The sequence below is a fragment of the Giraffa tippelskirchi genome, chromosome 2 (genome assembly GCF_054371585.1).
Source record: "Giraffa tippelskirchi isolate mGirTip1 chromosome 2, T2T-mGirTip1v1.2.pri, whole genome shotgun sequence".
NCBI classification, from domain to species: domain Eukaryota; kingdom Metazoa; phylum Chordata; class Mammalia; order Artiodactyla; family Giraffidae; genus Giraffa; species Giraffa tippelskirchi.
In genome coordinates, this window is record NC_137276.1 from 8,669,048 (window position 1) to 8,740,734 (window position 71,687).

Consider the following 71,687-nt stretch of genomic DNA (forward strand, 5'->3'; position numbering starts at 1 on the left):
CTCCCGGGGAGAGGAAGTGTGTGTGCTATTTCCAAGCATCCCTTGGAAAGAACCGAAACACAAAGACAGAGAAATGCCTTCCCACCATTCAGCCCTGCCACCTTTACTTCGAGGCCATGTGCCTTACCACATTCTGGCCTAACTGCAGCCGCCCCGCCTCCCCACGCCCCCTTCGCTTGGGACACTTCGTCACCTTCTCGACTCAACAAGTCGATTCCTCACACCTCCTGAGCAATCCCTCTACTTGGAGCCCCTCTCCGATTAACTTTTAGCCTCACCTTTGAGGCTTCCAACTCGGCCACGACAGCACAGCCTGCATCTAAGCAGACTCCACTGCCTGGCACATTCTGTTCATCTCACCAAGTTCTGCTTTTGATGCACTTGGTGGAGAACCTCCCGAAAGACACATGGGAACAAATATTAGAGTGCCTGCTGAACCCACCCCTTCCATATCCATTATTTCATTTCATCTTCCCCAGAACCCTATGAAGTGTACATGGTCATCAGAGAGAGGAAGTGACCTGCCCAAGCTCACACAGCCACGAAGCAATCTGCTAAGCTGTGATTGGATTCCATCTGACTCCAAACTCCGCTCTTTTCACTCTTATTCCTGTTTTCTTCTCCATTTCCCTTCTTTCCTTGTTCTTTGTTTTCACTCAGAGAGTTGAATATATTTTTCTCAAAAGGAAAAATAATATTATCTTTTTAGTCACTAAGTCATGTCCGACTCTTGCAACCCCATGGACTGTAGCTCTCCAGGCTCCACTGCCCATGGGATTCTCCAGGCAAGAATGCTGGAGTGGGTTGCCATTTCCTTCTCCAGGGCATCTTCCCAACCCAGGAATCCAACTTGGGTCTCCTGCACTGCAGGCAGATTCTTTACCAACTGAGCTACAAGGGAAAAATAATGTTACAGGAAGATAATAATTCCACAAAGAATGGATGCAACTGTCAGAAAATAAATACATTTAATGATCTGGGAAGCCACATTTCATAATGACCCCGACGTCACTTGTCATCTGTATGTAACATACATGTGTGTGCAAGGACACAACAGCTCGACAAAGCCAGGGACTGGGGCCTGAGGTTTACTTGTTGGCTGCACGCACACTGTGGTCCTCAGGACCAAAGAAGCTAACACCTAACACCTGGGAGAGCAGGTCCTGAGCAGTAGATGTTCAGGGGTTCAGAACGATAATGCCTACGCCTGCCCTTGCATCACCAAATCCAAATGCCGAGGTCCAGGCAGGCTGGGCTACAAAACACAGCCACATTTCCTTTAATGTGCAAAAACTGGTCACTGTGAGTCCCCATGCCCACCTCACAGCGGGCCTGATCCTGACTCAGGGGTCTCCTCTACCCCACCACAGAGGCTGGCCCACGTGAGAGCATCTGTCATCCTGGAGGACACCTGTCGAGGGAGGGGGGCTCAGCCAGGCAGCCCCTGATGCCAGACCCCCCTGGCCAGTCCCGAGAGAACCTGCAATGGCTTGTTCTCAAAAGGACTGCCCTCATCCTGGCGGTTGTGGATGGCTGTGGCACATCCCCACAGCCCCACGGAAGTGGACATGATGTCCCGTTGGTGACCAGGCCCTGCCCAGGTCTAGGTGATTCCTTGTGGCACAAGGAGGCACCTCCTCTTTCCTCAAAGTGCCGCTCAGCCAGGGGACCCCGCAGTACAAGCCCTGAGGCCCAGAGCTTTCTACTCAGGCAGTATATTTGATTGTCAGGGCTGCCACACCAAACTCAACGGTTTGAAACAGTAGAAGTGTATTTTTTCATGGTTCCAAAGGCTGAAAGGCCAAAATCAAAGTGTCACAAAGGGCGATGCACCCTCTGGGGACTCTGAGGGGGATTCCTCACTGATTCTCTCCCAGCTTCTGGCAAGTCCTTGCTTGCAAAGGCATCATACAATCTCTGCAGCCATCTTCCCTCTAGGTATGTCCATGTCTCCCCTTTCTCTTATAGGCACACCAGCCACTGGATCTAGGGGCCCCCATTCCAGGATGCCATCACCCTAAGTTGATTATATCTGCAAACACCTTACTTCCAAATAAGGTCACTTTCACCTAGGAGTCAGGACCCAAACATCTCTTTTAGGGGAGACATGATCCAGTCCATCCCAAAGACCCTGGAGTCCAGTTGGCGGGATAGAGCATTGGCTTCTCCCTGGACCCAGGGGCACCCCCTTCTCCTGATCGTCTGGACCTGTCCCCCCTCTCTGTTCCCTCTCATCACTGTGTCACCCTGCCTCCTGGTCTCCCTCACAGCTTCCTGAGGTCAGAGGGGTCTGCAAGAAGAAAGGGCTCAGCAAAGGGGGTACAGCATATAGCCCTGTGGGTCACCACACTACTCCCTGGGGAACCTTCTCAGCCCTCAGAGCATGTTCATATCCACAGCCCTAGCTCATCGTGACATGGGGATCACTGACTCCATTGCACAGATGGGGAAACTGAGGCTCAGAGAGGGCCAACGACTTGCTCAATGTCACACAGCAAATGCATGACACAGCTAGGACTTCAGATGCCAAGTCCAGGATTGCTATCGATTGGCTGCTTCTGTGACATCACGCGGAGGGGCCTCCCCATGCTGAGCCCAGTATAAAGAAGAGGAGCCGATAACCAGAGCAGGACCAATTGGCATCGATGTCAGAGACAGCAAAGTGGCCACTTCTCCCATCACCCCCAGCCTCCCGCCCTCCATGCCCCACGGAAGACACATGGATTAGATGTCACGAGAATGATCTCTTTAGGAGCATAAATATCCCCTCCTGATGGCCTGGCACCCTGCCTTTCATCTTGTTATGGCAATCTTTTCCCATTTTTTTTAGCTTCTGCTCTTTGGAATGTTTCATACCCTGAATAGAAAATTAAGTGGAGTGTAAATCAGAAGTAAAACGCCCGGAACTTGCCTTCTCGGCATCTCTTTGCTGGGCTGCCTGATGCGTCTGCTGCTACTGATTGAGTAGTTATTTCAACTGTTGCTTGCTTTTAAGGCCTGTTGATATATTGGCGGCTTTTTTATATGTGGTGGGTCATTTGTGTGACTGATTTCATGGCTCTCGCCGCCTGCTGAAGGACACCCCTGGAAACACATCCAGCAACTGAGTTCGCAGGATGCAAACAATTGCAGGGCAGCATTGGCGAGGAGAAGGGCTGTGATTGCACTCTGCCGTCCTCAGCCGTGTGCACAAGCCGATTGGATGTGGTGGCGCAGCAATAAACGGGGGGGGGGGGGGAATTGATAGAATCCAGGTGTCAGTCTTTGACATTAAAATCCTTTCTCACTCGGTAAAGAGTAAGTGATGTGGATGAAGGGAAATAGCAACCTGTGGCCAAATGAGACTCCAAGAAATGATCTTGCCCTGCCTGTTAGAGTTTCAGCAGCCATGAGCTTCCCTGGGTGGACTTTGCCAGATGACTGTGGGAAAAAAAGAGAGAAAGAGAGTCATTGTTCTGCTTCCAGAACTCAGATCGATCAAACAGCCCGGCAATGATGGCTACTTACTCCTCATCACCCCATCGGGACTGGTCGACGGCTGCTGTGTGTCGCCGGCAAGTGACATTCACTGTCAGAGTGGATTTGCCCAAATGCCCACGCTTCTGGGGCGTTTTCCCAGAGGTGTGGACATGGGGACGCATCTGTTCACTCCAGAGAATATTCTATTGCTCTGGGTTTGAACAATTCAACACTCGGAGAAGCTGGCTCTAACCGTGATCCCTTTACTTTTCTTTTTCTATTTTTTTCCCCATTTTTTCCCTTCCTCCTTTTCCTAAAAAAAATATATATTATTTAAGATACTGAAAGTTTTAAAAACAGTGCAATACATTATTACCAACCTATCACCCAACTTAAGAAATAAAATGTCACATATGCATGAAGACCACCTGTGTCCCCCATTCCAGCCACATCCTGACTGGTCACCCTGTAGGTGGCCTCTCCCAACCTGAAGCACCCCACCTCACTGCCACCCCCACCAAGTCTTTTCTCCACAAAGAACTCAGAAGGATCCTTTTATGTGCCAGAAGGGATCATGTCACTTCCCTCTGCAAAAGGCCCTGAGGCTCCTGCACTTTGAGACTGAAATGCCCCTCCATCACTTTCATGACCTCATCTTCCTCTACGGTCCCCAATTCCAGCACTAGGGACACGTTGCCTTCTGTACATTGAGCCTCTAGCCCATGCCATCTTGAGGCCTTTGCCCTTGCTGTTGCCTCTGGTTGGGACAATTCTCCACCCAGGGCATCTCCCCTTCATGGCTTACTTCTATACGTCACTCAGTTACTGTTCAGATACCTCCTCCTCAGCCTGGCCTCTCCTCATCCCAACCCCTCCACCGGCTCAAAGGCAATCAACATCACTCCCTTTTCACCTTGCTTTATTGTCATCATTTTCCACATCATGAGACATCATATTTCTCTTGTTCATCTTTTGTCTCCCCACATCCCCAGGGATGGGGTGGGGGTGGGTGGGAGGAGGTCCTGGTTGCATGCGTTGACCTCCATGGTGTAAATACTGATGGCTCAGTGGTGAAGAATCTGCCTGCCAATTCAGGAGACACGGGATTTGAATCCTGGGTTGGAAAAATCGCTGGAGAAGGAAATGGCAACCCACTCCAGTATTCTTGCCTGCAAAATCCCATGGACAGAGGAGCCTGGCAGGCTACAGGCCATGGAGTTGCAAAGAGTCGGACACAACTTAGTGACTGACAACAAGTACTTTAACAGCTCCCGAATTCAAGCTACACGAAATAACGTGACTGAACAGGGAATTGGGAAGAGATGTGTCCCACAGGCTCTAGAAGGAAACGGGCAAACACTGACTCCTACACGTCCCTGCCCTCAGCTCTGATGCTCTTTTATTTCCTAGACTCGGTGTTTAACACAGCAGGGGAAATAATTTCCGCTTCACTTCCCCCTGCCCCAAATTCCACTTCAAGAAAATGATCTGAGCGGAGTCACTGGGAGCTCCTGGGTCTCAGTTTCCCCATCTGTGTGATTTTAAGCTCCAGGTCACCCCAGATCACCTGAAGGGTCCAGGCCTGGCCATGTGCAGTACCCCTGTAGGACACCAGGGGGTAGTCCTTCCCCATCGAATCTGTCTGCTGCTCTAAATTTCTTCTATCAGCACGTCTTTCGTCTTGAGTGGAACACAACCTGGACATTGGGGCCCTTGCCTAGTTCATGAATCAGCAATTGTGCGCAGCTTGGGGCAGACGTCCACATAAAGGACCCATTGTCTGCACGGAGGCCTCTTGTTCCAGGGGTTGCCCAGGGAAATTGGGGCCTGGGGGCCTGGAAGGAAGGTGGAAAGACTCCTGCAGACCCCTCTCCCCTTTCTCCACCCCTGCCACTCCCACTGCTTACTGGGGATGCTGACTTCTTACCTGTGACCTGGGCTCTGTCTTGCCCCTTGCAGCCCAGCCCATCCCCCCCTAGAGTTTCCTTCCTCCAGTCTTGGTGGGGGGTGGGGTGGGGTGGTCATCTGATTACTACATCTATCCCTGCTCTAATTAATCCAATTGGAGCTCATGGGTGAGTGTCAGGGTTTTAGCTGGACTTTTGATTTTTTGCCTTCTGCCATCCTCTGCAATAGAGGGAGCAGGCTTGGAGACATATTCTTGGTATGCCTGGGCTTTGGGCCCTCTGTTAATGCGGAATCAGAGACTTGGCACCACCCCGTGGCCAAGATGGACCCTTTGGGGACCTTATCTCAGCTCTCCTGGCTCGCATTAGCCCTGCAGGCCCTCTCTCCATCCCCCCAGATCCCTGGATACTTCCCACCTCAGGGCCTTCTTATATGCTCTTCCCTCTACCCAAGCCTCTGTCCCTCTCTCCTCCAACACCTCTACACTTGGTGTGGTTGACTTGTCCTCACCCTGGATCAAATGTCCATCCTTTCTGGGTCTGCCCTCTCTGGTCAAAAGCCGAAGAAGCTACCCCCACCCCCAACCAAGTTACTAATCTCTACAGTTGGATGATTTCCTTCCATTATAATTCTTACCTCCATTTGTAATTAAGCATTTCTTTGGCTGTTTTCACTGGTCCTGGAGGCCAAGAGGATGGAATTTTGTTGGATTTATTCACAGCTCCGTCCTCAGTATCTGCATATAGTAGTTGCTCAGTAAACACCATAAAGTGAATGGGTGAACCCAAGGGCAGATGCAAGAATTGTGGTGAGGACCCGAGCCAGGTCTGCACTCCCACCCACACCTCCCAGGAGGTCCTGGCTGAGTGGACCGATGGGGCATGTGGTCCCAGCAACAGCACTTTCCCCCAGACCAGACCAGGCCCCCACAGAGCCACCTCTCAGGAAGTGGGCTCCAGAGCAGCCCCCATGGGAAGGGGGCTGGGGTGCAGGCAGCAGGCAAGCTCACGGCTCCCCGTCCTGCCCTGGGAAGGAGGGGGTCTCCTCCAACCTATAGCTCAGACTCCTGCCATATCCCCGGCCACACACACGCCTCTTCACCCTGCCCCCATGGCTCCATCAGGGGAGCCCAGGCTGGGCCTAGAATCCAAGGCTGCATTTGAGTAGCAGCCATTTGTTCTGACCTGTAAATTCAGGTTTGGCTCCATTAAAGAAAGCACAGCAGGGACTTTCCTGGTGGTTGTTGTTGTTGAGGTGCAAAGTAGTGTCTGACTCTGTGTCCCCATGGTCTGCAGCATGCCAGGCTTCCCTGTCCTTCACTATTTCCTGGACTTTGCTCAGACTCATGTCCATTGAGTCGGTGACGCCATCCAACCATCTTGTCCTGTGTCATCCCCTTCTACTCCCGCCTTCAATCTTTCCCAGCATCAGGGTCTTTTCCAATGAGTCAGACCTTTGCATCAGATAGCCAAAGAATTGGAGCTTCAGCTTCAGCATGAGTCCTTCCAGTGAATATTCAGGGTTGATTTTCCTTAGGATTGACTGGTTTGATATCCCTACTGTCCAAGGGAGTCTCAAGAGTCTTCTCCAACAGCACAGTTCAAAAGCATCAATTCTTTGGCACTCAGCCATTTTTATTGTCCAACTCTCACATCCAAACATGACTACCGGAAAAACCACAGCTTTGGCTGCACGGACCTTTGTTGGCAAAGTGATATCTCTGCTTTTTAATCCACTGTCTAGATTCGTCATTGCTTTTCTTCCAAGGAGCAAGCATCTTTTAATTTCATGGTTGTAGTCACTGTCCGCAGTGATTTTGGAGCCCAAGAAAATAAAGTCTGTCACGGTTTCCATGGGTTCCCTGCCTATTTGCCATGAAGCGATGGGATTGGATGCCATGATTTTCATTTTTTTTAATGTTCCCTGGTGGTACAGGGGATAGGAATCCACCTGCCAACACAGGGGATGTGGGTTCAACCCCTGGTCCTGGAGGATCCCCCATGCTGGGGAGCATCCAAGCCTGTGCACTGTAACTACTGAAGCCCATGTACCCTAGAGACTGCACTCCACAACAAGAGAAGAGAAGCCACCACAGCTAGGAAGTAGCCCCTGCTCTCTGCTGTCTCTCTGCTAGAGAAAGCCAGCCCTCAGCAATGAAGACCCAGGGTAACCAAAAAAAAAAAAGATAAATAAATACTTTTTTGAAAAAGAAAGCACAGGAACTTGTCTTGCTCAGAGCCATGTCCCCTCCACCCCTCCCCTCTCCATCCACCCCATCTCCCCAACAGATTTCCACCTTCAGACACTGCTGAGGCCAAGTCCGGGCCTCAGCTACCCCATTACAGGTGGAAGAGCATCCAAGGAAGTCAAGTGAGGCTCAGTCTTGAGCAGCAGCCCGGGTTCAGCTCAGAAAACAAGTCTGGACCTGAAGGAAGTCAGACTCCGAGCCCCCTGGGTGAGCCTTGTAGCCAAACCAAGGCTCAGGAGGCTGCACCATGGTCTCATGGATGTAACACCAACTTAGAGGCAAACCAAAGGCCCAATTCCAGCAGCGTGGCCCTGGGCGAGTCAGTTCGCAAGCCTGGGCCTCAGTCAGCCTCTGATCTGTGAGACGGGAGACAGTAAGACCCGCTTTCCAGGCTGTGGCCTGGGCTCTGCTGAAGACCTAAGACAGGGTCACATGGGAAACCGGGAAACCAGCTTGGGCAGCAGAATGTGAGCTCTCCCTGGGTGCTGCTCTCCCGGATGGGAAGGTGAACGAAAGACTGTCCATCTCCTGGCCCGTGCCCTGGGCAGGAACCCAGTGGGAGCTGTATGTGCCTGACTGGCTGCAATGCCACCTACAGCCTGTGACGCCCCCAGGGCCACCCGGACCCCAGAGCCTCTTTCACCGCACAATTGGAAGAATCACTGCATTTCCTCTTCGGTGGGGCCGTGGTCTATTCTGGGCCTCTAGCACCTTGTGAGGCTGCAGGAGTTGGAAGCAATGGCTGTCTTCTTTTCCGACCCTTTGTTCCTGCCTCCAGGGTCTCTGAGGGTCTTTGCCCTGAAAACCCTTGGAAACATCACTTGTCAAGGCAAGACCTTGATTGATCCACCAAAGGCAAGAGTGGTGTCGTGGGGCAGGGTTTCTGTTTGCTGATGTCCTCCCACCCCATGGGATGGGGAGTGAAATCCCCGGAGCACAAACTGGTTAGGACAAACCCAGGTATAAATCCCAGATAGCACTGGGGAAGTTCTAATACCATGTCTGCACCTCAGCTTCTACATGAGGACAGAAGGGACTCTATCTTCAGGAAGGGTGTTGGGATTGGCATTCTATCAGCGTCTGACATGCGCACTTGAGGTGTCATAAGACATTGTATTTTATGAGCAGAAAAAGTGTAGTCCATGAACAGGTGTACAAATGCGACCAGGCTGTGTCTTACGCTGTCCTTACGGCAAGAGCCTGTAGGGCAAAGGTAAGGTTTCACTTTCCAGGACTGCTTGTCCCACTAAAACAAAAGCACATTATTCACTGTGCGACAAGGCTTGATTACTAACATATCTGATTTGCTGCAGTTTAGTCACTAGGTTGTGTCCAACTTTTTGTTCCATTTTCTTCTCCAGGGGATCTTCCCAACCCAAGGATCCAACTTGCATCTCCTGCATTGGCAGATGGATTCTTTACCACTGTTGTGGCTCAGATGGTAAAGAACCTGCCTGCAATGCAGGAGACCCAGATTCGATCCCTGCATCGGGAAGATTCCCTGGGAGAAGGAAATGGCAACCGACTCCAGTTTTCTTGCCTGGAGAATCCCGTGGACAGAGAAACCTGGTGGGCTACAGTCCATGGGGGTCACAAAGAATCGGACACGACTGAGCAACCAACACTTTACCTTTGCTTTACCACTTGGTCACCTGGGAAGCCCAAAATGTTTGATACTGGTGCTTAAAAATACAGAAATACATATAAAATACCTCTGTGATGAGCTGCACCCACAAGCAGCCTGGGTGGGCTTGAGGCAGTGGTGTGTGGGAGTCCCTATCAGGGGGACTTAACCCTGAAGCTGAATCTGCTTTTCTATCCCCTGCAAGTGCACTGGCAGGTGGGCCCATCGGCTCCAGGCGCCCCTGGTGCCCCGGGGAGGGTGGAGGCTGATTCCGGAGGCTCAGATCACAACACCCCATCAAGGAGGAGGCAGCGAGGGCCTGGCCAGCAGGACTGTGACCTCAGGTCCCCGCCTGTGGATGCAACTACGGCCTCTGCTCACACACAGGTGACTCAGCTCACGGCCCAGCCTCCCTTTCCTTGGAGAGCTCTCTTTTCTACCTGTTGATCCGCAGCCTCTACAGTCCTGTCTCCCTTTAGTAGCATCTCTGAGGGACACACACTTGGTGTGAAGATTACAGTGTTTTCTCTGGTTTTGTTTTTGTAGCTTGTTCCTTCCTTTGTGATGCAAGTGGTGAGCACATGCCTAAGGAAGTTGAGGCCACAGGCTGCCGCGCTGGACTGTGGGATTGGGACCCCTCCCCTGCTCTCCTAGGAAGGTTTTGTTGGGGGCTTTCTGGGCTCCCCTAGCGCTGGCAGTCCCTGAAGCCAAGTGGGAGAGGAGGACAAGGGGGTCCCTTTGCTTTGGGAGCTGACACTTGAGCAGGAGAGACCTTCCCGGGACCCCAGATCATTGTCCTTAGGCCCCTACTCCCATCTCCATCTGCTTCTCCCAGCTCCTCCCAGAATCCCCAAAATGTCAAGTTTCTGCTAGGATCAGTGGAGAGCTGCTCTTTTCCAGTCCATGACAGACGAAGGGTGTGCCTTTCCAATTTCCTAGTGCATCCATCTCCCCGGCCCCTACCACACTGTGGCCTCGGTGTCCAAAGATACAGGCCAAGTGTGGGCTCCTGGCTCTCAAGGGCCCCCCTGAACTCCTCCTAGCTGGAGATCAGAGAGGTTGACTAGGGGGCCGGCAGTCACAATACGCCCCCACCCTGTTTCTGCATAACAACAGGGTCCAATTGCCCATCCCAAGTCCCTTCGTCCCTAGGAGCCCAGTCTAAAGGCCCAGCCTCCACAAGCCCTCGCTGGCCCCGCGAGGATGTAGAAGAGACACCGTGGTGAAGATCATTGCCCCAGATGGTCTGTTTCAGGTAGGATTCTTGTTGGCAGTTTGAGACAAACAGCAACCCTAAGGCGCTAAGTAGTAGCCCTAAGGTGAATGTTGGAGAAGGCAATGGCAACCCACTCCAGTATTCTTGCCTGGAGAATCCCAGGGATAGAGGAGCCTGGTGGGCTGCCCTCTATGGGGTTGCACAGAGTCGGACACGATTGAAGCGACTTAGTAGCAGCAGCAGCAACAAGGTGAATATGGGGGCAGGGCGGCTGGGACTCCTGGGGGTCCCTTTGGACCTTTGCCAGGATGTGAGAGCTCAGCTCCACCCACATCCTCCTCGGGGTGACCTCCGCCCACTCAATTCCCAGGGGACAGTCCTGGTTGGCCCGCAGGCCCACCTCTTTGTTGAGAGTGGACTGGCCTCTGAGATGGCCGGGGCCACACCCACAGGAAGTGAAGTTGCCCAGATGGAGGTGCTGGCGGTGTGGGGTGTGGCCAGGCAGACACGAATAGCAGAGTCCACGGATGCCCAGCGGGCCTGGGAACTCGGCTTCCCCCCAAGTGTCCAGGCCTGGAAGGGTGCAGCCCAGACACCCGAGACATCGCCGGCTGGGGAGTGTCAAGTGCGGGGCAAACACCTGCGCAGGTGAGGCCGGGAAGCCACGCCCACTACCCCCCGGATAATGGCGCTCCAGTGAGCCTGGGAAACCTAACTCCCGCTCACCTCTGTGAGAATGCAGGTCCCGAGCCCACACAACAGAGGGGGATTGTTGTAGGGCAGAGAGCGGGACATGCCCTGGGCCTGTTTACAAGGCGGCTTCCCGGGGTCCCCACGCTGTTCCCCATGTACTGGGGATCATAGGGTCTAAAGGACCAGCCAAGGTCAGGTTGCCCCCAGCAGCTCTGCTGTCTCAGGTGAGCCGATGGTATGACTATACTGTAAATCTCTCCAGCCACAAAGACAAAACGACTCTTCTCCCTTTACTTTCTCCTTCCTCAAAGAAGCCCCTTTAAGGGTGAGGCTTATCAGCCTTGTCTTTGAACCTGGAATCAGCTCAGGTCACTTCCCTCCTCTGCTTCCAAACCTCCTGGAACCTGCGCATAGATCACCCACCGAGGCCCAGGGCAAGCCCCAGGCCAGCCCTGCCTCCTCTCAGCCTCCTTTCTGTCCACTCCCTGCCTCCCCGCTTTGCTCTGTACACCCAGCAACGCCGATCAAGTGCCTTTTGCAAGGTCTCTTTTCTCGGTCCCCGATCCCAGCCCCATCAGGCAGTTCAGTGAGCAGAACAGAACAAGGCAGCTGGACAGCCAGCAGTGAAGACGGCGGCTTCATCACTGACTTTGGAAAAAAACAAAACAAAACATGGTGCCACTTGCCAGGGAGGAAGAGAAGTTGGTGTTAGCTGGGTGGTGGGAATCGTGCAAAGTAGAGAGGGATGAAGGCGCAGAGCCATCACCCTCCTCCCCACCCCCTCTCCTCCCCCATAACTCTCCCGCTCCTCCTTCCAGCCCCTCCTCCTTCCCCATCACCCTCCCCTTCCCCAGCCAGGTGTCTTATATGGGGAGAGAGAATTACACCCCAGAATGAAGCACTCCAGAGTCAAGATCCAGGGTTTGCAGGAGGAAGACATTGATCCCTGGAGGAATACTCAGGGCATGAGCTGCCCCCTGGAGGAAGCAGCCTGTGTGCCCCGGCTCTGGTCCAAACCTGTTTCTATACTTTCTGACTGAGCATCCCTGGGCAAATCACATACCTTCCCAAGTCCAGTTTCCTCAGCTGCAAAATGAAGAATGGCTCAAAGCCTCTGTCTTCAGGAACTGCTGAGAGGATCCATCATGAGCAGCTCACACCTTCTATTAATACCTGGTCCTTAATTTGTTGTTGTTGTTCAGTTGCTAAGTCATGCCCAACTCTGCAACCCCATGAACTGCAGCACACCAGGCTTCCCTGTCCCTCACTATATCCTGGAGTTTGCTCAGATTCATGTCCATTGACTCAGTGATGCCATCCAACCATCTCATCCTTTGTTACCCCCTCCTCCTCCTGCCTTCAAGCTTTCCCAGCATCAGGGACTTTTCCAATGAGTCAGCTCTTCGCATCAGGTGGCCAAAGTATTAGAGCTTCAGCTTCAGCATCAGTCTTTCCAATGAAGATTCAGGGTTGATTTCCTGTAGGATTGACTGATTTGACCTCCTTGCACCCAGGGGACTCTCAAGAGTCCTCTCCAGCACCACAATTCAAAGGCCCTTGATTAGTGTTCAACAAGTGTCAGATGCTGTTTTTATCGTTTTTACTCCCTTTGAAATCTTGTTCAAAATAACTGAAGTGATGTGGAACAGTTCAGGCATAAACCCAGATGTGACTTGCCAGTTCTGCATGTGCCCTGTGTGCCATGCTTATTTTATTAAAAATCTTGACTTAACATTGATCAGAGATGCAGTACAGCGGGTTGAAACTCACGTCCTGGAATCCCACAGACTTCACATCCAGAAGCCACTGTTTCCAGCTCTGTGATCGAGGGCAGGTTTGCTTTGTCTGTTTCGTTCCCATGGTATCCCTAGTGCCTAGGACAGCGCCTGACATGTGTAGGTGTTCATACATCTTTACTGGTTGAATTTAAGTCACCTAGCATTGCTGAGTCTCAATTTCTGCATCTGCAAAGAGAGATGATAATAGAACTTGCCTCAAAGTGCTGTTGTGAAGATTAAACAAGATGACCCAGGAAAAGCGCATGGCACATGGCCTAGAAAAATCCACCTGCCAGGGCATCAGTGTCATCAAAGTGTTAGTCACTCAGTTGTGTCTGACTCTTTGCGACACTATAGGCTGTAGCCCACCAGTCTTCTTTGTCCATGGGATTCTCCAGGCAAGAATACTGGAATGTGTTTCCATTTCCTTCTCCAAAGGAACCTTCCCAACCCAGGGATTGAACCCAGGTCATCCACATGGCTGGAGGATTCTTCACCTTCTGAGCCACCAGTCAGCTCACAACCAAAGGACAGTTCATGAGGGATACAAATGTGACTCTCAGGTAATCAGAATATTCAATTAAGCAGAGCAGCCTCACTTATTTTGAGTTTGCTGCCTTTTTACAAACCACAGGAATTTTGCTCCTCAGTCTAAACCTCTGGGAATCTATTTGTTAAAACAGAATCCAGTGGGTCTTGGCAAAAACCTACAAACACATTGATGAAAATGCAGAGGTAACTGGATAAATTTGGGGCTCTGGCTTGAGGATGCAGCCTGATGCCCTGGGCAGTCCTTGCTTCAGGGGATCCCGGTGCTGCACAGGCTGGTGTAGCTGAGACTTTCATTCTCATAAAGGATAGTTTAGGAAAAGCAAGCAGGTCTAGAGCTGCTCTCCGCCAATACTGAAATTGCCCTCGGAAACTTTCCACGGGCTGCTAAGCAGAGTGATAGAAAGAAAATTGAGGGTTTATATATTTTTTAAATAAAGGGATTCTAATTCCAATAAAAAATAATGCCCTTCCATGGCCAATTGCCATCTCCACGGCTTTCTTCTTCCCTTTTTAATAAAAATTTTTATTGTGCACATTAGGTTAACCAGACCTAAGCACGGCCTTTCCTGAGTCACTCAGGGGGAACTGCTCCGACTCCTGCCTGGGTTTTGAATCAGGACAGCTTGGGGGAGATGGAGTGAGTTTGTGCTCTCCGGAGAGTGACTTGGGCCACAATTCTGATCAGAGGCTGGAGGCAGGGTGGGTTTGTCCCCTTGAAGGAATTAAAAGTTTCATTCATACTTCTAAAGTGAAGGACGCTGATTTTAACTGTACAGAGGCCATTACATGCACCGCCCTCTGGTCTCAGATTGGAGTCCCAAGATCCAGTGCTGGGGCAAGCTTGGGATGTGGAATGGGGCTCTGTGGATATATTTTCTGTGCGATTGCTCCACTTTTTGTCTGTTTGACCCCAGGCAAATTCATTAGCATCTCTGCAATGCAGTTTTGGGCTTCCCAGATGGCGCTCGAGGTAAAGAATTCACCTGCCAATGCAGGAGACATAAGAGACTGGGGTTCAATCCCTGGGTCAGGAATATCCCCTGGAGGAGACCATGGCAACCCACTCCAGTATTCTTGCCTGGAGCATCCCATGGACAGAGGAGCCTGGCAGACTACAGTCCATAGGGTCACAAAGAGTTGGACACGACTGTAGTGACTTAGCACCCAATGCAGTTTCATCATGGATCAAATACAGAGGAATTGTGCCCACCTCAGAGTGTGGTACAAGGAAGAAGGGGGCAGCAGAGGATGAGGTGGTTAGATAGCATCACTGACTCAATGGACATAGATTTGAGCAAACTCCAGGAGATAGTGGAGGATGGAGGAGCCTGGTGTGCTGCAGTCCATGTGGTCACAAACAGTTGGACACAACTTAGCGACTAAATAATAACAACAAAGTATGGTTGGGAATATTAGATGACAGAGTATGCATTAAGTCCATAGCACAGGGCTGGACAAAGCTGATGCTGAGTATATGGTGGTTATAAGACTATGATGATAATGATGAAGATTATGCAAATTCCATGGTTTTCTGTCCCCCAAACCAGTATTAAGTGTTGGATGAAAGTAGTTAACTTCACAAGGTGTATCAGTTAGCGACTGCTACATAACAACCAAACTCCTCCCAAACAGTGACTGAAAACAACAATCATTCCTTATATATAGCTCAGGAACTAAGGCTGGAGGGTGGCAGATCTCAGCTGAGCCCCACTGTTTTGGGTTGTGTTTGGTCATGAATCTGAGAGTCCTGAGCTGCCAAGTGATCTGGGCTGGCTTCATCCCTCTCTTACCCACTTGAGAACTAGGCTCAGAATCCATAGACCTTCACATCTGTCACAGACTACTAGCCAAAACAGTCACGAGGCCAGTCCACATGCTGGAGGGAGGGAAACTGGCACTATTTTCCAGTGGGAGAAACTGCCAGGTCACAGAGCAACAAGCGTGGGCACTGAAAGATGAGAAGAATTCAGGCCAACCTTGTAGCCAGTCTGCCCCAGGGGGTTTGCAGGCCTCAGTAGAACAGACAAGGATATGCGGGGAAACCTTGACCTCTCAAGAATCGATCATGATGGGATCACAGAAAGGGCCTGTCTGATACTCGCCTCTGTTGAGGCGTTTCATGGGACTCATGAGTGTCACTGGGGCCACAGGACTCCAGTTGCACAACCCATCTTCTGGGACAGGAGGTATAACAGTGGCTCATCCAGAAAGCTGGGTGCAGACCAAGGAGACTCAGCCTTCCCCCAGCCCTAAAGCCTTCAGCCAGCATCTTTCCTGTTCTGTTAAGGGTGTAACGAAGGGCAGGGATAGAGCCAGCAGCCCCCAAGGACAGGACCTCCTTGCTGCTCTGTGCACAGGCCAAGCTCGTGTCCACCGCAGGCCCTTTCCCCAGCCAGACCTTCTGTTTGAAATGCCCCTTCCTCAGCACACTCACCCCTGTACCTTCTGTCTCTGGTCAAACATCACTGCTCGGTGGAGAAGGCTTGTCTAACCCCAGAACCTGTCACCTTGACCACCGCTCCTCACCTCCCTGCAACCTGCTTATTAGTTTCATTCACGTATTTGTCACTCAGAAGTCACATGTTTGTAGCCTATTGCCTGTTCTCCCTCTAGACCATAAGCCCATGGGAGGCGGGGTCTTCACCTTATTCCCAATTGCTACCATGATGCTTGCATACATGAGGTCAGGGGCTTGATAGATGAGTCTTGTAAGGTCCAAATGTATCAGCTTATCTAATATGATCTTTTGTGCAGAGACAGTCAGAGACCCATTTGACAGATGGTGATAGCGAGGCTCAAGGAAATGAATCAAATTGTGTGGAGCCACACGGCCAGTGGAACCCTGAGACAGGACTATGGTCCCCTGGCCTCACTTCCTTCCCAGGGCCTTCAGGCTATGTGAGGAAGGCCAGGCAACAGCTTCAGCCACACCTGCCCTCTGTACAAAACAAGGGGTATTCCCAGGACTGCATGCCCTGGACACTGGAAGACTTTGGGCGGAAGTTGTTTCAAGACCCAGAAAATCAGGATGAGAGCAGTAGCCATGGACAATACACTGGACACCCCCAGTGAGGGTACTACATGGTGACGGATGCTGTCACAGGGGCCAGTGAAGAAGACCCAGACTATGGTGCGATGCTCAATACCTGCCATAAAACACACACTTTATCTTACAGGCATTTCCATTTTCACAAATTCTGAAACTAAAACATGACTTCTCTCTTACTTGAGCAGATGTTAATTTGCAATGCAGAAGCGTCCGTTTGTCGATGACTTTCCATTATCCTTATAATTGCCCCCACATACAGTGCTCGATAAAGTTATAAACCTGTCCTCTGGGAACACTGAGTCAATAACAGGGTTATTGATTAGGTAGTGAAATGGTCTCCACACTCTGAAATCGAGCAGCCTACTTGGCTGTCCATGAGCAGGAGTCAGTGGGAGTCACAGAGATGGAGCCACTGGGGGCCTCTGCCTCATGCCTGGGGTCTCCTTGGATCTACAGGGAGGGCTGGGGAGGGCAGTGACTCTCAGAGACCAGGTTTTTTTATTAAACCTGAGCTGGGGAGAAAATATAGACACCAGCAGGGCTTTTTCAGGTGTCTGTGGGGCCCTGAAAAGGGCATCAGGCTATTGTACTCTGGGCCCCTGTTGCAGTTCACCTTTGGCAAAGACAGAATAAACTGGGTTGTAATCCACTTTGTTCAGCCTGGGTTGAAATCCACTTTGCAGCTGCAGGACCTTGGGCAAGTCACTTCTACCCTCTAAGCCTGGGCCTCCTGGTAGGTGAAACAGAGGAGATCTTAACGCCTTTGGCCACCTCCCAAGGGGCTGGGAGGATTAAATGAAACAAATCAAGCGCCAGTTGTTGCCACTGGCTTTTTGAAACTCTGAATTTCCCAGATTACAGCTTTGTGCTGTCTTCCTGCCGGGCTAAAGAGGTGAGTAGCTGGCATGGTAACTGACATTTCCTGGGGACTCTCCACCATGAGCGAGGCACCAAGGACTTTGAACTGAACAGGATACAGTTCCTGCCCTCCAGGGGCTCCCAGCCCCCCGGGGTCATAGGCATGGAGCCACCATGCCCATGAAGCATGCTCAATGCCTGTCCAGGTGAGCCAGGATCCCTGAATCTCAGGAGGCTGGAACAGCTGGGATCTTAGGGCTTCCAGGCAGGAATAACTCGAGGGTTGAGTTAAATTATCATGATTAAAACCTCCCTCTTAGCAAACGATAGAATGGAATCTCTGAGAGTTTGGGTTACATGGAAAGGAAAGGAAGGAGCGTGGCTTTGGGCCAGAGTGAACAGCAGTCCTGGTGTGCCTGGGGCTATCAGTGTCAAACCCAGGTAGGTCACAAGAAAACCGGGACAGGTTGGCCACCCTACCTGGAACTGTACCTGAAGGCGTGGTCTAATCGCCATGCCCCTCACCTGGTACGCAGAAGTGGGCTGTCTCCGCCAGTGACTCTCTGCAGAGCTGGAATTTCTGCTCTCCTTGTTGGAGGTTCAAGGCTGATTGTGGGGTCTCTGTTCTTTATTGTTGCTCCAAGGCCTGCTGTAAAGATGGCAGACACATTCTGGGAGATCCTTCCCATATATTAGCTCAGCCTCTCATGTCAGGGCTGGGTGAGGGCAGGGATGCAGAGATCATAGGCAGCAATTATGGGAAAAGACGGGGGCGGGGTGGAGGCATGGATTGTAACTTGACCAAAGTCAGAGCTGGGATGGGGCAGAACGGGGACACCAAGTTCCCACTCTTAGCCATTCCTCTTGGTTTTCTGTCTCTGGGGAGGACTTCCGGTGAGCAGCACAGGAAACACAAACTTCTCTTTGGGGATGGGTGTGGCGCTGACCTTCTGGGTTCCCGTGAGTGGCTGGCTCAGCACTTGATGGGCTTGTTAGGGAGCCAATGGGATTGAGAGTGGGCACGCTCCTCAGCGCATTGGCGGAATGGCGGCTAAGGAGCTAAGCGGAAATGAGTCAGCTCCACGTGCCTGATGTGAGCCAGGCTTCCTCCGGACCCTTCCACAGCTTGACTCGCTTTTAGGATTGGAACCTTGCTCAGGCAACGGCCAGATATTGTGGAAGTCATTACATAGAAGTGTGTTCGATGACAGTTATTTCCAGGTGTCCTTGGAATCCTCCTTACAGCAAGTGGGCCCACAAGAGGGCCATTGTCTACTAGGAAGGCACTTGAAGATGTGGGCCGAAAGGAAGAGGGAAAAGGCATCCTCTAGCTTTTCAGGCCTCTTCTCTGCTCCTATGAAGCAGAAATTACCTCTAGACTCAGAATCACAGGCATTCTAGAAGAATGGGACTGTTGACCCCACCATCACTTAACAGGAGAAGACATTAGAATCTTGCCTTGCCCCTTCAGTTCCCTGGACACCTCGCCAAGCCATGATGTTAAGGGGCAAAGGATTTGAAAGTGCGTGACATTCCCCTTTTCCATCACTCTCAGTAAGAAGTCCTGCTTCTTGGGACTTCCCTGGTGGTCCAGTGGTTACGATTTCACTTTCCAATGCAGGAGGTGTGGGTTCAGTCCCTGTTTGGGGAGCAAAGATCCTGCATGCCTTGTGGCCAAAAAACCAAAACATAAAATAGAAGCAATATTTCGACAAACTCAATAAACACTTTAAAAATGGTCCACGTCCAAAAATATCCTTTGAAAAATGATCGTGTCCTTAGTTGCTCAGTCAAGCCCCACCCTTTGTGACCCCATGGGCTACAGCCCACCAGGCTCCTCTGTCCAAGGGGGTTTTCCAGACAAGAATACTGGAGTGGGTAGCCTTTCCCTCCTCCATGGGATCTTCCCAAGCCAGGGATCGAACCCAGATCTCCCACATTGCAGGCGGATTCTTTACTGACTGAGCTACCAGGGAAGCCTGAAAAAAATCATTAAAGATAGTATATTAAAAATAAAAAAATACTGCTTCCTATTGCTAAGGCCCCTTAGGGGAATCCATCATTTATAGTCCTAGAGCAGCAGGCTGCAGGCAAACTGGAAGGAATCAGCCTCCCCAGGAGGGTTTACTGAGCATAGATTTCTGGACCCAGTTCTGATTTAGTAGGTCTGGGTGGGGCCCAAGTTCCCAGACGATGCCGGCATGGCTGACCTTGGACACACTTTGACAATCACTGATGTAGTCCATCCATGACAAATTCTGTCCCCCTTCTCGACTTCCTTACTTGGCTGTAAAATGGGGCCGATGCTGAGTTGGCAGGAGCACAAGCAGGGCTGTTCGAGATGACAAAGGGAAAGGTGACCTGCTCGTGTCTGGCTGTTGGTAGTCTCAGTCTTCATAGGGCTTCCCTTGTGGCTCAGCCTGATAAAGGATCTGCCTGCAATGTGGGAGACCTGAGTTTGATCCCTGGGTTGGGAAGATCCCCTGGAGAAGGGAAAGGTTACCCACTCCAGTATTCTGGCCTGGAGGATTCCGTGGACTGTAGAGTCCATGAGGTCACAAAGAGTCGGACACGACTTGAGCGACTTGCACTTTCACTTTTTAAGCCTTCATAAAGGCCCCTCCTTCATGCAAGAGTTGCTTCTCACAATCAAGTCGTAAAGCAGGTAAAATACCTTTTTTGCCCAACACTCTACATCAATGGATGGAGAATTACGGAAAGCTCCCAAGCCCTGGGCTCATTCTCATACAAAGAAGACTGGGATCCTGGCCAAAAAGGGCAGGAGAATTCCCAAGAGGCCGAAGACCCTAGATGGACTTATTGAATCTCCTTCGTCAGAGTCAATTCTGGGAGATGCTGGCAAGAACCACTGTCAGCAACACCATCTTCCATCACAGCCAATGCGGGGTTAAATCTCGCTCCCCACAGCTCCCAGCTCGGCTCCTCTCTGGTCCCTTCTGTCCTGCTCACCCCCAGCCCCACTCACTCGCGCTTCCTCTCCCGGTGCAAGTTTAATAAGCCTATATCGAAACCATCTAGGCCTGGAGCTTTCAAAGATTTAAGACTTTTAAATGTGAAGCCCCTCATTATATCTGACTCTTTTCAATAAAAAAAGACCTGATAAGCCATTGATATGACACCCGTTATCAGTGGGATTTGTTTGACGTCGATTTGAAATGTGCACTGCTTGCTTTTGGGGGTAATGGAATCAAACACTTAGAACCATACGGTGCCTAGTAGATCACTTTTCAAGTAAGAACATTAAAATGGAGGGGAACCCTGTTTGGGAGTTTGTAAAAATAAAGCACTATTGTACAGTATGGCCGAGAGCAGGGCCGGCACGCACAATTGACTTCCTTCCTATTAATCAACTACAATGTTTACCTTCTTATTCCAACCATTTCCAAACCATTAAAACTAAGAGGATTAGCATCGCCTTTCTGCCAAGGTGTACTTTTATTTCAGCAAATACCACTTTCGCTCTAGGGGGAGATTAAAGGCATGAAAGAAATGGTCTCTCTATCGGCCATCCTGTGTCATACAGGTTTAAAAAATTCAAAATGATCTGGTTTGAAAGAATACAGTGTTCTTGTCCAGGAAAAGCCGATCACAAGAAGAGTTAAATTTCAGGTCAGACAACATAAATTGTGAAGAATAACCCAGTGTCAAGACTGAGTATTTCTTGACATGTAAATAGTGCTGATGGAGGGGTCATTTAGGAAGCAGAGGAGAAGTGATCACCTTCACTTTGATTAGACTTGGAGCTTTCAAAGGTGTGTCAGCCTAGAGTCTGAATATGATGACTTGTGCTGATGTGGCTTCTCCTTTTTACATAATTCCTGAGACTTTGAAAAATGAAATGCTTTCCACCTTCTTCCTTTCAGAGATGTGTGAATTTTGTATAAACTCAACTTCCAAAAATCACCCTTCCATGATCCCCTTATCAAAAGAGGTGAGATGGATTGGGAGATTGGGCTGGACACATATACAGTACTATGATAAAACAGGTAACTCAGGAGAACCTCCTGTGTAGCTCAGGGAAGTCCACTCAGTGCTCTGCGGTGACCCAAACTGAAAGGAAATCCAAAGCAGAAGGGATACACGTGTACTTACAACGGATTCACTTTGCTGTACAGCAGAAAATACAACATTGTAAAGCAATTCCAATAAAAAATAAAATTCATTAAAAAAAATTAGTATTGGGCTTCCCTGATGGTCTTATGCTTAAGAATCTGCCTGCCAGTACAAGGGACACGGGTTTGCTCTTTGGTTCAGGAAGATCCCACAGGCCGCGGAGCAACTAAGCCCATGCACCACAACCACAGAAGCCCACCCACTCTAGAGCCCATACTCTGCAACAAGAGAAGTCACCACAAAGAGAAGCCTGTGCTCCTCAACTAGAGAGAAGCCGCCACTCGCCGCAACTAGAGAAAGCCCACGCACAGCAATGAAAACCCAGCACAGTCAAACATACATAAATAAATAAATATTTTTTAAAGTATTCTCTGTCCGACGTATAATATTACACAGCTCATAGTTTTCTCAAAGGTCCATAACAGTGGTTTGCAAACTGTGGTCTCTATAGTAGCAGCATGAGCACCTATCTGGGAACTCGTCAGAAATGCAAAGTGCTAGACCCCATCCCAGACCAGCTGCCTCAGAAACCCTAGGAGCTGGCTCCTACAATTCCAGGATGCACCCTGGAAGGTGAGAACCCCTGGTTTAGGGCTAATTTTCTGCTATGATAAGAGAAGCCTAAAGAATGATATGAAATTGCCCAAGGGTCATACATCCTGTTAGTAACAGAGCCAGGGGTAAAATCAGTACAAAGTGAATAGGGAAGAAAAAGCAGGTTTGAGTCTCACTTTCTCAGGAGAATGAAAATGCTGATGCGCAAAAGATAATTAAAATGTTTAAAGGAGAAACAACAGAAGAATATTTGCAAAATCTAGACATTAACCCCAGAACTTCTTTAAGTAGTTCCAGCCACCAAATACAATGAGCCAATTTGCAAATAAATTGATCTCATAAAACTGCTCAGGACAGAAGTTGAAGTGCCCACAGACAGGCCCACACTTGGTCAGGGTGAGACAGAGCATGTCTGTTTGAAACATCAGCAATTAGTGTCAGAGGATCAATGTCAAAGGGTCTTAAAGAAGGTCCTACAACCCTCCATCTGCCCTGCAAGAGAAGAAGAGTGCACTTTTCACTGCATCTTCATCAATTCTGGGTATTCTCATTTTATTTTTAATCATTACTATTTTGCATTTGTTGTTCAGTTGCTAAGTCACATCTGACTCTTTGCAACCCCATGGACTGCAGCACTCCAGGCTTCCCTGTCTTTCACTGTCTCCAGGAGTTTGCTCAAACTCATGTCCAATGAGTCAGTGATGAGCATCCAACCATCCAACCATCTCATCCTCTGCTGCCCCCTTCTCCTCTTGCCCTCAATCTTTCTCAGTGTCTAGTCTTTTCCTTGAGTCAGCTCTTCACATCAGGTGACCAAAGTATTGGAGTTTCAGCTTCAACATCAGTCCTTCCAATGAATATTTAGGGTTGATTTCCTTTAGGATTGACTGGTTTGATCTCCTTGTAGTCCAGGGGACTCTAAAGAGTCTTCTCCAGCACAATTCAAAAGCATCAATTCTTTGGCACTCAGCCTTCTTTATGGTCCAACTCTCACATCCATACATGATTACTGGAATACAGTTTTGTTAATACTTCATAGCCTTTCTTATATAATTACTTGTAAAACAATATTTGCTTATGACAAAATTCTGGAAATTATAGAAAAGAATGAAGAAGATAATAAGAATCCAGAAACCCACAAGCCAGGTAAATCCATTGCTTGAAACTATGTATTATCTGCTAATATTTTTCTAAGCATTTTTTAAACATATTCGTGGTCACACTTTATATAAAATTTTGTATCATGCCTTTTTTATGCAACAATAAAACCTTAGCATTTTCCCACATTAAAAACTCTGCAAGATTAAGCCTTTCTGAAAAGGATAGAAAATTTGAATATATACTAATAGAAACTATTCTAAATAAAAAACTTGGAGTAAAAAAAGACTTGAATAAATGAACAGAACCATCAGTGAACTGTAAAAACAAATGTCAAGGGACCAACTAGACACATCATTGGAGGCCTTGAGAGAAAAGAGAAAGGGGATTGAAAAAAATATTTGAAGTAATAATGTCCAAATACTTTCAAAATTGATTAAAACTATTAAAATACATATATGAAGCTCAGTAAACACAGCACAAGAAACTTGAATAAAACTGCAAAAAAAAAATCATACTAAAATTGCTTAAAATCAGCAGTAAACAGAAATCTTCAAAGCAGCCAGGGGGTGAAAAAGGCATAATATGTACGAAAGATAGGGAAGACAGCAGATTTCTTACCAGAAACAACACAACTCAAAACCAGTGGAGCAATATGTTTACTGAAATAATTGCCAACCTAGAATTCTCTATCCAACAAACATATTTTCAACATTAAGGCAAAATAAAGACTTTTGAAGACATTCAAAGGCTGAAAGAATTCATCTTCAACAGGCCTGAACTATAAGGAATATTTGAGGAGGTCTTTTAAGTTAAAGGAAAATGATGCCAGATACAAACATACATCCATACAAAGGAATGAGGAGGACTGAGGATGGAGGCTACATAAGTAAGTGCAAAAGCTTTTTTTTATTATTTAAATATCTTTAAAAGATAATCACCTATTTAGAACAAAAATGAGAGCAATGTTCTCTGGGGTTTATAATACATATAGAAGTAAAACAATTGACATGATAGCATAAAGTCTAAGAAAAGAGCTGAAATTTACTTTTATAAAGTATACTTACTTTTATAAAATATAGACTAACACAAGAGAGTTATATCAATAATTCAATTAAAAAAGATACAGTACAATTAATGGAACCAAAGCTGGTCCTTTGAGAAGATCAATAAAATGATAAACCTCTGCCCAGATCAATTAGGAAAAAGACACAAATTACCAATATTAAGGATGAGAGAGGTGATATCAATATATATGCTACAGACATTAAAAGGATAATTAAGGAATATGTGAACAACTCTAGACCAAATTATTCAACTTATATGAAATGGAAAAATTCCTTGGAAGACAGAAACTACTACCAAACCTCCACAAGAAAAAAAGTAGATAACTTGAACAGTCTTATATAAATAATATGAATTTTTAATTAAAACCTTTCATACAAATAAAACACCAGAATTAGATGGCTTCACCGGTGAATTTTACCAAGCATTTAAGGATAAATAATACCAATTCTTCATTTTTAATCCTAGAAATTTGAAGAGAGAAGGCTATTTTCTAATTCATCTTATAAGGCAACATTATTTTGATACCAAAACCAGACAAAAAATATTACAAGGGAAGAGATTCTACAGACAAATACTCCTCATATATATTGATGCAAACATTCCTGACAAATTTTAGCAAATAAATTCAATAATATATATATTTTTAATATACATAATGACTAAGGGAGGTTTATTCTTAGGAATTCAAGGTTGCTTTAACATTCAAAAATCAATTAATGTAACTCACTACATTAGATTAAATATAGACTGAAAAAGAGAGGTAATGCAATCATCTCACTAGATACAGGAAAGGCATTTGACAAAATCCAACACCTATTTCTGGTAATAAATAAATAAAAACACTTAGCAAACAAAGACTAGATGAAAACTCATCAACAAGATACGGAACATTTACAGAGAAACCCAAACTTAACAGCATAGGTAATGGTGAAAGAATGAATGCTTTTCCACAAGATTGGGAACAAGGCAAGGAAGATCTGTTCAACTTCCTCCAGAAAGTTCTAAATGAGGTAATATGGCTAGAAAAGGAGATAAAATGAATCCAGGTGGAAAGAAAACATAAAATTGCTTTTATTTGCAAATAACATGATTGTCTACATCAAAACCCCTCTGGAATCTATAAAGATGCTACTAGGACAAAAAAGTGAGTTTAGTAAGGTTATAGGATATAAGATCAAATTACAAAAATCAATGTATTTCTATATACTAGCAACAAACAATTGGGGATTGAAATTTTAAAATACCATTTACCTATTTCAAAACATGAAATATTTTATAAATAAATATGATGAAAGGTGTGTAAGATTTATACACTGAAGACATTGCTGAGGGAAATTAAAAGCCTAAATAAATGGAGACCTATTTTGAGAGCAAGGATCAGAAGATTTAGTATTGCTAAGGTGTCTATTTTATGCCAAATTGATTTATAGATTTAATGCAATCAAAGTCTCAGCAGGATTCTTTTTAGACACTGACAAGACAATTCTAAAATTCATAGGAAAAAGTAAGATCCTAAGAATAGACAAAAAGCTTTGAAAAAGAACAAAGATGGAGAACTTACATTGCCTGATCTCCAGTGCTAGTCACTCAGTAGTGTTTGACCCCATGGACTGTAGCCTGCCAGGCTCCTCCATTCATGGAATTCTCCAGGCAAGAATACTGGAGTGGGTTGCCATTCCTTTCTCCAGGGGATCTTCCCCACTCAGGAATCCTGACTTCCTGACTTATCATAAAGTCAGAGTAACCAAAACAGTGTGATATTGGTGTTAGTATAGATAAATAGATCAGAATAAAGAGGCCAGAAATAGATGCACACACGCATGGTTAATTCATTTCAACAGAGGTTCAAAGACCATTTAGTGGAGAAAGAAAAAGTCTTGTGCACAAACAATGCTAAAATCACTGGATATCCACATGCAAAAATGAACCATACCTCTTACTCTACACAAAATTAACTCAATGAGGAGCAGAGAGCTAAACGTAAAACCAAAAATTATGAAACTTCTATTGTCACCTTGGTGTTGGCCAATATCTCTTAAAAACAACACAAAATTCATTTTCTAAAAACGCAAAAACTGATATATTCAAAATTTAGGTCTACTCTTGGAAATGTGAAGAGCTGACTTACTGGAAAAGATCCCAACACTGGGAAAGATTGAGGGCAGGAGAAGAAGTGGGCTACAGAGGATGAGATGGTTGGATGGCATCACTGACTCAATGGACAAGAGTTCAAGCAAATTCTGGCAGATAGTGAAGGACAGGGAAGTGTGGCATGCTGTAGTCCATGGGCTCGCAAAGAGTCTAATGTGACTTAGCAACTGAACAACAACAAAAATGTAAATAAAAATACAGTTTAGATATCATCAGTTCAGTTCAGTCGCTCAGTCGTGTCCGACTCTTTGCAACCCCATGAATTGCAGCACGCCAGGCCTCCCTGTCCATCACCAACTCCTAGAGTTTACCCAAACCCATGTCCATTGAGTCAGTGATGCCATCCAGCCATCTCAGCCTCTGTCGTCACCTTCTCCTCCTTCCCCCAATCCTTCCCAGCATTAGGGTCTTTTCCAATGAGTCAACTCTTCGCATGAGGTGGCCAAATTATTGGAGTTTCAGCTTCAACATCAGTCCTTCCAATGAACACCCAGGACTGATCTCTTTTAGGATGGACAGGTTGGATCTCCTTGCAGTCCAAGGGACTCTCAAGAGTCTTCTCCAACACCACAGTTCAAAAGCATCAATTCTGTGGCACTCAGCTTTCTTCACCGTCCAACTCTCACATCCATACATGACTACTGGAAAAACCATAGCCTTGACTAGACAGACCCTTGTTGGCAGAGTAATGTCTCTGCTTTTAAATATGCTATCTAGGTTGGTCATAACCTTCCTTCCAAGGAGTAAGGGTCTTTTAATTTCATGGCTGCAATCACCATCAGCAGTGATTTTGGAGCCCCCCAAAAAAAAAGTCTGACAGTTTCCACTGTTTCCCCATCTATTTGCCATGAAGTGATGGGACCAGATGCCATGATCTTAGTTTTCTGAACGTTGAGCTTTAAGCCAAGTTTTTCACTCTCCTCTTTCACTTTCATCAAGAGGCTCTTTAGTTCTTCTTCGCTTTCTGCCATAAGCGTGGTGTCGTCTGCATATCTGAGGTTTTTGCTATTTCTCCCGGCAATCTTGATTCCAGCTTGTGCTTCTTCCAGCCCAGCATTTCTCATGATGTACTCTGCATATAAGTTAAATAAGCAGGGTGACAATATACAGCCTTGACATACTCATTTTCCTATTTGGAACCAGTCTGTTGTTCCATGTCCAGTTCTAACTGCTGCTTCCTGACCTGCATACAGGTTTCTCAAGAGACAGATAGATATCATAGACTCACTTATTAGGACATCTGAACTTAAAAAAACTGCCTGTACCAGTCACTGGCAAGAAAGCACAGCCATCATGCACTGTGGTGGGAGTCCAGGATGGCACAACCACTTTGGGGAGAGTTTGTAGATTCTTTGACAGTTAAACGTACACCTACCCTGTGATACACTCACTCCATTCTGAGGTATTTACTCCAAAGAAATGTAAGCATATGTCCTTACAAAGGTTTGCACTTGATTATTACTAGTAACTTTCTTTGTAATAGCTCAAAACTGGAAACAACCCAAATGTCCACCAATGTATGAAAGATAAGCCAATTGTGGTTTATCTATCTAATGAAATTGTTGTTTCTTAGTCGCTAAGTCATGTTCAAGTCTTTTGCAACCCCATGGACTGTAGTCTGCTATCCATGGGATTTCCCAGCAAGAATAATGGAGTGGGTTGCCATTTTCTTCTCCAGGGGATATTCCAACCCAGAGATCGAGCCTGCACCTTCTGTGTCTCTTGAATGGCAGGTGGATTCTTTACCCATTGAGCCACCTGGGAAGCCCATACAGTGGAACACTACTAAGCAATTAATAGGATTCAATTACTGATACAGAGAATAAGGGGGATGGTCCTCAAAACAGCAATGCTAAACAAAAAAGCCAGAAATCAGACAAACAAGAGTTCTTACTGTATGACCCCAGTTAAAATTCTGGAAAATGAACTATAATAACAGAGATCAGATGAGTATTGCCTGAAAATGAGGGAGATTAGAAGGGGCTGGTGGAAGAGATTGGAAAAAGCCCCAAGGTAAACTTTGGAGGTGGTTAAACAATATCTTCATTGCGGTCATAGTTTCACAAGTGTATATACACATCGCATCTTATCAAATATGTGCAGGTTTGTGCATGTCAGTTATATCCCCCAAAAGATTTTTAAGAAAAAGTCTGTAAAATATTTACAAGAAAGACCATAAAATAATCTTCGGTCTGGATATCAATATTGTTTTAGTTACAGTTGTATTCTGCCTTATCCCATAAAGAATTTTAAGATGTTCCCTGAGAATTGGATATTCTTGTAGCTTTCTTCTGTTTTTCTCTGATAAATAATACTGCATTCCATGCCTCTGACCACAGAGCTTTAGTTTTGCTTCCCATATTACTTTCTTGGGATACATTCCCAGAAGTGGAACTACTGATTTAACAAATATGAACATTTTATACATTGCTAACTTGCTTTCCAAAAGAAAAGGTTAGGCCAATTTACAACAGTTATAAGAATTTCCATGTCTCTGTGCCAAGCTCAGATTCTCATTTTAAAATGTAAAACTGGTTTGTTAAATTGTATTTCTTTGATGTTTTAGTTTTCACTTATTTGATTTTGTAAGTAAAGTACCTTTTTCAAGTATATACTGCTGCTGCTGCTGCTAAGTCGCTTCAGTCATGTCCGACTCTGTGCGACCCCATAGACGGCAGCCCACCAGGCTCCGCCGTCCCTGGGATTCTCCAGGCAAGAATCCTGGAGTGGGTTGCCATTTCCTTCTCCAATGCGTGAAAGTGAAGTCGCTCAGTCATGTCCGACTCTTAGCGACCCCATGGACTGTGGCCTACCAGGCTCCTCTGTCCATGGGATTTTCCAGGCAAGAGTACTGGAGTGGGGTGCCATTGCCTTCTCCGCAAGTATATACTATTCATTTGTATTTGGGGGTGGGGTGGGAAAATTAACTCCACGTTAGTAGCAGGCTTGCATTTCAAACCAGAAAAGAAAACCATATGAAATCATAAACAACTTTAAAAGCACTACCACATATGATGCAAGGAATAAGTGTCACTCAAGGACTGTGACCAAGTAGAATGATCACCTATAAACCACATAAAAGTGAAACAAGCTTTTTATATGAAATACAGTGCTAAGCCTGCCCTTAATGTCCAGGTTCAAATGAAACGAGCCACTCAGCCACGCAGCTGAACCTCTACACGTGTGACCTGAGACGGAATCCACCCGGATTCACCCTTGATTCACAGCCCAGACCCAGGCCCTCTGACCTCTGACAGTGTCACATGTGTTCTTCCTCTCCAACCCCAGAGCAGGCATGGCCCACACAAGGCCACCCCTTGGCCTGAGTCCAGCTGACCCTCAGCCTGTGTGTAATATGAGCAAAGGGCGATCCTTGGCTGTTGTGGAGAATTGGGCTATGAGTTAGTGTGGGAAAGCTTAGACTGACCCTGTGGCATCTATAGACCACAGAGGTCCCTGTTCTCATCATGTTTGTGCATGTTAGAAAGAGCACTGAAAGAATCCAGCCAGGAAACTTGGGCTCAAGTATTGGTTCAGCCCTGTCTTAGCTGATAACTGTCCTCAGTCACCTGACCTCTCTGAGCCTCGGGCTTTGTCACCTGAAACGGTTCTCACGAAGGACACCAGTGGCCTCCGGGTCACTCAGGTGGATGGCCAATCCTCATCATCATTTTCCCCTTTCTGCCATGTTCAGCACCGCCCATCACTTCCTCCTGATGGCTCTGGCCTTGTCCCCTGTGGTGAAATGCTCATTCACGCTCTTCTCTGGTCTCTGTTGTTCTATATCCTTTGCAAACTGTCCTCTCCCATGTGTTGGGGTCTTCCGGGGCCCCCTCCTCAACCCTTGCCTCTTTTCCCATGGTTTGCTTCCAGGAGACCTCTCGCATCCAAGGCTGTGGTGAGCACCCCTGAGTGGCGGCCCTGAGACTTGCCTTGGCAGACTTCCCTCTGTGGTCCACACCATGTATCCATTCTGCATGTCCACCTGGATGTCCCACACTCACCTCAAACCAAACATCTGCAAAACGGGACCCACAGTCTCGCCCTTCTAACCTGGCCATTTCTCCACACCTCACTCACCAAAATCAATATTCATTGAGCCCAAGACCAGAAACATCTGAGCCATCCTTGATATACCCACATTCCTAAACTGACCACGTCAAATCTGTAATCAAGTCCTGTCCACTGCTTTTCCTAAATCTCTCTCCAACCTGCCATTCCTCCCACCCGTCCTGCCCTCACCTTATTCTAGGCGACCATCTCGGCTCATCAGGGTCTTGGCAATAATGTCTCACTTGTCTGCCACCCCAAGTCCCACCTCTCTCCAATACAGAGTTCACTCTGCCATGAAAGCTATCTTTTAAAAATGGAAATCTAACTGTGTCATTGCCTGGCTTCCAACCCTGCAGTGGCTTCTCATTTTTTGAAGGATAAAGACAAAACTCCAGCACCTGTCTGTCCTGTCTCTCCTTGCATCACCTCCTCCTCTCCACTCTTATTTCCCTGGCCTTCTCACAGTCCCTCACATGCATCTCTCTGCCCCAGGACCTTTGCACAGCCCATCCCTCCTACCTGAAAAGCTCTTCCCTCCTCCTTTATTTAGCAACGTCCCACTAAGCCTCCAGACTTTGATTCAGTGTCTGCTCCACAGGGGAGCCTCATCTGATCTCCGACTAGGACAAATTTACCTCTCCTCTGCAATGATCAACCCACTAATTTGAATGCTTATTTAATGTCTCTCCATCTAAATCCCACAAGGACAAGCATCATGTCTTTTTTTTTTAATTAAACTTTAAACTTTTTATTTTGAATTGCGGTATAGCTGATTAACAATGTTGTGGTAGTTTCCGGTGAACAGTGAAGGGACTCAGCCATATATATACATGTATCTATTCTCCCCCAGACCTCCCCTGCCATCTAGACTGGCACATGAAATGGAGTAGAGTTCTGTGTGCCGTACAGTAGGTCCTTGTTAATTATCCACTTTAAATATAACAGTGTGTACCTGACCTTTCCAAACTCACTAACTAGCCCTTCCTCCTGACAACCATAAGTTTATTTTCTAAGTCTGTGCATCTCTTTCTGGTTTGTGAGGAAGTTCATTTGTATCATTTCTTTTTAGATTCCACATATAAGGGGTGTCATATGATATTTTTCCTTCTCTGTCCGATTTACTTCACTTAGTGTAACAATCTGTAGGTCCATCCATGCTACTGCAAGTGGCATTATTTGATTCTTTTTAATGGCTGAATAATATTCCTTTGTATATATTACCACATCTTCTTTATCCATCCCTCTGTTGATAGATATTTAGGTTGCTTCCTTGTCTTGGCTAGTGTACACAGTGCTGCAATGAACACTGGGGTCAGGCATCATGTCTTTGTATTTTTTGCACACTGTGGTATTCCTGGCCTGTAGCACATTGGGTGGTACAAAGTAGTTGTTGTTTTAGTTGTTTGGTCATGTTGGACTCTTTGCAACCCTATGGACTGTATCCCACCAGGCACTCTTCTGTCAATGGAATTCTCCAGGCAAAAATACTGGAGTGGGTTGCCATTTCTAGCTCCAGGGGATCTTCCCAACCCAGGGATCAATAAATATTTGCTAGAAAAACAACAAGAATAAAATTGAGATAAATAACTACCACATGGCACTGTAGGAAACTCTGTATGAGATACTATTTTGCCGGCTTCATTAGTAAACCACGATCCTGTTGGTTGGGAGCCAATCTTCTTCATCTTTGCTTTCTCTGGACTCAGCCAAGACCTGAGGGTAAAATTTGGCAATTGAATGTTGTGTGCGCAAATACTCCCAACATATAATTGTAGATCATCAAAGCCATGTCTAGGTGAACCTGAAGTGAAAATGCTGAGCTCAGAGGTAGTGTGGCTAACAGGAAACTTTTTGAAATGACAGACCTGTTGAAAGCACTGCCCTGCAACTTAGCAGCTGTGTGGCCATGTGAGAGGTGCTGTACCTTTCTGAGCCCCGCTGAAATTGAAAGGCTGAAAGCAGACTCTTACATGTTCCCAGTTATTAATGGGCCAGAGAAGCCAATCCCTGTGTCCCTGTGTCCCGTGTCGACATCAAATTTTTCCAGTCTGATTTCCCTCCCCGAGGTTCCACCCCATGGGAATGTCCCGAATGAAACAGACACATCGGGATCCTTCTTCAGCTGCAGAGGCCAGCCCTCTGTGGAACTTGGCCTGGGAAGAAAGAGAGGGCAGCCCATGTCCTCTTTCCTGCAAGACCTGGAGTCCCCTTCCTGACGGGCCGCTCTCCTGCACTGACATCCCAGGTACTATGACAGTAACTCCACAGCAAAATCTGACCGGGCTCCAGGTGGGAGACAGTGAACTGGATTCTCCCACTATGTTTGCCAAGATTTTAGAACAAAGAGGTGCCGATTTCCTTTTCTCTGCAACCCCAAACCTGAGAGGACAAAGGGGCATGCAGTCAGGTAGAGAGGCCCAGATCCATGTAGACATCAAGACATTTTATAACCAAGGCTGACCTCCAGCTCTGGCTGGAAGAGACTCTCAAAGGACAGAATAATAAAGTCAAGAATGAATCAGACCAGAAATAATCAGAGCAGTCTCACTCAGAGCTTGCTTCTGCATCAGAGCCTCACAGGCATCATCTCTAGAACCTTCACTATAATCGTATGCTAAAAAGACTATTTGCATCCACCTTCGACTGAGAAGGGAACAGTCTTACAGTCCTGCAACCTGCCCACATTCACACAGCTCATGGCTTGCTGAACCTGGACTCAGGCCCAGGAGGGCTGGTTTTAAGCAAATGTGTTTTAAGGTTAGAATGTTATTCATGGCTCTCATGCGCTGATCATGCATGCAGGCATTCATTCACTCATATTATTCTTGACAGCCTGCTCTGTGCCAGGCTCTGAGCTTGGTGCAGCGAGAGCCTATGAACAAAAACAAGTCTGTAGTCGAGCTGGGGAAAATAGTGACTCAGCATCATACAAATGCATGAATAATCACACACTGTGAAATGTACCAAGAGGGAGCGGTAAGGGGTCTTGGGCTAGGGGCGGGGAAACAGTGGTTGGGGAAAAACTCCTCCAGGACAGGCCCACCAGGCACACAACACAGTCTGCTTAGAAAGCACCCTGGTGGTTTGAGGTCCACCAGGGGGGTGGGGAGAGCATTTTCTGGGGCTCAAGGGTGCCAGGGCTGTCCAGGCAGGAGTCAGCGGGGGCAGAGGGGGCAGGCAGGGCCAGCCGGCTAAGCCTGACAGCCCCTGATTTTGCCCAAATGATAAGCTGCTGAAGGAAATGATCTCCCAGGCCCCCGGACCTCTCTTCTAATTGCAAACCACGCAACCTTAGCCGCAGCAAGATCTGCAGATAGACAGCACTGTCATCGCCTCCGCTGTGCTTGCTGGCGCCTGCCCCGCTCTGTGCCCTGAAGCAGGAGGATGTCCTCCCGCTAGGGACTCAGCGCCCGCTGGTTCAGGTGAGCGACAGGGAGCCGGCAGCTCAGCAGGTACTGGAGTCCTGTCCCCAGCCCTCAGATCACCCAGGACAGCAGCAGAGGATGCGGCCGCATTGCCCAGGGCAAAACCACTGGGGCCCTGTCCTAACTGCTGATGTCATGGAATTCTCCAGAAGGGCCCCAGCATGGGGCATCAGAGCAAGTGGAGTTTCAGAGAAGGCATTTCACCAGCTTTGGATTTTTTTTTTTCCCCAGAAGGTAGAAACCGATCAAACTGAAACATCCCTTGCCCTTGCCCATGCTATCTTTCTTTTTCATCACAAATAAACTTGACCTTCCTGTATTGTTGGTGGTCAGCCTAACAGAAAACAAGGCTGTGATGGCAAGAACTTGGGCTTTGAACACCAAAAGCTGTTTGTTCCTTATACCAAGAACCCTCTCTTCTGTACCCCATTTTATAACTTTTCATCTGTTAATTATGTAAGAAATACATACATGTGGATTGCAGAAAAGTGAGAAAGAGGAGAGCAAGAAATGAAGAAATAGAACCTCCAGTAATTTCACCACTAGGGGAAAGCACCTCTGATGTTCAGCCACGTGCGTACCCATGTTCATGAAAATGGATCATATTCTTCTGGCTCTTTTGCAGCTTGCCCTGCCAATATTTTTCATGCCATGGAATATCCTTCTGCAATATCATTTTCATGGCTGCATAACCTTCTAATGAAGATCTCTGCCATAATTTATTCAACTGATTCCCTGTTATGAGGCCTTTAAGTTGTTTCCAATAATTCTTATTACAAGAACCCTACAAAGAGGGGCCCTGAAGCTAAATGCTCATATGGACTCTGGGTACATTTTGAGGAGCTCAGAAAATCAGCTGCCAATTTCATTAATCAATGACTAGCAGGGTGCTGGGATGGGAAAAGAACAGGGAACGATGCCTGTCCACATTCAGAATCACAACTCACGGGTCTGTATCAGGGTATCTGGGGAAGCGTCAGATATTGGCTTGGCCAAAAAGGTTGTTTGAGTGTTTCCACAGCATCGTGTGGTTTTCCAATAGATGAGTTTCTTCCTTTTGGAGCTATTGTTAACTCAAGAGAGTTTCAGTAAACAAGAAAATGTTGTTCTAAGGGGGAGTCTAGTTTTTCTTGGGTAAATGCCAGTATTATTTGCCTATTAGAGAACCACCCTTAATTGACAGTTTTAACTTCCATAAAAATTGCTAAATATTAATCCAGTGGGCTGGGAAGAAGAAACTGCAAAATAGCTTAGTTCAGGCTGAGCTTGAACCCCAAAGACCTCAGACTTTGGCACCCATAAAATTAGAGCTAACAATGGATTCATTTTCATTTGTAAAAAAGTCCTCATTGGTTTCTTTGCTTCGGGTGGGGCCAGAAATTGTGGTGTCTCCTGAAGGAGTCACAGTCTTTGTTTGATTATTAATAGTAGTTCATGGACTTCACTTTACACCCTATGCAAAAAAAAGGTCCTTGAAGAGTGCTATTACACGAGCAGACATGCCTGAAGCCTGGAATTTCTGACTCCCTGAGCACTTAGATGGAAGGAGGGGCGTTCAAGTTGCCAAATGTCAGTGGCAGAGAGATGAATGGGGGAAGGAGATATGCTGAAAGGGGATGAGGAAATTGTACAGAAATCTTAGGTGACTAAGCAAGTGGAATTCGGACTGGAGGCGCCCAGGCTGGCTTTGAACGCTGCCCAAATTCTGCAGTTCACTGTACCGCCCTGTGCTTTGACCACCTAGATGAGGCCGATAATCGCCATCATGCTGGCCTTGCAAATGGGGCCTCTGACCGAGCGAATGTGACTCTCTATGGATTCTCTTGGAGAAGTAGCGCTTGGCTCTTTGATACTCTGCTCCTTCCGGAACAAGGCACGCATAACCCCAGCCGCAGAAAGTGTTGGCTACTAATGACTCCTGGCCCAGACCCCTCCTAGATTTGCCCTCTACCCAGGGAGCTGCTCACCAGGGACAGGCCCCATCCGGGGAGAGGCTGACCAGGTGGCACAAGACCCAGCCCCCTGCCTCAGTTCAGGACCAGTCTGAGGGCCACCCAGCTCGAGGGCTGTCATGAGCTGAGCTCTCAGCTGCCGCTGCATCCACATCCATGTCTCCCTCTGCCCCTCCTGCATCCATCCACACTTCACAGACGCTGCTCCCAAGGGCCCTCCCCGTGAGCTTCCATCTGAGTCTGTTTCCAAGAAACCGACCTAAGAGTCTTGCCCACAATGTTTTTTATTTCGGCCGTGACACGCTGTTTGTGTATGTGTGTGTCAGTCACTCAGTTTTTCTGACTCTTTGTGACCCCATGGACTCTAGCCCACCAGGCTCTCGGTCCATGGAATTTTACAGGCCAGAATACTGGAGTGGGTAGCCATTCCCTTCTCTAGGGGATCTTCCCCACCGAGGGATTGAATCCAGGTCTCCTGCATTGCAGGCGGCCTCTTTACCACCTGCATGCTAGATCTTAATTCCCTGGCCAGGATAGAACATGCACCCACAGAAGTGAAAGCTCAGAGTCTTAATCACTGGACTGCAAAGGAAGGTCCCGCCCACGATTTTTAAAATGCCATTTATTGAATCCACTGTTTGTGGTGCCTGCTAATCATTTCAACCACCGAGCTTCACAAGGTCCTACAAGGCAGAGAGAAAACCCAAACCCCCGCCCAGAGAAATCACAGATTAAATCATTTGGCCAAGGTCACAGAGGCAGACAGGACTGGAATCCAGGGCAAGTCCAAGACTTGTTAGTTCTAATATATCATGCTCCTCAAGGCCCCGCCCACAGACCTTCAGGATGCCGATCGATCGTGGTCTCCTTGATGATAGTCCGATTCTCTCTCTTCCTCTCTGTGTCACCCCGCCCCACCCCACCCCCGTCTTTCTCTGCCCATCTCCTTCTTTCCTCCTCTGTATGACATTTAAGTCCTGCCTTTCATATGAATTATGGCTCCAAGGTGCTTCCAAGCTCCATGAGGGAAACCTTGTGCCATACACGCTGCTGGGTCACTCCACTGCCCGTCACACTGCCAGTCACATGACATACATACAGGAGACAGTGAATTGAGTTGACTGACTCTTCACAAAAACGAAATCCCCATCTCCTCAGCATTTCTGGCTACGTGGCTTATGAAAAAAAACACCAGCTCAAGGATCTGCATGACCTATTTAATCATCAGCGGCGTACATAGCAACGCGGTCTCTAAGGACAACTGAAAACCCTGGATTCAATTTTGAGATTATAAAAAAAAGACTTTTAGAAGCAAGAACCCCAGGCTGTGAGTGTGGCACAGTTTCTGAAGACACATGTAGACAAATTCTAGGACATTAAACTCTCAAACAGAGTTCAATCCTAAAGGCCCAAAGCAATCACTGCCTGAAAGGATGAAAAAATCTCTCTCTCCCCTCCGTCTGGCATCAGATGGCCAGCTCACAGTTTATTACCTGGCTGGGCCACCAATCTCCAGCAGGTTTCCTGTGACCCGTGTTTCTCTTTCTGGAAAGCCATCATCCCTGCCATCTTTATCACTGACAGAGCCCTTGCCACATGCCAGGTGTTGAACTAAGCCCTGTTGAAACATTATATCATTCGGTCCTCCCAAGAACCTTCCAAAGTAGGAACATTGTTATCCTTAGTTTAAGGATGCTGTGTTGAGTCACTTCAGTCGTGTCTGACTTTTTGTGACCTTATGGGCTGTAGCCCGCCAGGCTCCTCTGTCCTTGGGGATTCTCCAGGCAAGAATACTGGAGTGGGTTGTCATGCCCTCCTCCAGGGGATCTTCCCAACTGAAAGATTGAACCAAGGTCTCCTGAATTACAGGTGGATTCTTTACTCTCTGAGCCACCAGGAAAGCCCAGTTTAAGGATGGGTACAGTATAAGCAAATTGCCCAAAGTTATACCCCTAGAAAAGTGACTGAGCTGGGATTTAAAGCCAGGACTATGACCAGAGCCAAGAACTAATTGCCTCCCTGACACGGTAGAAGCAGAGAAGTCCCTAAAGTAGGAGCCTGCATTCTCCCTCATTCCAGAGTTGCCAAGAGACAGATAAACATGTATTTTGCTCTCAGATTCCTTAAGTCTGTTGGGAGACAATTCCTCATGGGTTCCTTGTGCTTCTGCATGGCCTAAGAGTGGAGGTACTCACTGCCTTTGTCCTGGACTAACTTTTTCAGGACTACAATTCATTGCCTGTGCAGGGCATCACCTGGCCCACATTCTGTTAGAATCAGGTCTTGGAGAACTTCTGCCAGTAATGACACTCTGGGTCCTGTTCTGAGTGATAAACTCTCCTTGGTCTCTGACCCAGGAGTCCAGTGTCTTCTTCCAGCATCCACGAAACTGCAGGAGACTCACTTGTTAACTCACAAATAGAAGTCTCAGACCCTCCATAGTTCTTGATAATTTCCTTCACCTTGGAGCAGCAGCATCCACTCTGGACTGGGAGTCCCAGGAAGGTCCTCCTGGGAGGGGGGACCCTTGGAAATGGCAGCTGAGAGCTCCTGGCTTTCAGCACTTTCTCCACCGCTAGTCATCCTGAGGGAGAGACAAAATAAGAGGAGGATGGAGCATGGAGGTTCTGGAAGGAAGCATAAAAGTTAAAAGCTGTGACAACGAATGTGATGATGATGGTGGCAAGGAGGAAGAGGAGGAGGAGGATGGTGACAGGACTTTCCAGAGCAGCTGCCATGTGCTAAGCTCTTAGTGCAAACCCACAAGGTAGCTAGATGCAAACTCCTTCAAAAATCCTTATTCCAGTCTCACTTGCTCAGCGTGGTCTCTCCCATCCACCCAGCTTAAATTTCAGTATTTAATCCCATCTCACATCCCCTCCACACACACATTCCCAGTTCCCTTAATTTGGTCTATTTTTCCACATTGCATTTTTCACCTTGTAACATATGTGTGTGTGTGTGTGTGTGTGCCAAGTTGCTTCAGTCGTGTCCAACTCTGTGTGACCCAATGGACTGTAGCCTGCCAAGCTCCTCTGGCCATGGGATTCTCTAGGCAAGAATACTGGAGTGGGTTGCTATGCCCTCCTCCAGGGCATCTTCCAACACAGGGATCGAAGCTGCCTCTCTTATGTCTCCCGCATTGGCAGGCAGATTCTTTACCCAGGAAGCCCATAACATACTATATAATTTACTAATTCATTGTGGTTTTGCTTATGATCTGTCTCTCCAAGTAGATTTTCTTCTGTTTTATTCACAGGTGTATCCCACGTATATAGAAGAGTGCCAAGTAACAGTAGCCCATTAATACATATGAACTGAATAAATGAATGAATGAACTTGGACTTGTGTGTTTGGAGGAACATCTGGACTTCCACAGACTTCAGATTCTCCAGCCTTGAAATGAGAGCTTGCTGACTTCCTTGCTTGACCCTTTTCTGAAATGCTGGGGGCTCCACAGATGTCAATGCATTAATCTTCCTGTAGGTCTGCATGACAGAGTCATAATTTCATTTGTCAACTGTTTCAGCTTAGATTTGACTCCTTAATCAGTCACTCATTCACTTAATCAATTAAGAGATTTTCAAGTCTTCTTACTCTGAGCACTGTTGGTGATCCGGTTGGAGGGGTTTCTGGCAGATGCCTGGACCACGTGGAATGGAGACAGTGCTCATCACAGTGAGGTTCTGCGTTTCTAACAAGCGAGAGAGAGCTGCCAACCCCCAAGCAGCTTCAGCTCTGCCCGTGGTATGGAGCCCAGCGGGCCAGACCACCTTTCACTTCTGCGGAACTAAGACCCTCATGGTGCACAGGGCCTGGACCCCATGTGTGGACCCAAGTTCTGTATTATCTTCCTTTCTGAACTTCCCAAACTTCACTGCCCACCCCCTTCACTGTACACATACATTTAAAAAAAATGGATCACTGTGCCATTGACATGTTGAACTTAAATATGGTTTCTTACCAGAGTAGAGGAGGCAGAAGTTAAGAACGTTGTATATGCTGCAGAATATTCAATTCAACAATGGCATCGAAAGACAATTGGGTGCAGGGCTCTGTGCAGAGTATTGGGAACACAGAGATGGCTGAAGACATAGACCCCACCTCCCAACCCTGGTCCGGCTCCAACCATCACGGGTTTGTGGGGAGGAGGGCTTCTAAGTGAAGAATCACAAGACCTCCAGATGTGGGCTTGATCACGGGCACAGCCCCAGGGTCTGCTTCTGCCAGAGCATCAAAAATGACACAGGAAGGGACTTCTGATCTGGGCTCCAGCAGATGGTGTGGAGTTTGCCAGGTGAAGAAGGATGATGGGGGAAGCTGCCGCTGGTCCAGGCAAGGGAGTCAGCCCGGGTGAAGGCCTGGGGGCCTGAGGCTGGCCAGGCTCATGTCCTGTGGTTTGAGCACAGGGGATGTGGGGAGGGAAGGGGGGATGAGGGCTCCATGAAAGCAGTAAAGCCAGCATCATATTCACTGCTCCATCCCTAGGATCTACCCTGGCCTTCTTCATATTTTGGTGCCTAATAAGTAAGTATTAGTTGAACAAGTAAATGAAGAATTTAAATGGAGTGAAAAATCCTGGCGTACAGACGAGTTTTGAGCTTTAGGACCCTGTCTTGTCTGCCCGTCGAGCCCCATTTGTGGAATTCCAGTCCGTTGGGGACAAGGCTGGCTCTTGCTCTCTGTGGGGCCTCAGGGTTCAGCGCAGGCCTGACCACCTGGGTCCTGGCGCAGAAGACTCAGGGGGTGGAGGAGAGCTCTGCACTGATCCATGCAAGGCTACCCCTGGGGGCAGGCCTGGGGAGTCTGGGGGGCTACAGAGCAGAGGATGACCCTGTTCTGAGTGGGGAAGCAGGCAACAAAGTGTTTGGTTCAGCCGTGATTCCCTCGAAGGGGATCACTGTCCACAGAGATGGTGGTGGGTCCCCTGGTCCCCCGAATCCTTCCCTCCCAAGTGAGGCAGAGATGCCACCCTGCTAGGATGTCATCAGCATTTGCACTCAAAGCTTAGCCTCAGGAGATGTTTCTCCAAACCCTGCAGACATCCTGCGGCTCACCAGGCTCCAGTGAGCATCCTGGTTGGTACAGGTCAGAGAGGCTGTTCACTTAAGGAGGAGTTGGAGCTGAGGGATATCTCCAGTCCCTCAGAGAGGTCCCTCCCCGCTGCCTTGTCAGGAACTTCCTGCTGAAAGGAAAGGGAAGGGATGGGATGCTGGCTGGTTATGGGTGGGATCTCCACCCATCAATAGGCGGGGAGCTACAGCTGGTTCCAGCACCCGAGCCTCACCCTAGGGAAGGGAGGACTACCCTGGGGAGGACTCTGGCTGCTCTGCTCCTCTCCTAGACTTCCCTTGCCCTGTGACCGTGAGCGGTCCCTCAGTTTCCCCATCTCTGCAAAGAACGGGCCAGATTAGGCAGCCTTTGAGGGTCACCCTGGCTTTCAAGTGGAACGGCTCCTTGGGGCCGTCACGGAGGCTCCCGAGAGGGGTCTGTGCCCAGAGCCACGTGCTCTGCTCCTCAGCCAGGCTGGCCCGCATTTTCCCTGGAAGTGGACGGGGCATCAGAGGGAGCACCAGTGGCCACCAGGTTGGAGGTGATGCTGAGAGCACGACAGGCCCCAAGTGGTGCCCACTGGAGCTGGGGGTGGGCATCAGTGGCCAGGTGGGTGGGAGCCTGAGCCAGTTGCCCTGGAAGCTGGAAGCTGCAGCACCACCTCTGACTTGGGACAGCAAAGGGCTCGGAACAGGGGCAGATAGCTGGTCCTCGGAAAGCACCACGTGGGGTCCCCCTTAGCTCTTGGCAAAGCAAGTCCACTTCAGGGGTGCATGTGAAGGACCTCCCAAGCCCACTTTCTCCCAAAAGGAGGAGAGGTTCTTCCCATTCGAAAGCCACCTGTGCGTCCTCTCAACAATGTCTGTGCTTCCTACCATGTACCCCAGTTAAACTCTGGGCCCCCTCATCAGGAAGATTCGTACAGGACAGTGACCTTCCCTCAGAAAGGACCCCACATGTGATGCTTTCCGAGGACCAGCCTTCTGCCCCGCTCCCCCCTCCCCACCCCGAGCCCTTCGTTGTCCCAAGCCAGAGGTGATGCTGTTGCTTCTGGTTCCCTGGGAACCTGGCTCAGCCCCCGACCCTCCTGGCCACTGCCACCCTGCCCCCAGCTCCAGAAGTCAAGACAGAAGAAAAGAAGGGCTGGGCAAAGCTGGTCTGAGGCCTCTGTGCGCACAGGGATCTCTGCGGTTATCTGCAGTGGTCATGAACCAGAGCCGCGTGTGAGACCCTGCCTTGGTCAGCCTCTTCCACCTCCTCGCCCTCGCTCTGGGGCAGCGGCTCTCAGGCAGGAGTTCGTCATCTTCTGGAACATGCATCCAGCCTCCCCGGGTGCTGGCCCCTACCTCCTGCGGTGGAGTGACAGCAGAGTCTTGGGTCTGGAACTCCCTCTGAAAACTTTCTTCGTCTTCACCCCCGTTCTTTTCCCCTCGCTGTTTTGTGTTTTGACTGGACATGTGTAATTTATGGGCTGTGATATACGGCACTTCAGAATTGATTTTTGTGTTCAACTGGTGTAAACCATTTTTGGTGGACTCATGCCGCCGGGCGAGATGTTTCCTCATTATTGATGGGTGTGTGTGGCTTTTGCCCCCATGTCGCGGGACCCTCTGCCCAGGGTCACTTCCTGGTTCCCGGCCGCCGGAACACTTGGCCAAAGGCGCAGGCAGCCTTTTGAACCAAAGGAAAATATTAATTTAAGACACTGTTTCCACACGAAATTACAGGAGCCTTCAGAAACCCTCGTTAATTTGATTCAGGGCCAAGGCGCAGAGTGTCTTAAGAGCTAAGATTGGCCACCGTATAAGAAGTTTGTGGCTGGTGAGCTAACAGAGAATTTTGCAAGGGCCCCCAGCACCTCGATTCCCCACATAACCATTTCCAGTTGATTTGCCTGGAAAACCTCTTATTGAAGAAGGAGAAACAAAAATAGCCCCCATGTTCGTTTTGGTGTCAACCCCAGCTGGACAGTTACTGGGCCCATAATTTCTGAGGCAAGAATTGGACCATGTGGCCTGCCAGGCGTGAATGCACTTGTGGGACCATAGGAACTGGGTCACAACTGGCTGTTGTGTCTTCCTGGACGATACAGATCCTGTGGTCACCACGTACCATCCTCACAGTGGCTCTCTGGGTGCCTCAAGAGACCTGTAGTCAAGGTGGCATTAGTCCCATTTTACAGATTAAAAAACTGAGGCCAAGAGTGAAGAACTCACCCCAGGTCATTAGGCAGGAAGAGCCTTGGGAGAGGTGAGATCCAGGTCTCTCTGACCCCAAAACACACACTGTCCACTGCACCAGGGTACCTGACCAGGGCTGGGCTGTGCTGTGAGCCAGGGTGCCCCCTAACTTCCTTCGGATAATATAACTTAGCAGAAGAAATAGTTCCTGTCTCCTCTGCCATTCTGGCCAGTACCGGGCAGGTTTTGGTCATCAGGATTACAAATTCAAAGTGTGGACTCTGCTCCTGAAGGGGAACAGTTCCTTAGGGAGTGCAGCTCAATGAACCAATCAGGCACGGGGCCTGCAATGATATTTTAAGGGTCCATGAAAAAGATTTTTTTTTTATTCCTCTTAAAATCAGAAGAAAGAAATGAATATAAAAATCATGAATATACAGCATATATATCCAGCCTGGATTATATCCATGCAGCTGTAAAACACAATCTTCATTGTTTTTATGGAAGAAAGAGTCCATGAAGCCTAAAGAGTCCAGGACCCCCAAAGTCCTGGTGTGACCCAGACAACAGGTCGGGCTGAGAAGAGGCTCTGTCTGCCTTGGGTGTCATGTGGAGGATGTGTGATGGGTAGACAGTGAGGGTCCAGTGGGAGGTCTGCAGTGTGGCCTCCTGCCTCCTAGCAGGGCATTCCTTCCCCACAAACAGCAGAAGATGCTTTGCTGAGATCAGAGATAGAAGACTTCAGGCCCCCATGGAGCCACAGGGTCTGGGCGCAGAGCCTTAGGTATCCCCGCCATGCCCTGTCCCCCCAAGGCCCACCTCGACCCTGGCTTTTCCCCTCCAACCGCACCAGGAAGTGAGGTTGACCCTGGGAGGGAGAGACTAAGACAGATGCCTCCCAAGAGGCCAGCCCTGGTTCTACACAAGCTGCCCATCGCAACACAGGACCAGGGCAGCGACTTCATTCTGAACAGAGAACAGTTACCTTCAATGAGATCTAGCCCAACCCCCTTACTCTACAGATGGGGAAACTGAGGCCCCGAGGTACAGGGAGCTGAGCAGAGCAGATTTCTCTATTCATCTCTGGAGAGTTTTCCCTTTCCTATTCCTGCCTGCAGAAAAGTAGCTGCATTTCACATGCATCTCTTAGTGACGGCTGCTGGGCTCATCAGAAGGGCTCCTCAGCAAACAGAGTAAAGTCCTGGCCTTTTATCCCCTGCCCGAGTTCGCGGTCCCCTGCCAGGCAGAGCTCGGAGCCAGGGTCCTTGAGCTGGTGGTGGGGAATGCAGGTTCCGAGGGCATAATCCGAAACAGCGCGCCATCTCCGCAGGTGCCATTTAGTTTCAAGCATGCCTTCCATCCCTACCGAGGGATGAAAACCGCAGTGTCAACTGCCTTCTACTCAGCCCCTTCAGAGGCCCCTTCGGCATTCACATCAAAGCCTTCTGCATATTTATCATTCCTCTCTCGGCATTAGGTAAAGACATCTGACAGGCACACAAAAGCTCCATAGTCTCCACTTGGACTCTAAAAAGGCATCAGCAAGTTCAAACCGAAGTTAAAAATTCCCTCCAATAAGTATACTTTCTTTACTGGGAACCTGGGAAGGATTATCGCTTAGCACCCTCTCCAAAATCAATTTGCGTCCACTTACCACTCGCTCCTGGTATAAAATAAAGAAGCTTAGGCTTCATCATTCGGGATTTAATAGATGGCACCCGGCTGGCTCCGAGCAGAACATTTCTGGGGAAGAGGATGGGATAATAGACAATACCCTGCCTCTGGTCTTACTTTTTTTTTTTATTTTCAAGAGCAATCTTGTCTCTTCTTTGAAATATAATGGCAACATGTTAAAATCTAGATTCAAGTATGATCTGACAAAGGATAATATTCAACTTTAGTTGTGCTCAAAGTACTTAAGCTTTCTTTGAAAAGTTAAGAAAAGGACTGTAATCTTGAACTTTGGGGGAGAAGGGAATAAGTGTGCCTTTGTTCATGAAAGAGATGTGAATAGAAATCAACTTCCAGGGTGAGTGATAATTTTCTTACTTCATGCTAAAACTTTATGTCTTGATTATAAAGATTTGCATGGATGTGTTGGTTTTGCCTCCAGTGAGATGCAAAGAAAGCCTGTGTAACTTGGGGATTTCTTCTGGCAGTGGGGACTCCAGTGTATGCAACCTGATTGATGGGAACCCTAACAAGGGCTCCCCAACTTGTAATCTGAGCACGTAATCTGATCCTTCCTGCCGTGGCCAGTGCTCTCTGATCATGATGGGACCCATGATTTCCAAGTGATAGACAAAAACTGAGTTTTCCAGTAAGATGCTTGGGTTTCTGAAGAAAGCTGAGTTGAGCTGTAACGATGTAGACTTTGGAGCTTCCCTGGTGGCTCAGATGGTAAAGAATCTATCTGTAATGCAGTAGACCTGGGTTTGATCCCTGGGTTGGGAAGATCCCCTGGAGAAGGGAATGACAACCCACTCCAGTATGCTTGCCTGGAGAATCCCATGGACAGAGGAGCCTGGTGGGCTAGAGTCCATGTGGGGTCTCAGAGTCAGACACAACTAAGCGATTAACACTTTACTATGTAGAGTTTGAGCCACGGTGGCTTTTCCAGTGATGCTGCCAATGGTTGAGTACAGCATCCTGACTTCAAAGATGAAAAAAGCAAAGTGCCAGAACAAGGAAGCGACTGCCTAGCTCATCTCGCTGGAGAGAGGGGTTCTCACCCCGGACCGTCAGAGACCACCCATGCTGGATGAACACCCACCAGAGCAGCTTCTGAGTACCTGCTTTCCTACATTTCAGAGATGGATTTGCCCAAATCCACTAGGTGGGTTGTTTGAGGAGGAGGACTCAAGTTAGTTTGTTTGAGCCCTTGTTGGGAGTGACCCCACTATGCTATGTTCCCGAAGCGGGGGTCCTGTCCCCCTGCTGGGCCATGAATGGAGAATAGCACAACAAAGCAATGAGAGAGGCAGGCAGGGCTCAGCCAGCAGAGCGGCCAGGACCCAGGGCTAGTATTTCATTCATTCATTCATTTATGCACATGCTAAATATTAACTGAGCTCTTAATGTGCACTAGATGATAGCAACTCCGCTTCCACTGCTCTGAAAAACATCTTAGCTGCACTATTTTTATTTAATCTTCACATCAAATTTGAGGTAGGTATTTTACTAGCCCATTTTACAGAGAAAAAACTGAGGCATGGCAGGCAAGGAGCAGTTGAACTTGGAACTTGGACCTTCCTCATGCACAGTCCCTGTTCTTTCCACGGAACCCCATGTCCTGGGGGTACCGGCCCCGGAGGCCAAGCTTCTCTGGATGTTGTTTCTTATCTGCAAGGCCTGGAACGGCCCTGGGCCTCTCTGAGGCTCACATCACAGATTTTCTGGGACTCCGAGGACAGGGACAATGTCCCTGAGGACCAACATGCTCTTTTCCTCTCTGGCCAGGGTACCCGGGGCACCTCGAGCACCCACGACCCCTGGGGTCCCCAGCACTGCCCCCCAGAAGGCTTCTGGAGTTGATTTCTTCACCAGGCATTCTAAAATGACATCGGTTCTCAGTCTCAAATCAAGCCTCAGGGCCTGCCGAACAAAAACCTCCTGACCTTCCCGACTTTGTCCCATGCTTCCCCCATCTTGCCCGGCTTCCTTCTGCCTCTTTAAAATTCGCAATTACCAATAATTCCCTTTGTTGCACCCAAATGCGAACCACCATATTAAATTATTAAATATAAGTGTTTCTGAAATATTTTATCTTGACATGTATCTCCGGAGTCAAATGACCCCAGGCAGTGTTCATAATTAATTTCATCAAAAGGGAAAAAAAAAAGTGCTGGCAAGGGACTCCCCAAATGACCTGTCCTGCAGAAATACAGCTGACACTTGGCTCGCTTTTCCTTCCCTCCCCTTCCTGGGCCTCTGGAGGGAGGCCAGGCCGGCAGAGCTGCTCTGTTCTCAGGATCCCAGAATTTCAGGCCTGGGGGGTGGGGTGGGGGCGGTGGGGGGACACGTGATCACTTTGGCCCAGAGAGGAACAGTGACCTGCCCAAGAAGGCAGAGCCGAGGACGGCACAGCTGGACACAGCGCCCACCCCTTGTCCTCCTCCTCTTGAAGTTCCCAGCCCACTCCCTCCTCCAAGGTACCCTCCGGGGACCACAGAGGTGCATTTAAAGGGGAAACAGAACTGCTTCTTCGCAGGAAGACTGCCCTGAAACAAAGGGCTTTTTTTTTGTAGCCCTCCCCCACCAGGCTCGGAGAGAAAGAGAGATTAAGTTTTGAGGAGTCACTTTCCAATCAGAAAGCTACCATTTAATTAGAATGCGCAGGAAATTACAGAGTGAACGGGCAGACGGGCGATAAGGGACAGCCCCGAAGGATGACAGGCCTGAAATCCAGCCACTTCATCACAGAGCTTTATCACAAGAGGCTGTCTGGACGGCTGACAATCTGATTGTACTGTCAACTCAATTCATAATTAATATATTTATCAAATTAATTACTGAAAATATCTCCCTGGCGCTCGCCGTAAAACAGAGGCCGGCTTCATGGCGGGCGGGCTTCGTTTTCTGCTAATAACCCGTGCTGTCAGTTTAATGAGGGCAGGGAGCGGCCCCTGTTTTGCCTGCCTGACAGACAAATTGGCCTCTTACAGAGAATGATCCCTAGAATTTAAGAGAAGAAAAGAAATATGGCATTGTTTGGTGACAGCCGCAATCGCAGGCTTGTCTCGGAAACTTTGCATCAATTCTTCCATACAAGAGAGTGAGGGTGGGGTGCTTTGGGCAGCTAAATAAATACTTTATGAATTCCTGATTGATCCCTTCATCAGACCATCCCTGCTGGAGCGGTTCCTCTGAGTCTTGAGTGAACCCCCAGCCTGGCTGGAATCTGCAGGTTGAAGTTTAGATTTAGGGATTTCAAAGCAGGTGATGCCTGGGGGATTTTTTCTTTTTTTTAAGGAAGAAAAATTCGTGTGCCAAGGGGTCCCAATGAGATGAGTCTCTGACCTGTTTGCTCTCCGTGCAGAATGACATTTTTCTTCTCTTCCAAGGGCAAAGAATTAGGCCCAAGATGGTCTCTGAGTTCAGATCTTTCCCACCTGGACCCCGATCGAGCCCTGCAGAATCCCAAGGGCCCCTTCATGGACCTGACCTCCCAGCCCCTACCTTTGACCTCTGGACCGTGTTCTGCAACTCCAGCACCTGGGGAAAGCTGGCTGGGGAGACCTTGCCTGTTTCCCCAGGAGCCCACCTGCCCAGTGAGAGAAGGGAGAAGGGCCCAGGCCACACTGAGGGCAGAGAGCTGTAAGAAGCCCATATCTCATCCAGAAGGGGCAGCAATCCTAAGGCGGCCATCTTTGTGCCTCCAGAGCTGAGGCTAGGCTCAGAGGCACCACGAGACCCACCACGAGCAGCATAGTGGCCATCCCAGAGGGCTTCCTGGAAGAGGCAGTGTCTCAGGAGCAAGGTAACAGAGAGAGGGCACAACACTCTCAGAGAAACTTGGCCCTGAAGACAAGCTTCCAATTCTCCATCTCTTGTCTGCTGAGTGAGGGAGCCAGCTCCGGCAGAGACCCAGGCCCCAGTGTGGGTGGGTGAGGGAGCCAGCTCCGTGTGGGTGGGGAGGCCAGGCCTGCTCTGCAAGGTGCTTCCAGAGAGACGCCCCAAGTTCTGGGGGAGGGGAGCACCGCCCTCTGGCCTTTCAGTTCAGTTCAGTCACTCAGTCGTGTCTGGCCTTTCAGTTCAGTTCAGTCACTCAGTCGTGTCCAACTTTGCGACCCCGTGGACTGCAGCACGCCTGGCTTCCGTGTCCATTACCAACTCCCAGAGTTTACTCAAACTCATGTCCATTGAGTCAGTGATGCCATCCAACCATCTCATCCTCTGTCGTCCCCCTCTCCTCCTGCCCTCAATCTTTCCAGGCATCAGAGTCTTTTCAAATGAGTCAGTTCTTCGCATCAGGTGGCCAAAGTGTTGGAGTTTCAGCTTCAGCAACAGTCCTTTCAATGAATATTCAGAACTGATCTCCTTTAGGAAGGACTGGTTGGATCTCCTTGCAGTCCAAGGGACTCTCAAGAGTCTTCTCCAACACCACAGCTCAAAAGCATCAATTCTTCAGCTCTCAGCTTTCTTTATAGTGCAACTCTCACATCCATACATGACTACTGGAAAAACCATAGCCTTGACTAGACGGACCTTTGTTGGCAAAGTAATGTTTCTGCTTTTTAATATGCTAGGTTGGTCATAGCTTTTCTTCCAGGGAGCAAGCGTCTTTTAATTTCATGGCTGCAGTCACCATCTGCAGTGATTTTGGAGCCCCCAAAAATAAAGCCCATTGAATTTTTTTGGCTGTACTGGGTTGTCATTGTTACGTGGGCTTTTTCTCTAGCTGTGGAGCGTGCGGCCTACTCTCTAGTTTTGGTGCACGGGCTCCTCACTGCAGTGGCATCTCTTGTGGCAGAACACGGGCTCGAGGGGTAAGGGCTTCCATAGTCACAGCTCCCAGGCTCAGTAGTTGTGGCTCACGGGCATAGTTGCTCCACTGCAGGTGAGACCTTCCCGGATCAGGGATAGAATCCATGTCTCCTGCGTTGGCAGGTGGATTCTTTACCACTGAGCCACCAGGGAAGCCCTTCAGGTCCATTTTTATTCTAGCCTTTCTGCTTCGCCTTGTGAGGGTCAGGAAGGCTCTGATACGATGTAACCCAGCCTTGAGCCTTTCCTGCCCTCTGCTCCACTGGCCTCCAAACCCCAGCCCGTCCCCTGCTTTCTCCTCAGCTTTCTGTGTCCACTCTGCAAGTAGCCTTTCCCCTCAGCAGTCCCAGCCCTGCCCCTCCCCTCACACACTCGCCCAATCTTGCCTCTCCTCAGGGCTTCTCACCTCCAGAGGAAGTCACAACAGTCCTGAGAGAGCAGGAAATACAGTCCCGTGCTGCGACCACAGGCCAGGGTGAGGGGACTTAAAAGCCCTGGTGGTGCCGAACCCAGGACTCACCTCAAGCCCAGAGGTTCTAGAAAGCCTCAGCTCCCTTCCCCAGCAGCCTGGCCTGTCACGGCCCTTCAGGATCAATGCTTCGGCCCTGTTCAGCCACTGGCCAGCCTCTTGTCCAGAGCCTACCCTGAGCCTTGAGAGTGTCTGTCTCAACACGGAGACGCCGGGTCCCAGGCACCCAGGCCCGCGGCCATCGTTGGCCTGACGCCTCCAATTACAGCTGCCCTAGGAAGGCGATACTTGTGGGTCTGGAGGTGACTGGCTCAGCCACACATTTTGGGAAGAGAAGGTGCCTTAGTCAAATAAACCCCCTTAGCTGTGTAAGCTCCTATACATGACAAGCAGTGAGAAAAAAAAAGAAAGAGCTCCACCCCATGGCTGAGTCTGGGGTCTGAATCACCTTGAACAGCATCCGTGGCTACCCCAGACAGCCTGGGCAAGGTTGGGAGCCCCAGCCTGCAGTTCCCACTGGCCTGAGATGGTTTCTCTTCTTTGCATTCTGGGGAGGCATTCACCCACATTCTCCTATAACCCAAGATGCGAAGAAGACAAGGACTCAAATGATAAGTCAATGAATCAAAGGCTTCCCAGGTGGCACTAGTGGTGAAGAACCCACTTGCTAATGAAGGAGACATAAGAGACAGGTTTGATCCCTGGATCAGGAAGATGCCCTGGAGGAGGGCATGGCAACCCACTCCAGTATTCTTGCCTAGAGAATCCCAGGCAAGGAGGAGCCTGGTGGGCTACAGTCCATAGGGTCGCAAAGAGTCAGATATGACTGAAGCGACTTTGTACGCACACACATCACATTAATCCTCTTCTTCTGTCTTTCAGGACTCCTTCGATGTTGGGGTCCAGCCGTGGTTAATTACTTGGGCTGCTGGGGTCTGGCTTTTCACAGTCACACACGGGCAGTTAAGGGGCAGACCCCAGTCATCTCTCCCTGGGCTTCTGGCTTCTCAGCGTGGTGCAAAGAGGCCCTTTCTCATCAACTCGGGACAGTTTTCATCTGCAAAGATTGCTTCGTCTCTTTCCCCGCCTCCATGGCTTAGAGCAGCCTCAATTCTTTATGTCCCGTGTTGGGTTTAATGCCAAAGCACCACAGATTTCTCAGTGCATTAACTTTACAGCGCCATCCCCTCTAAAACCGAGCCAAATGGGCAGGCCTTGTCTCTGTTTTATGGAAGCCCAGTCACTGTACAAGAAAAACTGGCTGTTTAAAAGATAGTTAAACATTGTATAAATTATCCACATCTTTCCTACCGGAGGCCGTCCGAGAACTCACTGCCGCAAGTCCCTGCTCACCCTGCAGGGCCTACTCCTTCCCTGACCACTGACGTTTGCCCGATGGCTGGGTGGGAGGGTGCCCTCCCCTGCCTCAGCCTGTGCTTCACTCAGCCCAGCAAGCTCTTTCCAAAAAAAAAAAAGAAGTCCTGTCAATTTATGTGCATTATGTGTCTCATAAATGACACTGTGAAAATAAAACCTTTGTACATTCTACATTGACTAGAGACAGCTAAGCCCTTCAGCAATTTACCATTTCCAACTGAATATGACATCCTTCTTCTGAACCCCTCAAAAATCTAAAATGAGGAAAATACACACACACACACAATAATTTTAAAGATGATTAACCTTCTTAACATGATCTTATACACTCACACATCCTTGAATTTGACCCCCCACCCCCGCCCCGCTGCAGTCCAGGCAAACCTCATTTTACTCCTCTTTACAGATATTATGATTTTTATAAACTGAGGGTTTGTGGCAGCTCTGGGCTGAGCAAGGCCATTGGGGTCATTTTCCCAACAACATTTGCTCACTTCATGGCTCTGTGTTACATTTTGTGAATTCTGACAATATTTCAAACTTTTTCATTATTATTTGCTATGGTGATCTGAGATCACTGATATTTGATGCCACTATTGTATTTGTTTTGCAGTACCACACACCATGGGCCTCCCAGGCGGCACTAGTGGTAAAGAACCTGCCTGCCAATGTTGGAGACAGGAGATCCAGGTCCGATCCCTAGGTTGGGAAGATCCCCTGGAGGAGGGCATGGCAGCCTACTCCAGTATTCTTGTCTGGAGAATCCCGTGAACAGAGGAGCCTGGTAGACTACAGCCCATGGGGTCGCAAAGAGTTGGACACAACTGAAGCGACTTCACACACACGCACACACCCCACAAACCATGCCCGTATAATACAATAAATTGATAAATGTGTGTGTTCTGACTGCTGTGCCTCTGACTGGCCATTCCCCCATCTCTTCCCCTCTCCTCAGGCCTGAAACACAACAGTAATGAAAGTAGGCCAATTACTAATCCTACAGTGGGCTCTAAGTGTTCAAGTGAAAGGAAGAATAGTGCATCTCTCACTTTAAATCTAAAGCTAGAAATGACTATACTCGGTGAGGAAGGCAAATCGAAAGCCAAGATAGGCCCAAAGCTAGGCCTCTCATGCCAAACAGTCAGCCAAGTCATGACTGTGAAGGAAAAGTTCTGGAAGGAAATTAAGAGCACTACTCCAGTGAACACACGAATGATAGGAAAACAAAACAGCCTTATTGCTGATATGGAGAAAGTTTGAATGGTCTGGATAGAAGATTAAACCAGCCACAACATTCCCTTAAGTTAAAGCCTAATCCACAGCAAGGCCCCAACTCTCTTTAATTCTGTGAAGTCTGAAAGAGGTGAGGAAGCTTCAGAAGAGAAGTTTGACGTTCACAGAGGTTGATTCATGAGGTTTAAGGAAAGAAGCCATCTCCATAGCATCAAAGTGCAAGGTGAAGCAGCAAGCACTGATGCAGAAGCTGCAGCAAGTTATTCAAAAGATTTAGCCAAGATAAGTAATGAAGGTGGCTGCCCTAAACAGCATATTTTCAGTGTAGAAGAAATAACCTTGTATTGAAAGAAGGTGCTAACTAGGACTTTCATAGCTAGAGAGGAGAAGTCAGTGTCTGGCTTCAAAGCTTCAACTGACAGGCTGAGTCTCTTTTTAGGGGTTAACACAGCTGGTGACTTGAAGTTGTAGCCAAGGCTTAGTTCCCATTCTGAAGATCCTAGGGCCCTTCAGAGCCAGGCTAAATCTACCCTGCCGTGCTCTACAAATGGAACAACGACGCCTGGACGACTGCACACTTGCTTACAACATGGTTTACTGAATATTTTAAGCCCACTGTTGAGACCTACTGCTCCAAAAAAGGATTCCTTTCAAAATATGACTGCTCACTGACAATGCAGCTGGTCACCCAAGAGTTCTGATGGAGACGCACAAAGAGATTTGTGTTGTTCTCGTGCCTGCTGATCCAACATCCATTCTACAGCCCATGGATCAAGGAGTGATTTTGACTTCTAAGACTCATTATTTAAGAAATACGCTTCATAAGGCTGGAGCTGCATACACAGTGATTCCTCTGATGGACTTGGGCACAGTAAATTGAAACCTTCTGGAAGGGATTCGCTATTCTAGATGCCATTAAGAACATTCGTAATTCATGGGAAGAGGTCAGAATATCAACATCAGCAGGAACAGAACCTGCAATATCTCCAAGGTCTGCCTGAATTAACATAATGGTATTTGAGAGCAAGAAGGAATGTCATCTATCATGTCTGCTTTAGGTGTGCAAAGTATTAAATAGCAGGTGTGCAGCCTGGAAGAAAAGACAAGACACTGTTGCAAAACAAGCAGAACCTCTTTTGTGGTCAAGTTGAGGGATATGGTACCATTCGCGCATTTACTCATTCATTCAACAAACTGTTTCTTATCACCTTCTCTGTGCCCTAAGCGAGGCACCTCACACCTCCATTTTGTACCCTCACCTCTATTTTGACTGTAGACAAAATAACTTTCCCAAGTTGCCTCAAGCACAGAGTCTCAAACGCCAGGTGCTTCAAAATCACCCAAGGGGCTTGTTAGTGTGAATATTTCTGGGTTCTGTGTCCCCAGAGAGTGTGATATGGTGAGTCCTAGTTACCTAGGACTAGTGGTCCCCAGGATTCTGCTTTTGAAAAATACCTCAGGTTATTCTAAAGCAGACCAAGATGATATGAAGACCAGGCTTTCATAAACGCTGGCCTGGTGGGAAATATGAAAGGATGATAACTCAAGGGGAGGATGCCAGGAATTTCTCAGAGATGCCAGGGTTCTAGAATTCAAAGAGCTACTGTGCAGAAGGGGCAGAACACGGGGCCTGTGTTTTCACGCATCCATCCTCCTATTCCTCTTCAAGTTGAATGAACTGAGAAAAAAAGATTGTGCTGTCAAGGACCAAGCCAGGTGGGTTACATCCTGAACTTTCCACCAACACTCAGCAAGTCCACAACCCTTCTCAGGGCAGGGGAGGGGTGCAGGCTTGCTGCCCCATTCAGCACGTGTGTGTGTGTGTGTGTGTGTGTGCGCGTGTGTGTGTGTAGCAGGAGGAGGGTAGCATGACCACTGAGGTAGAATGATTGCCCCGGAAGAGACAAGAAGCAAATGAGGCTGCCTGGGACAAGGCCTCCTACAACCATCCAACCAGTCAGTCAGTGAGACACCAGGCTTCCCGGCCATCAGGTTTCAGGTGCTGAGATGAGGCCGTGGCAGAATCAAGGAGCCTGGACTGCGGTCCCTGTGCTTACGGGCCAGACTGCTTCTTCAGCCACACACTCAGTGCATCGCCTGGTGGTGATACCACCAGGTGTCTGAGAAGAGAAGAGTCTGACAGGACAGCAGAGGGAACCATGGGCCAGTGTGTGGAGTTTCCACCACAGTCCTCAATGGGCTAGAAAGTGCTGGAATAGCCTGGAGATTGTTCTGGATAACCTGCAGCTGGGCCAGAAAGAAAGCACGAACTCAGAAGTTGAGGGCAACAAGCCCTTTGGGCAGAGGCCAAATGATTGTGGGCAAAACCCTGAACTGGGAGCAATAGCATCAGGTGTGGGTGTGACCCCGGGGCAGGTCACTGCCTTCCTCTGAGCTCCAGGTGACTCGTTTGTAAAGTGAAGGGACTCAGCAGGAAGTCTTCAAGCGTCCTCGAATCTCTGAAGCCTATAAAAATATTCTTATTTTTTAAAAAATCCCACTGAACTGATGGGCTTCTGATCATTAAAGTCATAATATTTAAGAAAGTGTGGTTGCTGTTCAGTCGCTAAGTCGTGTTCAACTCTTTGTAACCCCATGGGCTGCAGCACGCCAGCCTCCTCTATCCTCAACTGTATCCTGGTATTTGCTCAAATTCATGTCCATTGAGTCAGTGATGCCTTCCAACCATCTCATCCTCTGTCGCCCCCTTCTCCTATTGCCTTCAGTGTTTCCCAGAATCAGAGTCTTTTCCAGTGAGTCAGCTCTTCACATCAGGTGGCCAAAGTATTGGAACTTTAGCATCAGCCGTAATACTTAAGAGAGTAAAGAAGAATAAAAAGACTTAGGATGTATCAAAATGCTAAAAACAAGATGAAAATTAAAACTGAGTCTGTATCTGGAGCCCAAAATAAGAGCTGAGATAAACTCCGGTACTCCCAGCCCCCCAGACCACTCCGTGTCAGGAATCCCATTCAGGTCGAGTCCTTCTCCTGACTCTAAGACTCTGTGTCATGGTTTAACTCTGTGTCGTGATTTAATTTGCTTTGGCGACGAGAGCAGAGCGAATGGTGAGGCTGCTCCTCCACCGATGCCCACTCAGCCAGTTCTCAGATTTCCTTGTGGACAGTGACTTGCTGAGGATACGACTTGGCACCAGGAACCACACAGAGATTCGGGATTGCGTGGACACCAGGCCACGTGACCAGCTCGTTGCTGTCAAGTGAATTAACTTATAGACCTGTCACATCCCAGTACCACTGTTGCTGCCTCCTACCTGGAGCAACAGCTCAGCCCAGCAGGGAAAGAAGCCCCCGTAAAGGTTCACATCCATCTACGAGGATATATGTGCCCGATCCCCCGTCAAAGACCCTTCCACAGAACTGGAAACACCCAAAACAAGGTTTGCACACATTGCAACAAGGACTCAAGGCTGCTGAAGGAGGGACTTTTCAGTAAGATATTACAGATATGTAAGTATTGACAACACTTCCGCATCAATGGTGTAAATAGCAAGGTGATGAGTACAGCGCCTGGCACGTGGCAGGCCCGGGGAGTTAAGGTGTGGGGATGCTATTTCCTTTTCAGCCTCTCTGCTCTTAAAGAACGTTACCCCTTCACATGATGACATGGAGTCCATTTCACCTCTCTTCAATGTGTGTGGACCTTCTTGACCACCTCAATGAGTAGAACGTGCCAGAAGTAACCCAGTGCAACTCCCCAAACTGGGTCATAAACAGTGACGTGTCTTCTTTCCGGGTCTCCTAGAACACACACATCAGGATCTCTGAGTTGATAGTAAGAAATCTGGTGACCCAGAGTCACCATGCTGGAGAGATGGTGTGGAGAAAACAGGCTGAGAGAGAGAAATGTCCAGGGAGCCCCACCTGCTCCAGCCTCCTGCTGAATGGTCCTCCTGGCTTGAGAACCAGCTGGTAGGTGAGGTCACTCCAGCCCCCAGGCTTATAGCCACCCCGGCTTTTGCCAAGTACAGCAGAGGAGAGCTCCGTCCTTGAGAAAAATCAGCGCAACTGCTGTTTTTCGGGCTGTGATGATTTTCTGATGTGGCCTTAAACATGTGAAGAGACTGCCACTGGCGTTGTCACTGTTTCTCACGGAAGATGCAGGGAGGAACTTGGGGACAGAGGAAGGGGAGAGGGAGCCCACCTAGCGGGTTGTGGGGGAGACACCAGATAACCAGAGCCTCCCCTGGCCTATTTTCTTTCCCCAGCTCTAGAGGGGATACATCCATCTTAGAATTACCTAGGGCAAAAAGACAAAGAAAATATCAAGAAGCTAGCTAAAGGGCTGGCAACGAGTTCTGAAACCCCTCCCATGCCTGCCCAAAGGAAAGGAGAGAGAAAGCCAAGTACAAGTGCCCCTGCCCAGGAGACCCCCAGAGACCCCCAGCCATTCTGAGGTTCAACCAACAAGGGAAAATCCACCTATGGTTTAGCAGCAGTTCTGTCCCCACCCCTGAGCTAGTATGAGCAAACTCTGGCCAGTGGGCTAACTTCAGCTGTCTGCTTGTGTTTGTAAATAAAGTTTTATTGGGCCACGATCATGGACCTCTGCTTGCGTATGATTTTGGGGTGTTTTTGCACAACAACAGCTGGGTTGGGTAGATAGAACAGACACCATCTGGCCCACAAAGCCTGAGATAGTTACTAGCTGACCTTTCTAGAAGAAGGTTGCCGACCCCTGCCCTAAACTATCAAAAGTGAAATCCCAAGACAACATGCCCTTCCCCAGCATCCCTGCTCAGACAGATCCGCTGGGGTCCACGCACGCCACCCATTCATTCCTATCACCCATTCGGTCATTCAATGCCCTGTGAGCACCTCCTGCACGGCAGGCTCCCAGTTCCACCTTGGGAAGAGAAAAATGAATAGACGCAGTCCTGGTCCTCTAAGGGATCCCGGCACTGCGCAAGGGCGCATCACACGTTCCAGAGGGAGGCAGTGCCCACGGTATTCCAGCAGTCTAGACAGAGGCAATCAGTCCGGCTCGGGAGCTGAGGCCTGAGAAGTCTTCCCGAGGAATGAAGGTGGCGGATGGATGATCCTGATGGATGAGCGGGATCCAGGGACAGGTGAAGATGGGGGCGTGTCTGCACGCGGGGGAGGGGGGATGTACGGGGAGGGGCGGGGCATCGAGAAGGGCGGTGATGCGCGGGGGCAGTCAGGACTCAGGGCAAGGCAGAGACGACAGATGCTAGGAGCGACAGCTCTGCCACCACAAAGGACCCTGACAAGTGACCGTCCCCTTGGGTACGCACAGACCCCATGGGCCGAGCCTACCTTCACTGAGACACGGAGGTTTCCATGTGGGTTTGTTTTTCTATCTGCCTTGTAGCGCACCCATCCCGAGCCCCCCAGGCGCTCCCACTCTGAGAGGTCAGGAGCAGCCAGGGCGGGCTGTCCTAGTGGGGAGAGCCCCCACCCCACCCCCGCACGTCCGCACACATCCGGGAACTTCCAGCCTGTGTAGCCTGCATCCTGCCTGCCTTCGCCAGTTTCATCTCAGGCCAACTTCTTCCAGGCAGGGAAAAAAGAGTAGTTACCAGGTAGATCACACGAATGGGGGAGGCGGGACACGGCTACACATGTGTGTCCTTGAAACTTCTCTCTGAAAACGCAGCTAGGCACGTGTCCCGAGGAACAAGGGCACCTTTGTTAACGGGCCTGGCATCTGGGAACCAGCCGGAACAGACATTTCGTGGAACGCTGTGGATTTAAAACTAGAGGGCAGCCCTTTGTTTCTGCATAATACGGCTCTTTTAAAGTTGTGTTGTCAGCCCACTTTTTCTTAATTAGAAGACGATAGCTTTATTCCTGTTTTCATAATATTATGGCTAAATACAAAGGTATTTTATGAAGACAACCCTGCTTACAAATCCTGTTCCCCATCACGACCCTGCTTACGCAGTTATTATTGCTGTTGTTGTAGTTTTGTCTAAAAGATTAAGGGAGGTTTGAGTGACCCGTGAGGAAGACAAACTCTGAAATGGAAACCATTTCCTCAGGGTCGGTGGAGGGACCCAGCTTCTGCAGCACCAACCTCCGCTGGACTTGATTTGTCTCAGGATGCACCCCTATGCTGAGAGAGCCTTGTTTTTCCTGTATTGAGAAAACAGAAATGCCATCCCTCCCTGTGGTCCAGTGGTCAGGAAACGGCACTTTCACCACCAGGGCCCAGGTTTAATCCCTAGTTGGAAAACTAAGATCCCACAAGCAGAGAGGCACGGCCAAAAAATAATCATGAAAAATTAAAAAAATAAAACAGAAGGCCAAAAGCAAGCAAACAAACAAACAAGCAAAAACTGATGCCTGGAATGAGATGAAAGTTCAGCTTTGGTGCAAATGTCAGCAATGCCCTGGTATCCTGGGTAAGTCCTTTCATTCTCGGTGGACCTGCTTTTCCATATGCAGTACAGGAGGCTTGACGATTCTTACAATACGGACTTCAAGATCTTTTGCAAAATAAAGCAAATTAAATTAAATGAAAAACTAAAATCCCATTAAAAACCTACCATCCTAATTCTCAGAGGTGAGAGGTATGAAACTTACACAAACCCGTAAGAGCCACAGTCCTCCTGTAGTTTCCGCTCTTGAAACAGTGTGTAATTGGGTCAAGGATCTATAGATGGCAGCCTCTTGCTAACTAAGATCTAAGGGAAAATGCTTCTGTTGATCTACACTTTCTCAGCACATGTAACAGGGCCAGAAAGGAAATGGAAACCAAATAGTTATTTATCTTCAAATGTCATAAAAGTCTCCCATAGACCAACATGGCCATTGAGAATGTTTAATCTTGAAAGTAAAAAGTAGGTTTCTAAAGTAGTTATTCACAAATTGTATTTTCACTGGGGGAAATATATTCTGCCAACAAGGATGTAACTGGTGAAATCTTAGCACGTGAATGTTTAGTCCTGCGGTATAGACTCTGGGAAAGTGGGAGAATCTTCTTTGAGGTCCTCTTCAGACAAATCTCCCTCACTGTCCCACCCACCCCTTCCCCCCGTGGCCTCTTGGATGCCCCTCAGGTGTGAAACATCATGCCAAAGGAATGGGGTGTCTTCCTTCATGATGTTTCATGTTATTCTTTGAATAATCCAATTTGGGTCTTTCTTTTATTCCCATTTGTGAGCTTCATGCAAGCAGTTGAACTTATGTACAAAAGTCTTTGCCATTTGAGGAGCTGACTGACAATCAAAGATCTTCTAATTAAAACAAAGAAATACTGTGTTTACATCGTACAAAAATGTATGAATGACAAGTGTTAGGTTGAATCATTATGAAATGGCTGGTCAAAAATCAGCAGTTTTGTCTGATTTTGGGAGGGATAAATTGGGAGATTGGGATTGGCATATACACAGTACTATATATAAAATAGATAACTAATAAGGACCTACTATACAGCACAGGGAATGCTACTCAATATTCTGTAATGGCCTACATGGGAAAAGAACCTAAAAAAGAGTGTAGGTATATATATACATATATATATGTGTGTGTGTGTGTAATTGATTCACTTTGCTGTACGCCTGAAACATGCGCAGCATTGTAGATCAACTATACTCCAATCAGTTCAGTTCAGTTCAGTTGCTCAGTCGTGTCCGACTCTTTGCGACCTCATGAATTGCAGCACGCCAGGCCTCTCTGTCAATTTTCATTCCACTTCTGTATTAACGTTGGTGCCAGGTACTGGTTGTACCCAGACCAATGGGGCCCTGCCTTTGTAGGTTCCAGCTGGGTAAAGTGAATGGGCTATTTTAATACAGGATGGCCAGTGTCTGAGACATAAAATAGAGGAGTTGACCTAGGGAAGTGGAGAACCACTTCTCAGAAGAGGACATGGAAAAAAAGAGAGAAAGAAAGCAAGCTGCAGAATGTCTGTTGGGGGAAAAGCCCAGTCTTTAGAAAGGAATTTTATGTGTGATTGCTGCTGCTGCTGCTGCTGCTAAGTCGCTTCAGTCATGTCCGACTCTGTGCGAGCCCATAGACGGCAGCCCACCAGGCTCTGCCGTCCCTGGGATTCTCCAGGCAAGAATACTGGAGTGGGTTGCCATTTCCTTCTCCAGTGCATGAAAGGGAAAAGTAAAAGTGAAGTCACTCAGTCATGTCCGACTCTTAGCGACCCCATGGACTGTAGCCTACCAGGCTCCTCCATCCATGGGATTTTCCAGGCAAGAGTACTGGAGTGGGGTGCCATTGCCTTCTCCATACGTGTGATTAGGACTAGCTAAAATTGAAATGAATGTAAAGTAATTGAACTTTAAAATCAAAAGTAACTGCTACTGCTAAGTCACTTCAGTCGTGTCCGACTCTGTGCGAGCCCATAGACGGCAGCCCACCAGGCTCTGCCGTCCCTGGGATTCTCCAGGCAAGAATACTGGAGTGGGTTGCCATTTCCTTCTCCAGTGCATGAAAGGGAAAAGTAAAAGTGAAGTCACTCAGTCATGTCCGACTCTTAGCGACCCCATGGACTGTAGCCTACCAGGCTCCTCTATCCATGGGATCCTCCAGGCAAGAGTACTGGAGTGGGGTGCCATTGCCTTCTCCGAACTTTGTTTTTTTTCTCTGTTAATAGGACAGAATCTTGTAGATTTTTAGTCTGGGCTTAATGAGAAATTGTACACAGAAGTTTTGTTTACCTTTAATGAAAAAGCAGAGACATTACTTTGCCAACAAAAGTCCATCTAGTCAAGGCTATAGTTTTTCCAGTAGTCATGTATGGATATGAGAGTTGGACTATAAAGAAAGCTGAGCGCTGAAGAATTGATGCTTTTGAATTGTGGTGTTGGAGAAGACTCTTGAGAGTCCCTTGGACTGCAAGGAGATCCAACCAGTCTATCCTAAAGGAAATCAGTCCTGAATATTCATTGGAAGGACTGATGCTGAAGCTGAAACTCCAATACTTTGGCCACCTGATGCGAAGAGCTGACTCATTTGAAAAGACCCTGATGCTGGGAAAGATTGAAGGCAGGAGGAGAAGGGGATGACAGAGGATGAGATGGTTGGATGGCATCACCAATTCAATGGACATGAGTTTGAGTAAGCTCCGGGAGTTTGTGATGGACAGGGAGGTCTGGCGTGCTGCAATCCATGGGGTCGCAAAGAGTCGGATATGACTAAGCGACTGAACTGAACTGAACTGATCATAATCTCTCTAGAATATTTTGTAGCTAAGACATTTTACAATTATATAAACTTTTATATTTGCCCTTCCCCCACCCTGCCAAATAAAGAGGATGTGATGGCCTAGTTGGGACATGAGTGAGGAGGGGAGGTCTCCTGTGCAGGTAAAGCAGGGAGCAGTGTTCTTGGCGCAGGGGATGGCAGGTCTGGAGCTGCAAGCCCAGCAGTCACATGTCCTGGAAGAAGCCCAGTGTGCCTAGGTAGGGAAGGTGGGGAGAAGCCCAGGGCAGGAGGAGACTGAGAAAGCAGGTGATGTGCAGGGTGTGAAAGGTCTTCCAAGCCCATGATGGGAAGGATGTGCCCTATCCAGAGGGCGATGGGGAGCCACTGGAGGCTCTAATACTGACAAACAGCAAGGTCAGATTGGCCATTTAAAAAAAATCATTCTGCCTTTAATGTGAAAAAAAAGTGAAAGTCTCTCAGTCCTGTCCGACTCTTTGCAACCCTATGGACTATACAGTCCATGGAATTCTCCAGGCCAGAGTACTCGAGTGGGTAGCCTTTCCCCTTCCCTCCTCCAGGGGATCGTCCCAACTCAGGGATCAAACCCAGGTCTCCTGCATTGCAGGTGGATTCTTTACCAGCTAAGCCACCAGGGAAGCCTTTGTGCCTTTAACATAGAGAATGGATTAAGTACAGCAAGAACTGGGTGCTCACCAGCCAAGGTGAGAGGTGGGCTGACTGGTTCAGGGACGTGCCCCTGATGGCTAAACAGATGGAGCTGAGACTGTTTTTGAGGTGGAATCTCAGAATATATTTGCTCATGGATGTGGGAGAGTAGAGAGAGGGAGGAATCTGTCATGGGTGATGCTAACTCAGGTGGGACCTCAGAACGGGTTTAGGGAGGTGACATTGCGTTTGCCTTTGGACATGGTGGGGTGGGGTGGCACCTGGGGTTGTCTGAGGGGGCTTTGGAGGCACCAGCTGGTCCTGAGATCTGATACTCCTTGGGGGGCTCTGGGTAGGAGTCAGTACCAAGCTTAGGGTTGGATGAGGCTGTGGAAGGGTAATGCTTGGGGTTTGTCCCCCACCTTTAACAGGCATGGGCATTGCAGGGGGCGCAGGTTGATCCTTGGTTGAGGAACTAAGATATCCCATAAGCTGAGGGGTGCAGCTAAATAAATAAATAATTCCTTTTTTCAAATTATTAAAAAAAAAAAAACAAACAGGCATGGGAATCCAGTGGGTTTCTATTAACTTGAGCGTTTGTGGGCTCTGTCTCAGCCATGCTAACTAAACTCTCAGGGACAGTTGCTGAGAAACTGCGTCTCTTAACAGGCTTCCTAGGAGACCAATGGTGATACTCTGCGACCACCATTGGGATTCCCAGGGAATCTGGGGTTCCCTGGTGGCTCAGACAGTAAAGCATCTGCCTGCAATGTGGGAGACCCATGTTCGATCCTCGGGTTGGGAAGATCCCCTCGAGAAGGAAATGGCAACCCACTCCAGTACTCTTGCCTAGAAAATTCCATGGATGGAGGAGCCTGGTGAGCTACAGTCCATGGGGTCGCAAAGAGTCGGACACGACTGAGCGATTTCACTTTCACTTTCACTGTTTTCTTTCTGCGACCAACTTATAGGAACCCTCCTGATGCTATGGAGGCAGAACTTAATGAGAAGAATATCAGAGGAACTTGTAAAATTTGATTTCTTAGAAAAACTAAATAACCAACATTAGTGAGGGTGGCTTTCATATACAGCTGTCAACACATGTACTGAACTTAGAAATTGAAAGACCTAAAATGGTAATGAAAATCCTAGGAAAGAAAAACGCAGAAATTAGGTTTGACTTGACGAAAGCAGCACAGGATCCATGTTTTCCTATCAAAATTTCCTGCCAAGCGGTACTCTAATGTTTAATGAAACTTTGATCCTAAAGAGCATTTGTGATGGAAAACCAAGCCAGGCAGTTTAAACATACACCAGATGCCCAAGAGAGTCAAACTGACCATAGAGGGCGAGGAGGAAATCGATTGAACACATTGGTCTTGATAGTCAGAAGAAACTGGAAAGTAGCTTAACAAGACATCAGAGTTCCTTACAGAGTCAAACATGTCAATATGCCCTCATTGTCTGAGCCTCAACCAAAAGGCTCGGATCCGGAAGAATATTAATCTCTTGCCTGCCCCCAACAAGACCATTATGCATTGTTTATGCCCCTATTAGAGCGGGCAGCTGAGCCCACCTGGGACCTGAGTTATTTACATCCACGTCTGCTCACCCACCACACCGCCCAACCCTTCAGGGCAGGGAACTCATCTTTGTCACACCATGCCTGGCACCCCGGCTGGCACAGAATGGGCATTCTGACCTTCTTCGCTAACCTGAGCTTTCAGCAGACAACCGAGCTTCTTGATCCTTGTCTGCAGTTCCAGAGCTTCTGTTTATGGCAAAGCTGGTTTTGGAATCCTCCCCACGATCTCTCAACATCAAAATGGTTTTAACCTTCAAACCATGTTAGGAAAAGGAGGGAAGGCATAACAAAAGCAAAGGCAGGACAGTAGAATGTCCCGACACCCACAAAGCCTGGGTTGAAAGAAGGCAATTCCTGTGCAAGCCCACTTATTTGGGATTCACCAGCTCAACCGCACTTGCACGGTGCTCTTCTGATAAGCTGCAAAATCTAAAACTCCTTATTAAATGTCAGATAAATCGGCTAGCCTGGGGCGAAGCCAGTGCATGGGCGGTGAGTGCTATAGTCCGGTCCTCTGTGATTGATGGGCTCTGAATAAGCAGAACCAATCCAGGCTGATTGTGGATGAAATGACTACAGCCAGCAAAGTTCAAATAAGAAATATGTGAACTTTAAAGTACTTGAACACAAATCAAGACAGTGAGTTTTTATAAAAATCTTTACTAGCTCAAACCACTGAAGCTCAGAATGACCTTTATCCTTGGGTTGAGTAGCTGGTGGTGCAGGGAACGTGTGCACTGTATATCAGGCTCCCAGCCTCCAGAGAAGCGCGGTGGGAGAGAGAAGCTGCCAGATCCAATGCTCCCGGGCCCCTCGTTGGAGTCCGCGTGGGCGAGGCAGGCGGCGACTCGAGATGTCAGCTGCCCTCCACTGCTCTGCCTGAGCAGATTGCTTTCCTCTTTTGTGGGATGTTGGATGGGCTTTCACGTGTTCCCTTGCCCTTTGGATGTTGGAGTTGGGACTCTGGGCTGCCGTCCCAGCTTCTTGCCTGTGCTTCGACACAAGCAGGATGTTTAGGGAAGCCCCCAAACCGCGTATCAGAGCTGATAACAGTGCTTTGCACAGTCCTGCAGAGCTAGACAACACACTTTTGTGCAGCCCCTCTTTGTGCTAAACCCTTAAGCCCTTCCCCACTTCATCCCCAGGAGGAAGCATCCTTACACCCCTTTCTCATATGAGGAAATGGAAGGTTCTGAAGGTCCTAAGTTCTGAAAGGACGAAGCGGGTTTCCAGCTACATCTATGGGTCCCGGATTCTCTGCTTTTTCTATGACACCAAACTGTATCCCTTTGTGATGATTGAATGGGCACCCTTCTCAGTCTTATCCTAAACTGGATCTTCCTTTTCACCTTCACAGATCTCCTATCTATTTGATGAGAGCATCAGATACAAACACCTCCTAGGATGAGCAATACCATACTTGAATTTCTTAGTTATAGACTCCCAAGGCTGGTAGAGTTGATCCCTCCTACAAGAAATGTAGAATCCACAGGTGAGAGGGGAAATGACCACAGTTCATTTTATCCTTTATCCCAAAGGACTGGGCAGGAGGGTGCAAGAAATATAGCTAGGCCTGCTTCCACCTGAGGGGTAGGGAGGAGGATAATCAGGAGTGCTTCATGGAGGAGGTGGCCCTTATAGGATGACTGAGATTTGGCTTTGCAGACAGAATGGAGTAAGAGTCCTTATTACTTTCACCATTTGCAACAGCATAGATGGACTTGGAGAGCATTACGCTAAGTGGGAAAGGTCAGACAGAGAAAGATAAATACTGTATGATATTGCTTATGTAGAGCTTCCCTGGTAGCTCAGTCAGTAAAGAATCTGCCTGCAGTGTAGGAGACCAGGGTTCAATCCCTGGGTCAGGAAGATCCCCTGGAGAAGGAAATGACAACCCACTCCAGTGTTCTTGCCTGGAGAACCCCATGGACAGAGGAGCCTGGTGGGTTACAGTCCATAGGGTCACAAGAGTCAGACACGACTTAGTGACTAAACCACCAAACCACCACCATTGCTTGTGTGTGGGATCTAAAAACCACAACAAACTAGTGACTATAACATAAAAGTAGCAGACTCACAGATACAGGGAACAAACTAGTGGTTACCAGGGAGAAGGAGGAGGGGAGGGACGAGAAGGGTGGAGGAGTGGGAGTCAGAAACTGCTGGTGTAATGTAGGCTCAAGGATGTACTGTGCAACAGGGAATACAGCCAATATTTTGTAATAACTATATTGTATAAAAATTGTATAAAATTGTAAACAAAAAAAAAACACATAAATTTTGTAATATATAAAGATAAAAAATTTATCTAGAAATTAAAAAAAAAACTCATTACATGCCATGGTCTGTCTTCCAAATGCCATACCATGTATTAGCACTTCTGTTCCTTAAAGCAGGTTTTCTTGTTACCTCCATTTATTAATGAGAAAACTGAGGCGCAGAGAGTTAAGGTAACTACCTGAAGACACACAGTGGTAGAAGTGAGACTCAACCGCAGGCTCCAGCACTCGAAATCTTTCCCACTGTGTGAGGCTGCCTGTGTCTGCGGGAGGTGGGTGCCAAGCAGAGGACCATTTGATCAAAGGCAGAGTGACCTGGAAAGCAAGGGGCGTGCGTGTGTGGGAAGATAGGGCCACCGCATCTGACTGCATGGGCTATGAGAAGCCCATGAGGGGTAGGGATGCATCTGCATAGCATGGGCTATGAGAAGGTCAAGTAGAAGTCGAAAGGGGTGAGGTCCACTAAGTGGGAGACCATTCATTCATTCATTCATTGAACCAGTGTTCATTGGGCACCTTCTTGGCACCAAGGACTCCATTAGGCAATGGGAGACGCTGTCACTAACCAATGTTTCAAAAAAAGCGTGAGTTCAAGTCAGGGAGGGTAACTGTCCGGAATGAGCTAGACATTTCACACTAACTCTTTGCTTGTGGCTACCTAAAGCCCTGGATATCAAAGCAAAGCCATGTGTCCTGTAGTAGAAATTCAGAAACTACTTGAGGCAGGGGTGACATGAGGAGGGCTAAAGGATAAATACAGGATGTCTGGTTAAGCGTGAATTTCAGATAAACAACAGATAATTTTTCAGTAGAAGTCTGTCCCGGGTGTTGCATGGGGCATTATTTTTGTCATTGCTCAATTACTCAGTTGTGTCCGACTTCTTGTGATCCCATGGACCGTAGCCCACCAGTCTCCTCTGTCCATGGGATTCTCCAGGCAAAAATGCTGGAGTGGGTTACCATTTCCTACTCCAGGGGATCTTCCCAACCAAGGGATCGAACCCAAGTCCCTGCATATCTGGCATTGGCAGGCGGATGCTTTACCCCTGAGCCACCGGGGAAGCCCCTGCATGGGACATGCCGATGCTAAAAAATTCTTTCTTGTTTATCTGAAGTTCAGGTTTAACTTGATGTCTGCTGTTTTCATTTGCTAAATCTGGCAGCTCTAAACTTGAGTGATCTTTTCATGAAGCTGCTCCATTCTACAGATGGGCCAAGAGAGGGTGCAGGGTCCAGATGACCAAGAGAGCAAGTCAACCCCTCGGTCAGAGGCCCACAGCCAGGTTTCAAAGACCCAGTCCAGGGCTCTCTCTGCTTCACCAGGCCACCTTCCATGTCCCCAGCTAGAGGGTTGGAGATACAGGGACAAACTTGCAAATGACTCAATCCAGCCATTCAGCCCCAGCGTGTTCCAGGCACCTTCCAGTCCCAATGGGTTTATTAGCCCTTTGTGTCAAAAGCAGTGCAGCTTTCGAGCAATCTTAATCATGGTGGCAAAGGTAAGAATTCTGATCATGCAATTTCCCCAGGAGTCAGAATTACTCTCAAAGGCCAAAGCCACCATAGGAAGCAGGTTAGCCCCTGGGGATTCGCCCCGCCCCACCCCCAGGTGTGCCGTCATGAGGCTGCATTTGCTGAAATGCTTCAGGGAAAAAACTCACCGAGTCACATTGGCCCGACTTAAGGGAAATCAAATGTTCCCTTCAGAGCGACATCGCAGGAGACTGTGGCCAACTTCAAGGTGCCTTTATTTGAGTACATTCCATTAGGAGAGGAGCAGGAAGAAGCGCTGGCCTTTCAGGGTAACTCAATCAGACTCTGTGGCATTCACAGGGGTATCGGTTACCCTAAGCCTCTCGGGCCGCAAGGAGATTAAGACGTGGATTACCTGCCACTTACTCTGTGTCATCAAGGAAAGCGGGGCTTCAGCTACAAGCCCCGTTTAATCGGGTCCTGGCAGGCTTTTCTCAAAAGGATGGCTGACAGCATTTCTAAGCACGTTTTTAAACTGCCCATCATATCTGTGATGGAAACTCAGCAACAGAGAGTGACAGCAATGTCAACAGCAGCCACTGAAGGAATTTCTGACAGGTGGCCTTTTGTGAAATGATGGGGAGGGGCTGGGTGTTGTTAGGCAGCTCAGGGGCCCACTTTCCTGCACTCTTAAAACCCAACATCTTCAGGCATGTTTCAGCTTTACATCATACTCCTCCATCAGTGTGTGTGCTGGGGCCAAGACAACACGGCTGTCAAGATAGATGTGAGTGGGTCTCACACCATCTCTGGAGATAAGAGGGAGCTGATAGGAGCCCCCACTCTGCATCTGGGCAGCCAGACCAAAGCGAGTTTCCTCTGCAGTGAGAGCCCTGTATGAAAGCCATGAAGCATGGTGGCCTGGAAAGAGAGCAGTGGCCCAAGCCTTTCTACAGTCGATACCAGCAGTCAGCAGACTAAGACACGTGGGCCAAATCCAGACCACCAGCTATTTTTATAAAGTTTTATCAGAAGAACAGCCACACTCATCATTTACATGCTGCACTTTCATTGTAGCTCAGTCGGTAAAGAATCCGCCTGCAGTGTGGGAGACCCGGGTTTGATCCCTGTGTTGGGAAGATCCCCTGGAGAAGGAAATGGCAACCCACTCCAGTAGTCTTGCCTGGAAAATTCCATGGACAGAGGAGCTTAGCAGGCTACAATCCATGGGGGTGCAAGTGTCGGACACGACTTAGCGACTAGACATCATGGCAGAGTTGAATAATTACCGTATGGGCCACAAAGCTCAAAACATTTATTATCCGCCCTTTACAGAAAAATGCCTGAGCACTGGTCTCCACCATTCCCCAGAGGAGATCTCACAGTCCTGCTTCACCTCAGATCTGTCCTGGAGTAGAGGGCCTGGGGGTCAGGTCTTGACACATTCTAACTGCTAAGAGGTTGAAGGAGTAATTATTGAAGAGAAAACCTTACTGAAGCCCAATTGCTAAGAAGTGCAAGTGGGGTCATCTCAACTGAATTCTCTCCATAAAGACTTTCAAATTCATCAAAAGAAATAGAATACCCACTTTTGATGGTTTTTCCTAAAGTGGAAAGGCAGATGAAGCCCAGAAATCTCAGGGGGCTTCCTTCGTGGCTCAGTGGTAAAGAATCCGCCTGCTGATGCAGGCAACGTAGGTTCGATACCTGGTCCAGGAAGATCCCACATACCATAGAGCAATGAAGCCCGTGTGCCACAGCTCCTGAGACTGCACGCTATAGAGCCTGTGCTCCACAACAAGAGAAACCATCGCAGTGAGAAGCCCTTGTACTGCAACTAGAGAAAAGCCCATGCAGCAACAAAGACCCAGCACAGCCAAAAATAAGCAGATAAATAAAATCGTTTTTTAAAAAAAGGTGGTTTCCCACTGCCAAGGTGAGTTAGGAGAGGCCAACTTTCGACCTTGGCATTGAAGCCACCCACAACATGCACCCAGACCCCCTCCCGTCCTTACCCGCTGCACTGTCGCAGTATTCTGGTGTGTTACTCATTCCGTGCCTGCTTCAGGCCTGTCACGTGCAAGAACGTCAACATCACGATGGTATGATAATGGCTGGTACGATGATGGTCATATCAACATCTCTCTGCACCTTTGGTTCTGCACCCAGGTGGAGCAACTAGGTATTCCCTGGACACAGTTCTCATGCTATACCCTCCACTTAATTGTTCTTCCCTCCATCTGTACCTGATGACCACACCTGTCCTGAAGGGCTCTTCTCCAGATTATCATATAAAATCTTTCCTGATGCCTTCCATCAGGTGGTTCTTCTCCCTCCTCCGGCCTTCAGAGCAATTCCCCCAAACGTCTCTGGTGAGACTGATCAAATTCTACCTGACCTTATTGTTGTCTTGGAGAAGGAAATAGCAACCCACTCCAGTACTCTTGCCTGGAAAATTCCATGAATGGAGGAACCTGGTAGGCTACAGTCAGTCCATGGGGTCGCAAAGAAGCGGACACAACTGAGCGACTTCACTTTCATTTTCCACTTCATTGTTGTCTGTAGCCAGGGACCCAATGCATTCATAAATTATTGGGGTCACTATGCTTAAGTGATGCTAAGGTGCAGGGGTGGGCATGGTGAGGATGAAGATGATGCATTGTGGGAAACTCTACCTGCATGATCCCAGGACCCCTTTCAAATTAAGCCCACAGGGAAAGTTGGTGGGTCCTTAGACAGCGAGTCTGTCTCTGTGGCTAGGGCTGAGTCCAGAAAAAGTAACTGTGGACCTTCAGGGGTCAGAGCCATGAGGAAGAGCCTGACGAAGGAGATGGAGGCTTTGTGGGCTCTCCAGACCTAGGTGAAGCTCCTCTTCAGGAGCGACCAGCCACTCGGCAGGGAGGGAAGTCCTCTTCCACACCGTCTGTGTGGGCAGGGTGGAGAGGACCACTCCCCAGCACCACTTTCTCCATCCCCACCCCACGTCGAGGAGGGAGCAGAGTGTCAGGTCACTTCATCGGCCAGCAAACATCGACTGAGCACCTGCTGTGGGCCAGTCGGTGGGGAAAGGGGGGCAAGGCAAGGTTGCTGCCTTCACAGTGCCTACACTTTGACCCTGACCCAGCCCCACGAAATGAGGGGTCCTAGATATTCTACAAATGAGCAGGAACCACAAAGCCTTCCTCTCCATCCAGAGATGCTCTAGGATGTGCTGTCCCTCAGCGCCTCATCTGAATGGGTTTCAGTCCGGCCTCAAGTGGCAGAACAGCCCTCGGGGCTACGTAGTGGCTTGGGGGTGGCCTAGTGACCACAGGCTTCAGACTAACTCAGGTGTCACAGTCTATGCCTTGAAGGGCTCTGTATCATGGCCTAGAGGAGAAAACTGGGTTCATGCTTGGGAAGGAATTTGCCCAGGTGGCTGGCGGGGGCGCGGGGACTCAGCCCAGTCCCTGGATCCCAGGCCAGTGCTCCCTGCACCCCGTGACTGCCCTCGAGCCCTTGCTTGGGGGTCAGATGGACCAGCTTGTGTACTGAGTGACTCACCCATCCAGTCTCCCCGGCTGGCCTCTGGTTGGGAAGGAGGTTCAGGGTGAAGGAGAGCCTCAGGGAGTTTACCAAAACACTCCAAGGCCGTGGGCACCATGAGCGGCCTGTGAGCCCATCTAAGGCCAGAGGAGAGCAGAGTCAGTCTCAGGACGCTCAGAGCCTGGCACAGCGCCTGACCCTCTGAGCACTCCAAGCTCTTGGTGAACGAGCGTCTGTTCGGGCTCCTACCTCTTGCCCCACAAGGGCTCCTCCTGCTCTAGACGTGGGCTCTCTTTCTCTCCTTCCCTCTGGGCTGCACTCCCCTGGATGACAGAAGATGGTTCCCTCAACCCATCTGGGAAAACCTTTAGACATGTGTTTCTTTGTCTCTCCAGGGACCA

The 71,687-nt window shown here is 48.4% G+C and overlaps 3 long non-coding RNA genes across 3 annotated transcripts; 2 read left to right on the top strand and 1 right to left on the bottom strand.

Annotated features, from left to right (window-relative positions):
- Positions 1-949: 949 nt before the first annotated feature.
- On the bottom strand, positions 950-19,870 carry LOC145539395 (uncharacterized). The gene is made up of 5 exons (XR_014077766.1): positions 19,669-19,870; positions 12,212-13,112; positions 6,552-7,317; positions 6,004-6,103; positions 950-3,420 (listed from the first exon to the last, which is right to left on the bottom strand). It is a non-coding gene; the product is annotated as an uncharacterized LOC145539395 (long non-coding RNA).
- Positions 9,836-16,703, top strand: LOC145539396 (uncharacterized). Its single transcript, XR_014077767.1, has 2 exons — positions 9,836-10,494; positions 16,233-16,703. It is a non-coding gene; the product is annotated as an uncharacterized LOC145539396 (long non-coding RNA).
- An 18,023-nt stretch (positions 19,871-37,893) lies between the features above and the next one.
- Positions 37,894-40,397, top strand: LOC145539400 (uncharacterized). Its single transcript, XR_014077770.1, has 2 exons — positions 37,894-38,588; positions 39,081-40,397. It is a non-coding gene; the product is annotated as an uncharacterized LOC145539400 (long non-coding RNA).
- The last annotated feature ends 31,290 nt before the right edge of the window (positions 40,398-71,687 follow it).